This window comes from Dysidea avara, chromosome 2 (genome assembly GCF_963678975.1).
Source record: "Dysidea avara chromosome 2, odDysAvar1.4, whole genome shotgun sequence".
Lineage (NCBI taxonomy): Eukaryota > Metazoa > Porifera > Demospongiae > Dictyoceratida > Dysideidae > Dysidea > Dysidea avara.
Window position 1 is genome coordinate 19321236 of NC_089273.1, and position 72089 is coordinate 19393324.

Here is a 72089-nt window from a genome sequence, read left to right on the forward strand (position 1 = left end):
AATTGCTAGTCAGACAAGTGGGCTAGGCTTCAACCATCACTGTTTACTATTGTGGTTACCACAAAACATAAACAAATTACCTAAGTACATACCAGAGCCTTTGACACCAGCCCTCCAGTGGTACTGCAGCTGCTGAAGCTGAATAGACTAATAATCTGCTGGCCACAGCCCATTACAATTGATTTCTGATTATGGTAATAACAGCTAATTATCGGCTTCTACAGATTACCAATCCAATAATCAGTACAACTATACTGTTGATAGCCTTAAAATCCCCACAGGGATGTGAGTCACAAACTTGCCATGTTACAAAACAACTAAAACTCTCAGCAATAGACATTATCTGGTTACTCATCCAATCATCGATCACTGGTGCAACACAAGCTTCACCACTAGTAGTATAAACATCATCAGGATCCACTAGTGTGTCTACCCAGCCATTCTATACTTTGACCCTATAATGTACAGGGGTATATTATAAAGAAGTAAACAAACAGTGTTTTTAAAATAAATGCAAAGGTGACTGCTCTATTAGAGTATTTCTATCTTTTCTTCCAAGCATTTTCCAGGGAGTAGGGAGGTCATTTCCCATTTTCAACACCTATGTAATCAAACAATATCATACAGAGAGAAACAGCTTACATGCTTACAAACAGCATGATTATAGACTGTATACTCTTGACTGTATGAAGACATTTAACAATCAAACTACTGCTTATACTACTTAGCACAAAGGCATGCCTTCGTTAAGAAACCTGGCTATCAAATCTCCCTTCTTGCTTTTCAATGGAGTATATACCTCTACAAGCCAACCATTACTTCAATTCAGGAATTTTAATTTGCTAGACTCACAATTACACAATTAAGCACCAGGGATGCCATCTTCCCAAAGTTCCATTTCTAAAATTTTCCATAACAAACCATAACACTCTACAGTCTTGGAAAAAACAATACTACCACATCTCCCATCCCAATGTTATATTTTCTTGCTATGAAAATGCACTGTTGAATTTTTATAAGCGGAGCGATTTTAGGGATTTGTGGTTTTACTCCGATCCTTGTGATTTTACTGTAAATTAATATGAATTTATCCTTGTGAATTTACGCACCCATAGCTTCTTTTTCCTAGGAGATATTGATGATTATATCAGACCATGTAGTAATTTCACATGTATGGGACAACACTTAACTTAAAATTGGGTGATTTGTTCAGGTGTTGGAATAACTAAAACTTAGTCTTAGACAATAATGTAAAATTAAGGCATTTAATTGCAGAAAAGTACCAAGAATACTTCATTAAACTATCAGAAATGTCTTTTAAAATATTTTAGATGGTGAGAATGGAATTATTGGTAAACAAAGTGATTTGTCACCGTTTGTCACCATTAATCACTCACAGAACTCAATACATTACCATAAAAGTTAGTTTGTAATGTGCAGAACAGAAAATTGACTATATCTCAGGAATGCTTGAAGATATTAAGCTGAAATTTTAACACAAGATAGATGAGCACCCGGTTCCTCATTTAAGCTACAAAACAGAAAATTGACCAATGTGCCAAAAAGGTAAGTTTTTCAAGATCAGGTCGGTCCGTAAATTTTCCTGCAGCATGAAATCCTTAGTGCACGCAAAGAGCATATTACCTATTTGTTTGATTTTGTTCAGTGTAATTCGCGAATTACAAGATTCAATAATCCTATGACCCTAAGTACAATCAACCTCCATGGCATACATCATTGTGTGTATCATCATTCTAGAACAACATTTGTTCTTTTGTACTCAACTTCATGGGAAGTATTCACACCTTGAGTGTGTGGCACATTCCATAGTAAACTAAAACACGCTTAAACTACAGAACTAATAATTTATGAATGAAATATCTTACTGGTAGAATCCGACGGACTCAGACATTTAATATCTGTGCTCTACCATCGTACAAGACTTCAGCTTTGTTTTTAAAAAATTCAAAAAATATTAAACTATGTGTCACATGAATCTACTTGAGATGTCAAAGGACTGAATTTCCAAAGGATTCCCCTAAATACATAGTATATTAAAAATTATTAATTTAAAAATGAAGAAGGGATCCAAGCGATAAAAGTATGAAACAAGAGATGAACGATGGTAGCTATTACAGCATAGTTCAATGAGAAATTCCTACTTTGGCATGATATAGCAATTATTCTGTGTTCAATGCCAAAGTAGGGATTTCCCACTGAACTATGCTGTAATAGCTACCATCATTCATCTCTTGTTTTACTACTTTTATCACTTGGATCACTACTTCATTTTTAAATTTATATACTAGTTAGTTTAGTTTTTGTTATTAAAAGCATACAGCTAGCTATAAACGTGTGATTGTTCTATTAGGGTGACTGCTATATTAGAGTATCTCGAGTCAGCTAGCCTGCAAAGATGTTCGCTTGAAAAGGGTGTGGTCATCATGGTTTCGATTGATTATTAGAACATCCCGAGTCAGCCAACCAACTTGAAGGAGTGTGGTCACTAGCTATTCTGTAACTAGCATAAAAGGGGTGTGGTCATTGTGGTTTTAATTGATAATGTGTAGAATAAAGAATGGGCGTGATCCTGTGGCCTATCATGAAGATACAGGTGGCTATCTAGTACCGGTATCTCCGTACCATATAGTAGTGTGTAAGCGCCTTAAATAATCTTGTGGTGTTTATTATGCTGCTTAAAGAAAGTGTTGATACGGAAAATTAACGCCTCAATATGGTTTCGTTGACTGAAGAAGAGGACAAGCAGCCTAATTGAAGATAAAAGAAAAGACAAGGCACAGAGGGCACACACTTGTCAGAACCCCAAAAGGCACACCCTACTGGTGAGTTTGTTATTGTGGCATAAAATGGTGGCAGTACACTGCTTCGTTTGGCCTCTAGGCTTGCGACTGTGGTCGGTCAGTCAGTCAGTCAGTCAGTCAGTCTAAAATTTGAGTTTTGGCGATTTAAAAAAAATTCTATATCCGTCCACCTGTAAGTATTTTGTTATATTTAATGTTGTATTATGTATTCTATGGACTAGTACTATTCCGTAAAGGTGATTTTCGTCTCGTAATATCTCTAGGATGGTTGACTGCCCTTTCTCATTCTTCTGGCACCAGTAGTGGCTGGCTTAAAGCTATTCCTTCAACCTCTCTTGGTTTAGCTATCCCAGGTCCAGAATTTATTGTTGGTTTGTGTCTATGGCTTGGAGTTTCTCTGCTTCCCATTTCCCCATTGTGTACATGCCTCTCTTCCATAGATTGCTTTGGTGACCATCTTTTAGGCTGTTCCCATGGTCCTATGAGAATCTGCTGCCATGATGCCTTAGTTAACATCCTTCATCATGCCTTATTACAAGACCATCCAGGAGTTGTTAAAGAGCAATGTGCCTCTTTTGATGACAGTTCATGTCCAGGAGACATTTTCCATCCTGATTATCAACTTGGTCACCCTGCCTATTTTGATGTCTCTGTCTGCAGCATTACTCAGCCTGCTCAAATTTCTTCCTCCACTTCCTGTGTAGGGTGGCTGCTACAGCTGGAGAGGTGGCTAAGGATGTGAAGCACCTTGCTACTGTGGAGAGGGCATGAGGTGATTTCATTCCACTAGATGTGGAAAGTTTTGGGGTATGGACACCTTTTGCATTGTCAGTTCTTAATTCTATTGCTGATCATACCACCACCTGTAGTGGCATTTCACCTAAAGTGGCCAGAAGAAATCTACTTCAACAACTCTCTGTTTGTTTATGGGTGAATAATGCTCAAATGATTTTAAGGTATTGGGCTCTGCAAGGTAGTGATGATGACTTCCCCTATCCCTGTAGTTTTTCTTTGTTGTTCTCCTTTCCCAGTAGTTGTATTTTATTCATTGTATTTTAATTTGTTGTGATGATATAGTTTGTTTATAGATTCTAAAAAAAATCTAGAATGGTTTTCAAAGGCAGAATTTTTGGTGGCACACGAAAGTATCACCCGGATCCCTACTTAAACAGTACAACCGTACCATTTGATCATGTGATGACAATCAACTGGACTATGGCCTTTGTTGAACTTGTTCATAGTCATTACTCAACAAGTGACGTGTGCACTATTATAGTATAACTGTCACAAGATTGTTTGTATGCTGCTATTTATACTAACTACTTGTGGTGGTTGGGTAAAAGTTGAAGATGACCAAACAAGGAATTGTGATGGTTTGGCAAATACATGCTCATGCCCACCCTCGGCTGCACCTATGTGACAAGATTTTGGTATGTATATGAAATTTATGCCTCAATGTGTTACCTTACAGAACATTACAAACAGCTACTTTTATCTCACCATATATAGAAATTGATGAATTATATGAGTGGAGTACTATCCCAGCTGCTCAAAAGGGAAGTGGGGTAGCAAGAGAAGACTTCAAAATGGAGAGGCACCATGATTAAACTTGAGCACAAGGTTATAATGGACAATACTGGCTTCTTAGTGGCTGATATGCAGCAGAATCAGCACCAAAAGTATTTAGCAAATTGTATCAAGCCATCCCATAGTGCACCACTGATTCTCAGATCCTTACCAACATTTGCCACACATCCCAGAAAAGACAACTCTTAACTCAGTCTTGAGTAATCTGAACAATGCTAAGGCATAGTGTGGTAGTGTACAATGTAGCTAGCTACCAACTATTATGTATGATTTGGACCGTTTTTTGAAAAATCTTGGTCACATTTGTTATTGTTATTCTGTATGCGATAGGACACCAAAGGGTTTACCAGTGGTTTCAGGAAAGCCCTTTGGAATTTTACAATGGACACAACTAAAATATGAAAGGACTGGAAAATAGACTTACAAACAAGCTGAGAGGAACTTGCCTGAGAGCATTTATTTTCTATAGTAACTCACTGTATAGCTGCTAGGGGAATACTAATTGCAACAATCATCTGATGTAAACTTTTGAGAAAAGTGTTACATCAAGCCCAACCTGATATTAGCCCTGCAATTAAAACTAGTCTCATTTCTTTTGTGTTTAATGAAATGTGCACACTTTGTATTATACATTACACATGTGAAGAATACAATACACAAGCTTTAAGGCTGTTGAGCATGCGATGTTGTTTGGATTTTGTGTTCAGGTTAATTGTTGTGAATACTTAGTGTAGATTGGTGCACATTTTCAGGTGACAGGTAATGATGGGTAAGCTTAACAGTATGTTGTAGTTAATCAGCCAGTAAGGTGCTTGCTACTACAAATACAATTATGTCATTTTGTTGATTTACACTTATGTACAGTACCAAAAGAGACAGCTTCAATATCAATTGCACTTTATTAAAGACTTGTTTTAAGCTCATGGTTTAATATTGGCTTGACCAGTTTTTGTAACTACATTTCCTGTCACATTTGGAGGTTGGTGCAAGATGTTTGTTTTGGCTGCTATACTATGGCAAGTCCAAATTTAGGCTATTGTGTTTGCTAGTCTGTGAGTCCATTATTTTTTACGTTTTTGTCATATCCATTAACAAATTACCACTTGGAACATTAAGAATTTGAAATTTCAGGTTTTCTTACATCTAAAATTTGTCATGAAATACAACACAATAATAGCCTTTATCTTAGTTAATCATGGTTATAATAGCAACATCAGATATTAGTGTATTGTTATTATAATCATCTAGGTACTCTATTGAAGAAGTCAGTTATTATAATAAAACACTTTACTACATACAGTACCGCTTAAATATAACATCATTTTGTAAGAGCATGAGCAATTTAGTGTGGCACCTGTTTTGCTTGTAAGTACTCATCTGGTCTTATTTGGGATGAATACTTGCAAGAGAAACAGGTGCCACGCCTTTAATTTGCAAATTTTTTAATTGCTTGCACTCTCTCAAGATGACGTTACATTTGAACAGTACTGTAGAATATTCAATTAATTACTTTTAGTGGAAACTCCTTTTCAGAATTCCAATATTCACCCATGGTATGTATTTCACTACATCATCATTGCATCACAATGATATAGATACACTAAATTCCCTGGGTAATGACATTTAATGTTGCTAGTGTAGTTGCTTAGCCTGCAAATGATTTATTTGTGCTGATGTATGTATACATTGTAAAAGTCTCTTCATAACATGTTAATCATCTGTTACTCACAGGGATGGACAGCACTACATTTTGCTGCTTTTCACAACAAACTGAATATCGTCCAGCTACTTGTAGAGCTTGGTGCAGACATAACAGTGGAGGATCGTGTAAGTCACTACTGTGTTTAGTACTACTACTGTAGATATTAAGTGTGCTAGTCAATGTGTAAACACAATCACAAAACCTATATTCTCAATTGCGTACATTATTGTATAACTGCTAGTACAAAACATACAAGTCTTATTCAGTTATGTTTCTTTCATCTTGTTATATTATTGTGCTTTTCGTTGCTATATCCAATCATCATTAACTTAACCCTTCAAACCCAGAATCAATTTTGAGCATGAAGTAATGTGTAAGTGCAAACTATAGGCAGAGTGTCAGGTTTCTATTATATTACTACAAGTATAAGGAAACATTATTTGATTATGGATCATAGAAATAAAAAGTAGGAAAACAAGGTGGTCACTTACACCTGCAGATATACTATTTCAGCCTATACTCATGACTGAATTAGGGATTAAATGTCCACTGGCATATCTGCAGGTGTAAGTGATCTCTCTTGTTTCCCTACTTTTTATTTCTATGATCCCTAATTGAAATTAAAATTCCTCATACTTGTTTGTTTACATTTTACTAACATTATAGTAAACCCACGCATACTGCATCAAAGAAAAGGATGGCCCCAGAGTTGATGTTTTCATCTGAACATGTGTCCCAGGTATCAATTACTAACTTGAAAATGACATAGTCATTACGCTTTGCTATAAGCTATGTTCACCCCATTATACAGCATTATAGATGAGGAACAGTAGGAAAAGCACCTCTGCAATCAATCCAATTTCCATGAAAATACAGACAATTGGCAAGCCCTAAACTACTCGAGATTAAACAGTGGCCATTATGCTTCAGTGTCACCTATTTCAATCTGTTACACAGTGTTGCAAATAAAGAACATTAGGAGAAGCATCTCTGCAATCAATCCAGTTGCTATGGAAAACATGGGTGAGATACCAACACAGCCAAAGTGAAGCCACATGAATTGACTGCTTGCCAGCATTGTCAGGAATAAGAACTGGTATGTAAAAGAGGACAAAGGCAAGTCCATGATGCATGTATTGTACTGTACGTACTGCGGTTGGTGAAAGGCACTTCTTGGGATGAAGCAACGTTGAACAGTGAAGAAATCTAGCCTGTAGTTATATCCATTGTCGAGCTATGCTTGGCCGAAGGCATCAGTTAGTCAGAATAAACATAATTCTGTTAAATTTTTTTTTTAATTCCATGGAAATTTTTTGGAAGGGTTTGAGGTTAGTCTAAAGAAGTTTTTGGGCTTGGCTGTGCCTGACCAATACTGCCAAGGTGTCTTGAAGACAAATTGAGGCTGGTTTTAGGGAAATATTTTTTGCTGGAAAACCGAGTTCTGCATGATCCCTATTATACAGTACCACCATACTGTATGATACAACAGGATATTCTTATACGTGAAATAAAACCTAATTTCCTACCTTATGTATATCCAACACTAAAGATTACTTTTAAAATGAAGCAATGAATGGAAGACACAGGTGGATATAAAGAGTGGACTCAGGACCGGGGATCCAAGGACCCTGGGACCGGTGAAGACCCAACTTTCATGGGGATTTTGCAATGTCTATATACATTCTGTACTTTTACTAGACACTTCTGCTAGTCACAGTGGCTAATCTCTCATGGTCAATCCACTTTCTGTCTGTTGCAATTGTTCACACTGTGTTTAATTCAATTACAAATAACATACAAGCACCACTGAAAATTGCCTGCATTGAATAGGCTACTGTGCTACACAAAGAACACACTAGCCTAACATGTCACCAGTTAATAAAGTTCAATGACATGAAAATGGATTCAGTGAAGCGATTACTGCAAGGTACACCAGCAGCTCGATAAACAATCTTTGTGCAACGTGGCTAGCACATGAAGGCAATGACCTGTCAGAAATAACCCCTTTTAGAAATAAGCCCTTGATTAATACATTTACTGAAGGCGTGAAGAATGAGTGGCCTACATACAAGGCACTTATAATTTCTAGGCAATGTACAAAGAGCAGTCCACAGGACAGAGAAAGAGTGATCTAGGCTTTTTCAGGCTAGCCATAAAGGTATCTCAGTAGTACAATGATAGAAAGTAAGTATGTAAATTTCCTAAAAATTCCACAAAAATGTAGGGTCCCCACAGGTCCTTGGAGTCCCTGAGTCCACTGTTTATACCTACCCTCTTTAGGCTCCCTTTCCTTGTGCTTTTATCTAATCCAAACTTCATTATGGTCAATAAGCTACAAGTCACATGATCAATTTGTGCTGTCCAGACAATGGAGGTGCCTGGATAATAGAGGTTTGGATAAGGGAGATTCCACTGTACGTGCATGTTACTTTACATAGGCTAGTCCCTACTAAACTTTATCACATGGTTTCAGTGATCAGCCAGTCCACCTTCAATAAACTCAATGAAAATAGAAATTCAGTACAGTAAATAAACAGCCTTTACTCATTGAATAAATGTTTATTTTCTGTCGTCTTTGCTGGAATGTAATCTGTTGTATACCACTGGGCAATTGGAAACAGTGGAAATGGAAAGTGGAAATGGAAAACGGAAATGGTCAAATCATCATATAAATGTATCCTAGAGTGAAACCCTTGTTTAGTGGCCACTTCTTAAAGACCACCTTCTTATAAAGACCACCTCTGTGCAGAGACCACTTTATAATTAGATCTTCATGGCATACTGACCACTTCATGGTCACCTTTTATAAAGATCACCTCTTTGCAAAGACCACCTCTTCACATTGCAATAATAGCTAGGTTCCAAACATCATATGTCAGACCGCTTTATCAAAACAGGTAAAAGACTATATAGGCTCTTTGTTGATACAGTAGATTTTAGTGTGCTAACTACATTTCACTTGCATGGAATATTTTTGTATGACACATTCAGTACCATAGTATTATCTATGCTGGTACAAACTAAGCGATGATGGTATATGACTTGAGTGAAGTGTGGACAAAGAGATGACATTGATTTGAGCCATGAAATACATGTTTGAAGCTTACCAAATATTACCATGTAGTGAGGGTGCACGTGGTCTTAGTTATCAAAGGTGACCACAAAGTGGTCCTTAGCCATCTTTGTGATGTAATTACAATGTGGTCTTTGTACAGAGGTGGTCTTTATAAGAAGGTGTTCTGTAAGAGGTGGTCACTAAACAAGGGTTTCACTCTAGGGTACATTTATATGATAATTTGACCATTTCCATATTCCATTTCCACTTTCCGCTTCCGGTTTCAATTTCCATTGTTTCCAATTGCCCTATACCACTGGAATCTGTAGCACATGAAGATTCTAATGGTGCATAGTTTAAGACTATAGTACCAAGAATAATCAAGATATTCCTTGTTTAATGAGCGCTGTACAGCCAATGCAGACGTTTGATAAAGAAGGCGGTTTTCTAAGTGGTGGGATCCTAAAGATTGTTTATCTGTTTGGTGGCTTGTTTATTCTACTAGTGACAACTACCACTTGGTTGCTAGGTGATAATGCATTTTTACAGCCCAGGGGAGTGACCATGAATGCTCTGTAGTGACTCCCCCCTCTGCTCACTAAACTGCATAGCACAAACTGATAGAAATAACAACATTACTTGTATTTAAGTTAGTCACTTTAGGATACTATTAGTATGCAGTTCTTAGTTATGGACATTTCTGAGATATGGATGATAGTATGTACCAGACCAGCTGGATAAGAGAGATCCCACTGTAAACAACATAACAGACCTTGTAAAATTTTCCAGTTTTGGTGAAAGGGAGCTTGTTCCCTTTGTACACAATCAAAACTTAGAAAGCAGCATGAATAATTCTCTTTGATGTTGACACAGTTAATGAGGTTATTTATACACTTAGAGACCTGAGGTTAGGGCTCTAAGTTTCATTTAGAGACCTGTTGTCACGTGAGACTGTTATGGTAAATTTAATAACACTTCAAAGAGTTTTCTATGTCACTGATTTAATTAGTGGTTGTATGGTTAGTGAGATTTAGGTTTTTACCTTCATCAGCCATACCAGCACTTGATCAAGCTAGCTGTCAAGCCAAACAAGCCAGCTGCTCGATGCAAATTACAGCTACCCCAACAGTTCACAACTAGCTAGCCATAAGTGAAACTACTGGTGTTGCCGAGTTTACAGCAAGCACATTTGTGTTCGTGTGCTTGTCAGCACTGTCACCATTAGATCATCAACACACTTCAGCTGTGCTATTGCACCTGTAGCTAGTAAACAAGCTTTGAAACTAAATAACAGCTGCTAAAACAACACTAAACTGGCCACAGAGCTGGCGGCACACACAAACATGCTGAAAAGGACCTTACCAAGCGTGACTCTGTGCTTCTTTTGTCAGTGTTGGTAATGAGCTGCTTTTTAAATAGGTTAGATACACACTGTCATTTTTTAGTAGGTTGAAACCCTCATGCTTGGTTTGGCACCTCGATGGGAACTAATTAGTGACCTCGGCTACACCTTAGTCACTAATTATTGCCATGCCTCGGTGACCAAACCATGCTCTCGGGTTATCAACCTACTGAAAAACCTCCAATGGGTATCTAACATACACATAAAAGCAGCTGTGAGGCTTTGACAGGCTATAAAACAGTTTAGAAGATATTTCTAATAGAAATTTGTGGTTTAAAGTGGTTTGCTTTAGTTAATCTTCCTTAGTGATGTATAACAACATACAGTAATTGATGAATTATGACATAATAATTATTGTTGAATATATTCAATTTTAATGTACTGCGTGTATTGTTATGAAACAAAGCTACAATAATAGCACGTCGTGTGCTACATGTAGCTATTTCATTCAATTGGGATCGGAGAAACTGCACGTCGTGAGATTACCAAGGCTGTTCTGTCTGTGATTTGAAATGATATTCAAGCAGCTGCTGGTTCGTTACAGCTATGTGCTGGTCAATTGTCAGGGTGTGAAGCTGCTGTTCATTCTACAAGAGATATATTTCCTCCCCTGATGTGGATGCAGTAATACTTTTGGATGCTACCAATATGTTTAACTCTCTTAATCGCCACACAGCTTTATGAAACATACAGCACCTACAGTATGTCCACCTTTTTCTACCATCTTAATAAACACTTACTGTAAGGATGTTAATTTGTACATGAGAGGGTCAGTTTTACACTCTAAAGAGAGAACCACTCAAGGGGACCCCCTAGCAATGCCAATGTATGCACTAGGAGTGATTCCACTGATTAATTGTTTGGGTGGAAGTTCTGTCCAACAGATATGATGTGCTGATGATGCTACTGCTTGTGGTGGTTTGAAAGAACTTCAGTCTTGGTGGACATCTGTTGGTCCTGATTATGGCTATTTCCCTAATCCTTCTAAAACATGAATTGTTGTGAAGGAAGGAATGCATGATGCAGCAGTTTCTACTTTTCAGAGGACTGGGATCTCTATAGCATCGAATGGAAAGCGTCATCTTGGTGCTGCATTAGGCTCCCATTGATTTGTTGTCTTCTTTGTAGAAAAGCAAGTAACATCCTGGATCAAAGAATTGCAGCAGCTGTCAGACATCTCTGTTACCCATCCTCAAGCTGCATATGCTGCATTTACACATGGTTTTATTGGCAAATGGAACTTTCTAATGAGATGCATTCCTAACATTCAACCATTCTTGTCTCCTCTAGAAGAAACTATTCATTGTAGATTGTTACCTAACTTGACTGGTCAACCATCTTTTAGTGACAGTGAACGAAACTTGTTTGCTCTGCCAACCAGATTGGGAGGTCTGGGGGTTGTTAATCCCATTAGTTATTCATTGTTCCAGTTTGGTGCCTTTGTTAAAGTTACTGCTCCCTTAATTCACCTTATTTTACAGCAATCTTGTGCCTACCCAGTTGAAGTGTTGCCTACCCAGTTGAAGTGTTGCCTTCACAGATTGAGGCAAGAAGAACAATTTTGGGCAATCATCACCAGTCTATCATAGACTCCTGTGATACTTTGCTATCTATGCTATCACCATCATTATATAGGTCCATCATGTTATCTTCTGAAAAAGGCTCTTCCAATTGGGTAACTGCTCTACCTCTAACCGAACATGGTTTTTGTTTGCACAAAGGTGCTTTTCGTGATGCCTTGTGCCTTCAATATAACTGGTGATCACCACTGTTGCCTTCCAATTGTGTGTGTGTGTGGCAAGTAATTCTCTGTTGAGCATGCCCCTTGTTGCCCACATGGTGTAACACTTCTCCATTCACATTAATTTTATTATAATTATGAGGAATTTCTCTGCACAAAATTCAAAAAACACATAAAATAAAAGCACAATGCATTTATGATACTCACAAAAACAGGCATAATAGGTAGAAAATTGGGAAATTCCTAAAAGCATATTAGGTAAAGTTTGGAGAATAAGCCTAGCAAGGACTAAACAACAATAAAATTATAGGTGTTTCTGGGTTTAATACAGTGAATGGTTTGATAGTTGCAGTTCACAAGAGACATTGCTGTTGCATGATGGTTTCATGGCTTCTCATGTGAAGGTATGTATTTCTGTGCATGTAGCTTTGGCTGAAAGTTTCAACATGATCTTAAAAGTGGGTACCCCCACCCCCTGGTTCAGATGCCATTGACCCTTCCTGTGCCTGGACAATACAATCTTGGTTGGCCCCTCAAGGTTACTATATAAATCACTTTGTTTTCTTGCACTTGGCATCTAGTAACTACTTTGTGATTAGTAACTACTTTGTGATTAAACCAGAATACTTCATAATTTTCTGTAATTTAGTACAGCACATACTACTTCCAAATTAAGTGGATTACAGACACACTTCATCTACTGTTCTCTGTAACTAAGGTATGTAAGGCCGTGTAACAAGCATAGCATAGCTGAAACTGCTAACCTAAAGTGATACATTGCTTGTGCATAATAATCCTCAGTATATACATAGAATTAGTAATTTAATCACTTTGTTTCTCGAAGAGAAATTATCTGTAACTACAAGTTTTTTGTTTTGTTTTAATTTTTTATACTATTACAATTACAAACAACTATTACAACTACATAAACTACAGCTAGCTACAAGGGGAAAACTATTACTTAGGGGAAAAGGGGATTGTCATCATCATCCGAGCCCTGAAAGGCCCAGTACCTCAAGATCATCTTAGCAGGTTGCATGGGATGAATGTGTTTTGTATGTAGTGACTAGTTCTGTTTAATGACCACAACTCTTTGAGTTTGTAGAACATCATCTCTTGACTGTAGAGATATCAGCTGGATACATGTTACCTTATAGGGATCAGCTATAAACAAATCAACCTGTAGAAATATGTGTTGGAAACAAAATCATCTTTCATTGTTAAACATACAAATATTTTTAAACAGACAAAAAACTGCACACAACACTTCTTCCTTTGTTCCAATATTCCTGCAGAAAAGAAAAAAAAAACAAGTTAGAAGGAAGCACCAAAGCCAGTTAATGGCTGGCTTTGTGGCTTGCAATACAAAAAGAAGTGATATCTAAACCAAAACAGCCAAGCTGTAAAAAAAGAGTGCTGCCCCCAAAAAGGCCAGGATGAAAAAAGATATGAAATCCAAGATGGCGGCCAAGAAATCACTGTGATGGTAGGTTAATGGAAAAATTTTAATTACGACAATTCTGGTGAATTTGCGTTGCCTCCTCCTAGTTGGTTTAGATTTCATTAACAAATCATACAGTAAATTAAATTTCAAATGTACAACCATACATATAAGGGTATCAAATCAATACAGTAATGAAATAAAAAAGAATCTTAAAATTCCATGTCTCTCCCTTTAATATGATATTTGTATTCTGTATTGTTTGCAAGTGTAATCATCCACTTTTATCATTTGTAGAGTGGTTGGACTCCTTTAAAATGGGCTGCAAAGTATAACCACATTGACGTGGTCTATTACTTTATAAGGAGCTGTAAACAAAACATTTCACAATTTTCACAGGTAAGGAATGTCTACAGCAATGTGTTACAATTGTGACATGTCTCTGAGGTAGCAGATTTGGGTGCATTTAAGTGTGACTACTGTTACTACATTAATGAACTATTGTGTAGTATAATCCATAGGCTTGTTGAATCTGGTTCTTATCTGATATCCTGATATTACTTCAGTATCCAGACAATAGTTTGAAGCCAGGAGAATAATTGTCAATAATTTAATTAAAGCTATTTCTTGTTAACCTTTCTTGCTTTCATGTTAATCAAGACACACGATAGTGTGTCGTGCGGCCCAAGAAGCCGGCGCGCCACACCGTGAGTATATTGACAGGAAGAACGAAAACGTCATTTTCACACCTTTGTATCTCGGTGATCACTTATCTGATTGGAACCAAATTTGCTACACAGTTGCCCGCCAGCCAAGGGAGTCTACATTCCAAATTTGAAGGAAATCGCTCCAGCCATTTCCGAGATACGAGCTGCCAAAGTTTCGTTTTTTTTTCTTCGTTTTTTTTTTTCTTCGTTTTTTTTCTTCTTCGTCTTTTCGCACACTTGCAAAAATTGCTATAACAAGCAAACGCGTACTCCGATCGCCTTGAAATTTGGCACACAGACAGGGAGTCCAAAGGCGAATCCTAGCATCAAATTTGGTACAAATCCGATGAATGGTTCAGGAGTTATGACCGATTATTCGCGTAAAACAAGATCGATTTGTTGTCACGCCTACAGGGTAAACCGCTTCATGGAATGAGTTGAAAATAGCTATGTAGATGGAGTAACCAGCGTAGGAGTGCCTTTTGGTGGTTTGAAAGGAATAGAGATAAAGACCACGGAGATATGACACAAAACCCAACCTGTGTCACAATTACGCGATCGATTTTTATGAATAAAAAAGTATTAGTTTTCACGCCTACTAGGCAAACCGCTTAGAGCAATGAGCTGAAAATCGGTGTATAGCTGGAATAATCTTCATAGAAAGTTCTAGCAGTAGTACAGAAGAATCGGATTACAAACCACTGAGTTATGATTCGAAAGCCAACTCCGTGTAGCAAATGCGAGATCGAGATACTCTAATAGAACAGTCACCCTAATAGAGCAATCGGCTAATTTATTTACTCCATTATAGAATTTTATTACATCACAAGTTATTCTGTAGGGAGTTCAGCTGCAAACAGTTAATCTTATAGACAGTTCAGCAAGAAGACAGTCACCATGTGGAGAGTTAAGCAAATATATCACTATAGAGATTCAGAACATTACAAGTCACACTGAAGAAAGTTCAGCTATAAACAAGTCATGCACTGTGTAGAGAATTCAGCTACAATTAAGTCACTCTCTAGAGAATTCAGTTACACAGAATTCAGCTACACACAAGTCACTGTGGAGAGAGTTCAGCTACAAACAAATTACCCTTTAGAATGATCAGCTACAAACAAAACACTTTGCAGGGTGTTCAGCTGCAACAAATCAACCTTTAGAGCGATCAGCAATGAACAAATCAACACAAATCTACCTGTAGAGAGATCAGCTAGAAACAAATCACCCTGAAGAGAGTTCAGCTACAAAAAATCACCCTGTAGAGACATCAGCTAGAAACTAGACACAATGTAAGGAGTTCAGCTACAAGCAATCACCCTGTAGAGAGTTCAGCTAAAACAAATCAACCTGCAGAGAGATCAGCTACAAACAAATCACCTTATAGAGAGTTCAGCTACAAACAGATTACCTGTAGAGAGATCAGCTACAAACAAATCACCTTATAGAGAGTTCAGCTACAAACAGATTACCTGTAGAGAGATCGGCTACAAACAAATCAACCTGCAGAGAGATCAGCTACACACAAATCAACTTGTAGAGAGATCAGCTACAAACAAATCACCCTGTAGAGAGATCAGCTAGAAACTGCACACAATGTAAGGAGTTCAGCTACAAACAAATCATCCTGTAGAGAGATCAGCTACAAACAAATCACCTTTTAGACAGTTCAGCTACAAATAAATTACCTTGTAGAGAGATCGGCTACAAACAAATCAACCTGCAGAGAGATCAGCTACACACAATTCAACTTGTAGAGAGATCAGCTACAAACAAATCACCCTGTAGAGAGATCAGCTAGAAACTAGACACAGTGTAAGGAGTTCAGCTACAAGCAAATCACCCTTTAGTGAGTTCAGCTACAAACAAATCAACCTGCAGTGAGATCAGCTACAAAAAAGCACCTTGTACAGAGTTCAGCTACAAACAAATTACCCTGTAGAGAGATCGGCTACAAACAAATCAACCAGTAGAAAGATCAGCTGCACACAAATCAACTTGTAGAGAGATCAGCTACAAACAAATCACCCTGTAGAGAGATCAGCTAGAAACTAGACACAATGTAAGGAGTTCAGCTACACAAGTAAATCACCCTGTAGAGAGTTCAGCTAAAACAAATCAACCTGCAGAGAGATCAGCTACAAATAAATCAATTTACAGACAGTTCAGCTACAAACAAATTACCTTGTAGAGAGATCGGCTGCAAATTAATCAACCTGCAGATAGATCAGCTACAGACAAATCAACTTGTAGAGAGATCAGCTACAAACAAATCACCCTGTAGAGAGATCAGCTAGAAACTAGATACAATGCAAGGAGTTCAGCTACAAGCAAAATCACCCTTTAGTGAGTTCAGCTACAAACAAATCAACCTGCAGTGAAATCACCCACAAAAACGCACTTGTACAGAGTTCAGTTACAAACAAATCACCCTGTAGAGAGATCAGGTAGAAGAATTCACCTTGTAGAGAGTTTAGCAACAAAGAAACCACCATGTAGAGAGTTCAGCTGCAAACAAATCACCCTGCAGAGAGTTCAGCTACAAAAAAATCACCCTGTAGAGAGTTCAGCTAGACGAAGTCACCTTATAGAGAGTTCAGCTACAAAGAAACCATCATGTAGAGAGTTCAGCTGCAAACAAATCACCCTGCAGAGAGTTCAGCTACAAAAAAATCACCCTGTAGAGAGTTCAGCTAGACGAAGTCACCTTATAGAGAGTTCAGCTACAAAGAAACCATCATGTAGAGAGTTCGGCTACAAAGACACCACCATGTAGAGAGTTTAGCTGCAAACAAATCACCTGTAGAGAGTTCAGCTAGAAACAAAATACCCTGTAGAGAGACCAGCTAGAAGAGGTTATCTTGTAGAGAGTTCAGCTATAAAGAAACCATCCTGTATATAGTTCAGCTACATTTCAAGTCACCCAGTAGAGAGATCAGCTGCAAAAAAATATCCTGTGGGGAATAATGGGCATGTAATAATATATGTATATAATTTGTATAATTACTAATAAAATCAAAAATAATTGAAGTACTAAAATTCTTCTTTAAGTTCTTTTCTTCTTCCTGTAGTAAAGAAAAAAAACACATGGGTTAAAAAAGCCCCAAAGCCAGCCATAGGCCGGCTTTGCAGTATACAAATACAAAAAGAAGTGATATCTAATCAAAAACAGCCAAGCTGTAAAAAAAGGTGCGGCCCCCAAAAAGGCCATGGTGAAAAAAGATGTGAAATCCAAGGTGGCGGTCAAGAAATGGCTGTGATGGTAGGTTAATGGTTACATTTTAATAACAACAATTCAGGTGAATTTTGTGCCGCTTGGTCTTGGCACCAAATTCACCTGAATTGTTGTTATTAAAATGTAACCATTAACCTACCATCACAGCCATTTCTTGACCGCCACCTTGGATTTCACATCTTTTTTCACCATGGCCTTTTTGGGGGCCGCACCTTTTTTTACAGCTTGGCTGTTTTTGATTAGATCATAACTACATGCAAATTTGATTACTACAGAAATGTTATGTTTGTTTCTTATCTAAAGTGTTAGCAAACACACATGCTCATTCATAGTAAGTGATAATGTCACTATTCGTACAGTACCATAGTATTGTGTATTAGGGATCATGTAGCTATGGGCTTCTTGGCTTTCAAAATCACACAAAAAATATCCTCAGTTTACCTTCAAAACAGCTTTGCAGTATTGGTTAAGCACAACTAAGCCCAAAAATTCCTTCCGGGCAACCCCTAGCCCTTCCAACAAGTTTATATGGAATTTAAAAAAATTTCTATTCAACTGATTTTCTACTGACTAACTGATGCCTTCAGCCAAGCATAAATCAACAATGTGTAAGGCTGCAGGCTTGAGTTTTGTACTGTTCAACGTTTCATCCAGAGACTGCCTTGTGTATTGTATAGCTACAGTGGGTTGTATAGCATAGGAGGTTGTTCTTAGGTATTTATTCATTTATATAAGGAATTATAGTTTATTTATCATAATAATAATTACCTGGTAGAATGTTTACAAAGTATTCTGATCACAAAACTCAGCCATGGTGTTCAGTAAATAAAAAGTAGCAAGATAATTTGTACAATGTAATTATAGTGTCAACAAGAGCTACAATATAACAGGCCAGATCAGTAGTCCATGACTTGCTTGGCTACACATGAGCATCCCAACTTCAATGGCTGTATTGCTACTGTGATTGGCTACATAATATTTTAGCTGTACCCCTGTGAACATTTCCTGAAATGAAATGCTAAAGCGTTGTACATTAATAGTTTAACAACATATCACTTAAGTTGAAAGTCTGCTGCACATTATGAATGCCTGATGAGTTTTGCAGCAGTTCTACTGGCCTTAGATTACAGTTAGCTACCTACATACCTATCTTCAATAGCAAACTAATACAATACTAGTCTGGAATTTGTGCATTAATACACTACAAATTGTGTGTGCTTCCTGTAGTGTAATTAGTATTGTAAAGCAGATATAACTGTGAAGTAGCCATGAATAAACTAACATAGTGAATACAGCACTAATAGCCAAAAGTAATCATCTAAGTGCCATACCCAGTGCTATACATGACATCACTCCAGGTGTCTATCATCAATGAAACAGTAATATATAAAACAGAAACACAAGTTCATATGATGTTTTAAGTGTACTAAAGTACTTACTTTACTAGCCATTAGCATACAATGCTAATGGCCAAAGTGCCACCCAAGTGCTATACATGACATCATGCCAGGTGTATAGTGTCAACCAAAAAAGCAATATATAATTAAATCATTGGAACAATTCCTTGGAAAAGGCCTTGTGAGCCCAAAGTTGCTTAGATAAAGTGTGACCCAGTCTGGGATAACTGATCTTATTGCCTATTTAAAAGTATCGAGAAGTGCCAATTATAAGTATTTAGTGTGATGTAGCTCACCAATGGATGAAACTATACATGTACCAAATTTTCACATGTTTTATGCTAATTCCTCATCTTCCACAGCATCCACTGTACAAGTACCAAACAGCTAAGTTTTCCACCATTTTAGATAGTTTTAAACTAGGATTGACTGCATCAGGCAAGTTCCAAAAGGGGTGGGAGGCGAATTCCAAGTAGTTGTTTAAAAAAATTTAAAGAGGAAGGCATAGGGATGAATTAGGCCAAGTTGTGGTTTCAAAACTGGCTAAAATGGAAGAACACTTACAACACAGGTCTGCATTCAACAATGCGGAGCTGTACAGCCACATACAGCTATCCCCAGGCCGGCCAGAGATCCATTACAGCCCCAGAGCGCTTGTACGGATCACCACTGTGCTTGGTAAAAGCAATCAGCAAAAGCAGACCACTCAAATCTAGCTGATTTTGAGTATGAAATTTGATAGTGTATTATTGTAGCTTTATGTTCTTGGTGAAAATCAAATCTGTGGTCATGGGCAATAAGATCAGTTTCCCAAAGCCAGTCACAATTATCCAGCTCAGAAAAATTACTTGAAAAAAGTTTTGCACAGGGGGTTTGGGGCTCAGCACTCTGGAGAGACTTAATTCCTCTAAAAATACCTCTAACTGTGATTGAGCAAGTATGCTTGCCTAAAGCTAATGCTTAGTTAACTGCAGTTCCAATGATTCAACTAGAGTCCATCAAAATAGATATATTCTAATGGACCAATCGTCGTAATGGTACAGTCAAACTATTATATTATTATCAACAACTATACTGATTTAAAGTGTCAACATTATCAGTTTCTACTACATGATTGGGTAGGTGATTAACAGTGGCGTAGCCAAGGGTGGGCATGGGCGGCCTTTTGCCCAACCATCACAGTTTCTTGCCCAACCATCACAAACTTTTGCCCAACCATCACAAGTAGCTTAAGATTCACGCGAGGATTCACAGCAGCACACAAAACCACCCTACTTTGACACTGTAAAGCGTAAACATGTACCTCATTTCTTGAACCATGACTTCAGAAGGGATCGAGAAAGATGGTATATCACGTGATCCATTACGAGGAAATCCCTTGGGAAGTCCCTATAAAAGACGCACGTGCCACGCTCCTTGGCGCGGTTTAAATTCGAAATTTAAAATGGAGTCAAAGTGTGGTACACTACAGTCATGGTACTGTATCTCTGAGTCACAGTGAGTGATAATCGTCAGTAGGATTCGGTGTGGATGGTGCTGGCAGCAAAAGATTTCGTTTCAGTGGATTTGTCAAGCGTATTTTTTTTTGATAAGGAAAGTACCGTATAGCCTACCTTACTGCTGATGAAAGAAAACAGGAAAACGTGACTCTTCTAGATAACAATAATAGCATATGCAAATGGAGCTGGAAATGGAGAAAAGGTCAAGTCATTATAAATAAAGCGTCATGTGCACAAATTGTACTGATTAACCGAGTTGTGGTTTACACCAGATTCATGCAAAATGTACATTGGCTGCTATAAGTCCCTGGTGATTAACTGCTGTAGGGAAGAAGGAATGGTGATATGAATAAATTCTTGAAGTAAGTGTAAGACTTTTTGCTACTACTACTACTACTACAGGTGTTATCAGGGTAGGTCTCAAGGATGTGATGACAAGGTATATCTACTTGATGATTAATAATTTTATAAAACATTACTGCTAAAGTTAATTCATGTAATCAGCTTCATTGTTTGCCAATCAAGTTGAGCTAACATAGCTGTAGCACTGGAGTATCTGGAGTAATAACTAATTACAAATCTAGTGGCTTTCCTTTATACCATCTCCATTAATTTTGTTGTATGTTAAATTGTGTGTAAAGGGACTAAACGACTGCTGGATACTTGAGAATGGGGCATGTATATGTTTAATAGTATTTGGTTTATACATCTTGTGCATACAGTCCAAAATGCTTCCGAAAAAATTCCAGAGTTGAATTTGCTTTACCAATGACTTTTGAGATGTGTGTAGATTAAGACAAATTCTGAGAAATAGTCAAACCAAGATATTTTGTAGATGGTACTCTCTGATCTTTCAACAGGTAGTGATACTCAGAAGGGGGAGGCTTGTTTGTAACTATACTATTAGATGTTCGCACTTTGTAAAATTCTAAAGGTAACTACCAGATGTTTGACCACAGAGCTAATTTATTAATGTCATTTTGCAAGGTTTGGGCTGTTAATGTTTTTTTTTCATAAATGAATACATCATCACCATAAAGCTTCAGTACAGAGTTAATATTGATGAATAGAAGTAATTATAGAAGGGGGCCCAGCACAGACCCTGACTGGAGTAGACTAGAGGGCACAAGAGATGGAACACTAAACTTGTTGTCTACAGGTACTTAGCTTGTTGAGTTCTATTGGTGAGAAAGTCTATAATCACATTCTAAACATGCTCCAGAAATTCCATAATATCCAGTTTCTGACATGAGGCACTTTGTCAGAGGCCTTTGAAGAGTTCTGAAAAAGAATATCTCCTTGGTCTCCAGAATTGAGACATATGGCTATGTCATGTATAGTTGTTAATGAGCTGTGTCTTGTATGAGCAATTCTTCCTGAATCCATGTTGGACATCACATAAGATTTGTCTCAAGGTGTTTGTACACTGAACTACTATACATACTATGTACTCAGAGATCTTACATGGTATACTTGTTAGGGATATCAGCCTATAGTTAGCAAGATTTTTATGTGATGCTTTCGTAAAGATTGGAGTGATACTGGCAGTTTTCCAGTCACTGGGAAGATGATGTTGATGTAGTGATACTTTAAAGTGATATTATAAGTAGTCCATTTGGGATCTATAGGCTCTATAGCTTTGTAGCTCAATTAGCAGTTTAACCACGCCATTCACCATGTAATAATAGTATTGTATGGGGATGCCCCTAGGTCTGGTAGAGCACGTACATGAAATTTTCAATTTTTTTGTAGGAAATGTTACAACATATGTTATTTACAGTATACTGGTTGACTCCAGGTTTGATATACAGCAGAATCTGTCTAAGCCAGTCACCTTCAGGTAAAACTTCTTGGCATTAATAGGCAGGTTGCTGATTTAGACAGGTGGATTAGTACTAGTAATAGCATGGGTAGCAGTGAAATTTGGGATAAATCCCACAAGTGCTGTATTGGAAATTTACTATAAATTTACTATTTCCAATACAATAAGAGTGGTATTTATCCCCAAATTTCACTGCTATACCCATGCTATTCCCAGTTAATACCATACTCGCTACATATTCGCATGCTGTGCATTAGCATTGCTATGTACGCAATTTGTCACTATGTACTAAACACACGTCACTAATTGCCGCTACATTGTTAACATAAATTCTAGCCAATGAAATTGCAATTACAATTTTTTCACTGCTACCAGTGAAATACAAGATAAATTTCACTGCTACTATTGTATGAGCAATGAAACAGGTATGGTATTATGTATAAACTTCTCACTAGGGTAATGTAAAACTGGTCTTTTAAAAGAGGTGGCCTTTCTATACAGGTGGCTGCTAAGACAGATTCCACTATAGCAATAAAAGAATATGACTGGAAAATTCAACACTGACAATTCCTATACAGTTTCATGCTGATTTTTGGTCCAGAAATGTCATTCTTTTCTGTTGATCCTAGGTTAAGAAAGAGTGAGCGAAAGTGGCAAACTGTGCATGTTATAGCACTGGGATTCATCCTTAAGTTTAGTTTATTAAGTCAGTGCCACTACACAGGCATGACACTCATAACTGTTGCAAGACTATAGTACCAGTATCAAATAGTTACTATGTTGGGCTAAAAAGACATTTGTCCTGTCCAGAAAGTAAGCTATTAAGAAGCAAGTTATGAGTGCTATCATTGAGATTTATCCTTCAAGTTTATTGTGTCAGTGCCACACCATGACGGACATTGGTACTGGATACATAGCTGATGTTGACAATGCCTGTCTTATCCAGAAAGTAAGCTAATAGTAAGGACATTTTGTTTTTGGATAAATGTAGTAAACAACCACCAGCGAGACAACAGGTTACTAATGATTTAGTAACCCTGTCACAAGTTTTTATTGGATTTAGTAACCTCTGACATCAAAGGGAATATTACTAAAGTATAGCGATTAGATGTCCACTAGTACATCTGCAGGTGTAGACAACCTTCCACTATGTACTTTTTGCTTTTTGATTCTATGACCTTAATGAACCATAAACCATAACATACAATGTACTACATCTGTGTGTTTGCTTTTAGCCATGACTAGAATAATGAGTAATAACCACCTGCCCAAGTCAGCTTGTAAAAATCCGAGCAAGAATCCGGTAATCAAGTTTCGTTGACCTAAGTAATGTTCAAAGTTCCATATGCTGTCTTGGATGAGTACACTTGATAGTCTATTTTGCTAACCATCAGTGAACTAAGATCAACCAGCTATGCTAATTATAAAACTTATCATCATAACACAAAAATTTATTATAAAATACCATTAAAGCAATTTCCCCTGTAAACTGAATTAAAGCAGTATAAACTGTTAATATGGTACAAATATTAGGGCGTCTGGATTCAGTGGAATGGAATGGTGGACTGGAATGGTGGAATGGACTGGAATGGACTGGAAAGGTGGACTGGAATGGACTGGAATGGTGGACTGGAATGGAATGGTGGAATGGAACGGTACTTTCAATTGATGGTCACCTCTTTATAAAGACCACCTTCTAACAAAGACCACCTCTTTATAAAGACCGTTTTACTTTAATGTTTAAAATGCTGCTATCTTGTTGTTTTAGAGTGTATCCCCATAGAATGGTCTTATTGATCAGTTGTACGCCACATGCCTAGAAAATCAGAGTGATATCTGATTTGTAATACAGCAATATACCCCAGGCAAAATCAGTTTGGCTGTATAAAGTGACGTCCCCATCAAACTAAAAGTAACTGACAACTAAAGGAGCTATTATTTGGGTGAGGCCAAGAAATACTGACAAATAACTTGCTATAATTTATAAAAATTTGGTCCATCATCATTCACTCATACAGTCTTGCTGCATTCCTAATTAATTCCCTGTAACTCTAATTGGCTAGTGATTTATTATTATTAACACTTTACAGTGACCAGCACTGAAGGTCTGACGGCAACATGTGCTACAGCCTTAGGATCACCTAACCTAATTCAAGGACTTAGAACTAGCTGCCTTTTTTCTCCTCTACAACACCGGACTATTGAGAAAGGTACCAATTTACCAGCCAATTAGATTTACAGGGAATTAATACAGTCAGACTACACAAGTCAATGATAAAGGACCAAGATTATTGTAAATTATACTTAGATGCCAGTACATTCATTTCTAGATATTAGCTTCTTTAGTTGCCAGTTGCTTTTAGTTTCGTGGACACATATTTTTTTTGTATAGCCAAGCTGGTTTTTTTTGTATGGGGTATATAGCTATTACTGTATTGTATCATAAATCAGATATCACTGGCTTTTCTAGGGGACATAACATGTGGCACACAATTCATCAATAAGACTGTCTTATAGAGCTCTAAAACAATAATTCAGATATTAAAGTAAAATGGTCTTTGTAAAGAGGTGGTCTTTGTTAGAAGGTGGTCTTTTAAAAGAGGTGACCACTAATTGAAATTCCCTAAGTACCGTTCCATTCCACCATTCCATTCCATTCCATTCCACCATTCCAGTCCATTCCACCATTCCAGTCCACCATTCCATTCCACTGAATCCAGATGCCCCAAATATTAAAGGAATTTTGTTAATGTGTGTTCCTTGTACTCTTAATAATTTAGAGCAAATTAGAGAAGTTCCTATTAAAGTTGTGACAGTTTAATAAAACACCACCTCTATTATTTTAGTACAAACAAGTATACATAGGTAGAGTATAAACACTATATAGAACTTTCTGAGTTGTCTTCTTTGGAGTGTTTTCTGAAGTATACTTGAACTGCTTCAGTTATCATTCCTCAGACCATTAATAAGTGTTCATATAATGTTGTTTCAAGTTGTAGAACTAGCAAATAAGATTAGTTTGGCTAGTTTTGATGTTTCAAAGTGTGTTGTACGTGATTAAGCTAGCTATATATGATATCCGTTATTACTGTACTGTATCTACCACATAACTGTTCTTTCTTAGTTATAGAGTATTAGAGCCCTCACTACTTTATGGCTAACTAAAGGCATTCTTTGGGCCCTTTACTCTTCCTACAGTGGAACCTCTCTTATCCGGGCAGTCTGGTGGATACTACTGTCTGTATCTCAGAAATGTCTGTAACTAATAAGTGGATGCTAATGTGCTGAAGTAACTGTTTTAAATTATTATTATTATTATTGCTGTCAGTTTGTATTATACATTTGTTGTGTAGAAGTCACTACAGAACATCTATGGTCACTCCCCTTGGCTCTAAAAATGTTTTATCACCTAGCAACCAATTATTACTACAATAAACAAGCCACCAAACAGGTAAACAGCAACCTTTAGGCTCCCTTCTTGTGCTTTCATCTAACCTAAACTTCATTATTGTCAATAGATTACCAGCAATGTGACTATTTTGGGCAGTCCAGATAACACAGGTGGCCAGATAATAGAGGCTGATAAGGGAGGTTCCACTATACTTGAATGTCAGCAATGGTGACTCTTAGTTGTGGCAGCATAACACATGTGATCCTTCATGAATACTTTCATAGCTGGTACTGTATCTACCACATAACTGTCCTTTATTAGTCACAAGTAGAAGGAAAATTCAGGAATTTAACGTTTGATTAGGGATCAAAGAAAAAAGTTGTGAAAGAAGGGAATAGCTAAAAAGTGGTGAGACAAGGAAGGTTGCCTACACCTGCACATATACTAGTGGATAATAATTCCTACTTCATTCTATACCCATGACTGAATTAGGAATTAAATGTTCACTAGTATATCTGCAGGTGTAGGTGAACTCCCTTGTTTTCCTACTTTTTTGTTTCTATGATCCCTAATCAAACTTACAATTCCTAATTTTACCTAATACATACTGCAATAAAAGAAAGGATGGCACTAGAGTTAATGTTTTCATTGCCCCAGCTATCAATTATTCATTCAAAAGTTAAGTGGCCATTACTCTTCGCTTTCAACTATACTCAATCCGTTACACAGCACTACAAACATAGAACAGCAGGAGAAGTGCCTCTGCAATCAATCCAGCCTTCACAAAGAGTACAGACGATTCTCTCATCCCAAATATCAATTAGTGACTCAAAAGTGAAGTGGCCATTACGCTTTACTGTCCATCTATTTTCAGCACATTACACAGCGTTACAATTGAAGAACTTGTCTGCAATCAATCCAGTCACCATGGAAAATATGAACGATTCCCGTTTTCTGTTGATTTCATTTTCATTTGAACATTCTGTCCATGCAGTGAGTTATTCCATGGTAGTTTTTTAAAAGTAAAAATACCACCAGTTATTTAATGGATTGGTTCACAACCACTCATAAAAAACCACTGTGACAATGTAGTGACAAAGCTAAGCTGATAATAAGGTTTGAGCTTCACCTCAAACATAAAAACAGAACTTGTATCATGGACGGAACTGTTCAAACGAAAACGAAATCAACAGTGCAAATGGGAAGCCATGTATTGTGCTACCCCGAATTGACACCTTTTGCAGTCACCAAAAGAAATGATACATAAATGAGGACAAAGGTATGTCCATGATGCATGCATTTTATGTACTGCAGTATGCCAAAGGCATGTCTAGGGAGGCAGCTAATCAAAGAGTGCAAAAGTCAAGCATGTAGTTTTAGCCGTTATCGAGTTTTGCTTGTCTGAAGGCATCAGGGAGTCAGTCGGTCAGTCAGTAGAAAATTCCATTGAATGATTTTTTTTTAAAATTGGCTATCTATTGGAAGCATTTACAATCATACTGAAATACTTGGGCTGGGTTAATACTGTTAAAGCACCAAGATGTTATTGTGAAGCTGGTTTTTAGGTGATATTTGGCCAGAAAACCCCAAACCTCCGTGGGCCCTATTGTTTAAAAATTATACAGCTTCTTTCATTGTCTTTGATGAGTAGACTTAAGTCTATTATACTACCTATTACTGTTTTGGGTTTGCTAGTTACATCAGCCTGTTATGCTACATGATAATATGTGACCGGATTTGCGAAAAGGTACCTTTTCCACACATTTGACATACCAGCAAACACAATGATGTAACACTTGACTCCTTATACCAATTAACTTGCTCTTAGTATCAAAATGTAGCCAGATACTGTGGCTACATTCATTGAAAATTTCAAGCAATTATATGCCATGATCAAAAAGCTATGAAGCTTTAAAGTCCAAAAAATGGGTCAAATTTTGTGTGTGAAAAAGGTACCTTTTCGCAAATCCGGTCACATATTGTTTATCATCACACAAATTTACATTAAAATACTACTTAAGAAGAGTTTCAGTAAAACTGTTATTTTGCAGACATCATTATTTTACATTGTTTTGTTAATTTGTTCCTTTGTATACTCATTAGAAATTTAGAGCAAATTAGTGTTGCTTTGGGAAGTCTCTGTTAAAATTACACTTAAGGTGGTGGTCAAGTGAACAATAGGAACCCTGGCTATTAGAAACATTATAACCTATGAAGTGACTGTTGTGTAATAATAACCCACAAATATACATGGTTAGGTTTGCAATGTGGGTGTGCCTTGTACTAGCACAGTCATGACAGTGCTGTTGAAGTGTTTCACATGTAGAGATTATATTATAGCAACCACACAGTACAAACTGTTGTAGAATAGAAACTCTCACAGAACGCTATGTTCAACATGCCACTGTGAAACCCACTAGGTAACAACATGTAACTCATGCAATTGAGTGCCCATTCTATCACTACACCTGCTAAGAAGGTTTTTTCACAACAGCATGTCGTAACAAGCCAAATTATTAAATATTAATTGTGGACAGATTAAGTAATGTTCCCTTGTATAACCATCACACTGTGATTAGGTGTTTTACCAGTAGAACTATTTTTCCAAGCCTAGTGTGAGTTTTGTGTGTTCTGTAGTGCCAGTGTTGATGATATTACATAGGAACATAAAAATTGATAAGAATCACTGGTTGCCAAAATTAGATAATTATCGCTTTGTGTTTATTTGTATACTTACTTCAAGTGGTATTATGGAACAGTCTTATAACATGGTGCTGATAATGAAATTGTCTGCTTTACACAACAGAAACATAAGTCCATACCTCCTAGTTGTTAGTTTGGGTAGAAATACCCTGAACTCCATGCAGAAGGAAAGACACAGCACGTCAAAAAAGATAACTAACAACAATACTGGGAAATAGCTGACAGCCACTTGATGGCAACCTTAAAGAATAAACAAGTTTACTAAGGATAATTGATACCTGACATTTTACTACAAAACATCCCCATTTGATGCATAGAGCATCTCTGCAGTGACTGCAACATGTCAGAGGGGTGTTTAGAAAGACACCCTTGACCTCCTAGTGCTGTATTTGTATACACACAAGGTAGTGCTTTAAATGTTACATATGTACTGCTTTTTGTGTCATCATCTTAGGAGCGTTGATCTCAAGTATTCAAGCTACTTTAGTTCTCAACTATCAGACCACCCAAACAATCTGTTTGTAGTCATGGAACTAACAATAGGATAAATGAGACTAATTTGAAATGTATAACTCATGCGTACAAGCTAGATGTTTATCCATTAATACTTTCAAATCTGTACTGTATATCTACTACCATTTCTATCCCACTGAAGCCCTACATCAAAGTAATAAAGTAAGAGGATATGGTAGGTCAAATCCGGGAATGGATCCCAGAAAATCGGAATCATTAAAATTAATATGAAGGACAACTCAGCAAAATTCATGTACAATTACTGCATTTACTTTTTCCGTCTATGTTTCAGTGTTGGAACTATCGGTCCAAAAATTGTACCTAGACTCAGACACAACAGACCACAGATCTTGATACTGAATAGAATACAGATTTGTGGTCTGTTCTGACTTGGTATAGGGAGATTTATAGATTAGTAGCTGAAATACTGGCTAAAGACTGAGTTAGTTTAGGTAGTATGGACCTTATCTGCAATAACGTCAAAATTGACAAAATGGCTGTGTTTAGTGTGGGCACTTCGTATGTAATCACTAAATTGAGCTTTGTTTGTGGATTTCACAACATAAAACTACTGGATAGTAAAGGTAAGAGGCTAGTTAGCGTGATGTGGCAATGTGAAACAGTCCCACCATACAAAACCAAACTTAAGTTTTGGTATCAACGCAAAACCACACGTATTTGTCTTGTAATTAAGTCTGCATGCCTCACCTTGCCCCTTGCTGCAGTATGTAAACGTTAACATAGCGAACCGCCATCTTCCACAATACCCTCTGTACAAAAGTGTCCACACTATCAACCGCCATTTTGTACTTTGACGTCATTGCAGGTAAGGTCCATTGGCACACTGTTTTTACTGTACGAGTTGGTTTACACATTTTGTTGGATCAAAGGAAATATGAAGCCACATCATATAAAACTGCTAGTACATAAAAATTGAATCCAGTGCACAACTTTACTAGCATCATTGTAGTTCAAATGCTTGGATAGAAAGTATGTCATAACTCGTCATCAATACCTTAATAGTAAGTAATTGTCACATTGCTTATGAAGCCAAGTAGTTCAAAGTGTTGGATAGAAGCCAGTTAAATCAACCTACACTCATAGGATATCAGTTATCAACACCTCAGCCTCAGCTTTGTCTCAGCCTCAGGTTGATAGCAATGATATCCTACTCATGGTGGGGTTTAACTATAACACAACTGTCATAAAGAACACTTGCATTTTATCACTAACAAGAACACATAAAATGGAATTTTCAACTGGAGTAGGGACCATAGCACGTTGATAAAAGTACTGGAGTAGGTCACGATATTAAATCAGTGTAAAACAATAAGAAGTGTTATATCCCTACTGTGTTCAAGATACCATAATGGAAATGCACAGTAGGGTTATATATAACATTTATCGTTTTACTGTGATTTAATATCATGCACTACTCCAGCTTATTTCATTACTTTCATTGATGTACTATGGTCCCTACTATAGTTGAAAATTCCATTTTTTGTTTACCTGTTTGTCAACTTTTTTTGTAAAATAAATGATGAACCCACACGTACCGTATCATAAGAAAGAAATAGTGCCACACTCCCCAGCTATCAATAATCATCTGAAAAGTGAAGTATCCATTACGCTTAATTGTCAGCTATATTTAACCTGTTACACAGCATTACAAGTCAAAAGCTGTTCGAAAAGCAAGTCTGAATCATAGTAGCTACTATGAAAAATATAGAAGTTTTCCATTCTGAAGGGAAGCCATCTCATGCTACCACCAAATCGACTCCTTTTGCTGTCAGCAAAGATAAATGGGATGCAAAGGAGGACTCCAGTAAGTCCATGAAGAATGCATTGCACGTACTGCGGTATAACAAAAGGCATATGTCTACCTAAAGCAACGTCAAATATTGAAAAATTAGGCCCGTAACCTTAGCTGTTATCGAGTTAAGTTTTTCTGAAGCCATCAGTTACTCAGTCAGTTAGTCACTAGAAAATTCTCTTTAATTTCAATAGGAACTTGTTAAAAGTATTTTGGGTTGATCTGAAGGTTTGTTTGTGCTTAGTTTAACTTAACCAATACTGCTTCATTTCGTCAGGGAAAAACAAGGCTGGTTTTTTTCATGCGCCACACCCAAACCTTTGTGGTCTCTACTATACAGTGTATGATAAGGCACTCTTTGGTACTTTGATCCCCCCACACAATACCATACTGTATAAACTCAACACTGGAATTGAAATTTTAGTAATCTTCACAGTAATGGTGGTCCATCAATTATTTACCACAATCATATGTAACCGTCTCAGCAAAAACCCGACTTGTTTGCACAGTTTAAATTTTTTTCTGTATTATTTGCAGTGTCCAAGGAATGGATCACCAAAGTTTCAGCCTTCTGTGGTGAGCAGTTTTGGAATTATAGTGATAGACAGTAGGAAGAGCAAGATAATCGATTTGTACAGCGACTATACTGACAATAAACTACAGGTGCTTACATTTGCTGCCACAGCTTCTGTTTGGATTGGTGTACAACATTGGAATTTGGCTTAAAATGTTCACCATGGCTTAGCACTTCAGTTAAGGTATAGTGCTAGCCCTGTAGTCACTTGTGCATAGGCAGTTTAGTAGAAGAGATGACAATCTTGTTTGCGTTTACCGCATTGTAAACAAACGCATGTGACAAGCATACCGTTAGAGCTACAGAATCAAAACAAAGATTTTTGAATTTTCCTTGAGCAAAGGAATAAAGTGTATAGTTTTAATTGATTTGAGTCTTCGTTCTTTGAGTACTAGCCCAATAAAAACTTTTGTATTTTTCTTGCAACATGCATAATTTTATGAATAATTTTTAAATTCCATTTTTCTCAATATGCATGCTTAGCTTGTGTGAACAAGTCGGGTTTTTGCTGAGATGGTCACATATAGTAAATGATACAGATGTTGAATAATTCAAATTGAATAGATGATTTTGCTAAGAGCTTTTTTATTTGTTTAGCAAGTTTGTGAGATTACTTCTACTAGGTTTGATGTTCTTTATAGTGGCTATACGCTACTATTATAATTCTTAGGCTTAGTGATAGAAATAATGGCAACTTAATAAACCCAAGCTTCATGTATAGCTCTTATTGGCTATTCCTACAATAGCAAGAAATGATATATGTTTCTTAATTCATTGTACTTCAAAAAGATGTATTAGTAATGGTCATAGTACCTGTGTGCTATATTAATTGTTGGTGTATGTTTAATACAGGAAGACCAAGCCAAAATCAATGACATGGTAGCTGAGTATGAGAGAACTCATCCTGAAGAAGTTAGGATGCAATCATCACAAGGTAAGATGTTGATTAATTTCAATTGGGGATCAGCCCATTATACTAGCATAATTTATGACTTAATAGGTATGAGAAATCGTGAGACGTAATGCTAGCATAATAGGCAGAATGATAGGGAACTTGTAGTCTTTTGACATGTCTATGATTGTATAATTAATCAATACACTGTAATAGAGTAGTCAGTCATTGTAATAAACCAACTTAACCATACACAATCTACAGACTTGTGTAATTTGAGTGCAAAAATGAATTAGCAAATTCTCTACTGAGGAATTTTCTATTTATAATTTTATAATATTAAGTGTAATGTGATATGCAATATCGCTAAAACAAACATGTCTATGTTATGTTAGTCATTCTAGATATTAGAAAGTTGTCAGTTTAAAATGAAGTAGGGATTTATGCAATAAAAAGTAGTGAAAGAAGAGATGAATGATGGTATTACAGCATAGCTCAGTGGGAAGGTCCCACTTTGGAACTTTGCATAGACCCTACACAGACCCTACTTTGGGACTTTGCTATGCTGTAATACCATCATTCATCTCTTGTTTCACTTACCGTATTGCCTCAAACTATGGCCAGTCTCGTATAAATTCCTGGTTCCGTTTAGTCACCAGGGGTATAAAGCAACATAACAAAAATAAATGCTGGATCTCAAATAAACATCTAGTGCAGTCATTATTTTATAGAATTCCGGGCAGTGTTACTAATGATGAAGTGAAGAACGTTTATAGAGTTCCTTTAAGCTTGAATCTGTGAAATGTGCTGATGGAAACATCAAGGAGAGTCAAAAAGAGTACAACACCAAGGTATGAAGTTGACTCGTGAATGCTGATCAGGTATATAAATGCCAGTCTCGTGTAGTCGCTGGTCTCATTTTGTAGCAAAGGTAAAAAGTTGCTTGAAAGAAATAAACACCCGGGCCGTAATTCGAGACAATACCGTATTTTTTTTATTGCATAGATCCCTACTTCATTTTTAAATTGACAATTTTTAAAATACTAGTTTGTGTAGCATTTTGTTGTAGCACAGCTAGCTACAGTGCAACTTGTGACTGCTCTATTAAAGTATCATAGAAGGACTGTTGTTGTTTGATAGGTGTTTATGTACAAACCCATTCACAGATGATATTGTTCATATATAATACATATGATCAGTTATTACAGGCTAAAATGGTTAATTTTTATTAAATTTTAATGTATTTCATTACAAGCAACTATAGCTGGACTTTTAGAGTTGCATTTTCTGTTGGCAAACTACATTATATACATGTAATAAATTTATACATTTAGTTTACATCATTTAGTAATTGTATTTAGTACAATGTATACTTTGATACATTGTCATTACAGTGGAGCGTAAAGTACAGGTTGGCGTAAAAGAGCTGCAAATCAGGGACCATCAAGACCACCAACTACTACAACAAATACAGCAAGTTGTAACACAATTACAAGCAACTGTTTCTGCTGAGCAGCAAAAAACTGTCTCCCTTGAAAGAAGATGTCAAGAACTAGAATACAATAACCAGCTGCTACAATCACAGAATCAAAGCGTACAAACATCTTTATCAGCTGAACAACAGAAAACAAATGGTTTGCTTGAAAGAATTAAAACTTTGGAGGACACTGTTGAGCGATTATGGGCAATATCACGGGAAGAGATCCAACTGTCTAACAACATTTTGGGAACTGGAGGATGGGGTTACGTCAAAGAGGCTACTTTCCGAGGTCGAAGAGTTGCTGCCAAGTGTTTACATGAAGCCATTGTATCACCACACAACCAGGATCTGTTTGCCAAAGAAATGAAGATATCAGCAAGATGTCGTCACAAAAATCTGGTGGAGTTTATTGGTGCTGTTCCAGATCATCCTGCCATCATAGTCATTGAAATGATGGATTGTACTCTGAGGTTGGCTTTAACCAATGGAAGAGCAACACCCAATCACATTCATCCAATTTGTATTGATGTAGCACAAGGTCTGGTCTATTTACATGGTGTTCAGCCTAACCCCATCATCCACCGAGATGTGAGTGCTCCAAATGTGCTACTGAAAGCTGTGACTACAGGATGGATAGCTAAGCTGTCAGATCTCGGTTCAGCTCAGTTTGCTAATATAGCACAAACCCTAGCCCCAGGATGTGTACTCTATGCAGCACCTGAAGTACAACAAAGAAATTCTGCTCATCACCAGACAGTTAAAATGGATGTTTTCAGCTTTGGAGTTCTACTTATTGAAATGCTGACCCGTGAAATGCCCACTGGTACAATTGCTGAGCTCATCGCTACCATCCGACCATTGTGGCCACGATTTGTTCCTCTCATTCAACGCTGTACTAATAGCAACCCAAACAACAGACCTTCCATGAGGGAGGTGATTACAACACTGAACACTATTGTGATGTGAACTGAACTGTGGTGCATTGGAAAGTCAAAACTTTTACTATTTAGTTGTTCTAATTTTTGATTGAATTGAGTTTAGTTTTTTGTTACTTATTTTCTAATGTACATTTACTAGTGATGCAACTAGGCCTTTATAGTATTTCTATACTAGTAGCTGTTATTTCTGTTTGATTCAATTATAAGATATTTGGTCAAAGAGAACATACATCATAGCATATTGATGTCTGTAAGAGTTCAGAGGGATACTGTAATATTATTTTCTTTTTTTCATTGTAAAATAATTTTTGCATGCAAAACAAAAACTTTTACATAAGATCAAACTACTCTAATAGAGCAGTCATTTACGTAAACCATACAAAAATGTTTTTACATGAAAATAGAGCTAACTATGGTAATTGTGACATTATGCAGGGGTTGATCTAGCCATCCAGGATTTTGCTACGGAAGGGGAGGCACACTGCAAGAAGTGACTCCAGAGTGTGCAAAGTACACTCCATGAAATGTGAAGCCTGTGCTGCTTGGGATATGTCTCTCACGAAATTATGAAAATTTATGTTATGAGATTGAATTAGGTGGCAATTTTGACTGAAATAATATAATTCAACACTAGAGTATGGATGATAGAATTAGCTAATAATTATAGTACTGTAGAAGTTCTACACTATATGCTCACCAAGGAAATTTTGAAAAATCAAACTTCTGAGATTGAATTATATATGTGACCGGATTTGCGAAAAGGTACCTTTTCCACACATTTTACATACCAGTAAACAAAATGTCATAACTGTTGACTTCTTATACTAATTAAGATTCTTTTTACATCACAATGTGGCCAGATACTGTAGCTACACTCATGAAAAATTTCAGATGATTATATGCAATCATTAAAAAGTTATGAAGCTGTAAAATCCACAAAATGGGTCAAATTTTGTGTGTGAAAAAGGTACCTTTTCGCAAATCTGGTCACATATATAAAGAACTTCGTATGGGTGGATCAAAGCAAAAAAAGTATTCTTTATTTGCCAAACAAGCACAAGTGTTCTATATCTACTAGTTAAAGCACCGCTGCAAGAAATAATAGCACGAGGGCGTGGGTGAGAGACTAATACAGCATGAGGCAAAGCCAAGTGCTGTATTAGGTTCGAGCGAGGGTTCGAGACCATGCCCAAGTGCTATTTTTTTCTATATTGCACGAGCAATGGCGGTGCTTTAACTGGTTTATTGTACTAAAGTAGTGGCTGCAAAGAGTGGGGTGATGCCAAGTAGCAGGAGGTAAGTGCCTATCTGCGTAAGTTCGAGACCGTGTGCATTGCAGTGATTCAGCATGATGAGTTTTCAATCACTTATAAAAAATGTGCATTTTGTGTAATTAAATCCATGCAAGGGTATCATAGAAAGGCTTGTCATGATACCGCACACTACCTATTCATAAAGAAACAATATCACTAGAATTAATTGCTCATGACCCAAGCTGAAGCAAAACTAATGGTTGCTGGTCACTTGGTAGTTGTATTACATAAACATGTATGTAGTCATGAACTTTATAACTGTTGTCATAATGGCAAGGAATTTTTTTTCAACAGTGCAATGCACAAGAAAGAATCTACGTAACTTTTGTAAGGCAGATATAGACCCTCCTGTGATAATCAATGGCACATATATGTTTGTCATTATTCAATGGGTACTTCATATGTTTCTGTGAAATTCAACTTTAACCCACGCTAAATTTGAAATAATAATGTATGACTTTCTTAAATTGCTCAAATTGTTCTTCCTATGCCAATTTTGTCATAGTACTTATGATGTAATACAGATTAAAATGATACCTTGCCTATCGCAAAGTAGTGATGCTAAAATTTGTGCTACTCAGAAACATCTCTCCTCCCTTCAGATACTGTACACATGTCTAGAAGTGTTCTTCTTGAACATCAAATTAAAATGCCTCTTTCAGACCTATAATTTTACGGTATGTGTCTAACTAGTATCTCAGTGTCTTTTCATAACTTTACATTTAGTTCTCTGTCTTCTTTTAATTCTTTGTCTACCTGCAGACCCGTTTAATTTCAGGTCCAACTTTGTAGCTACTTTAATATCTCTGATTCTGTTTAGTTTGACTTCAACTACATTAACATATTGTTTTCTAACTCTTAACTTAGTGAGCGACTGAACTTTTTAAAATTCTTGTGCTCTGTTTTCTTTTTCCACTTATACATTATAATTGTGCAGCATTTCAGAACAATTTATTTGAAAGGGACGTACAATATTCTGAAATGTTTCCCAACAAAACAATGTAATTTAGATTTGTAGATGTGCTCTCTTTGTAAGCCAATTTTGTTTCCTAAAAAGTGTTTTGAATTCTGTATAATGTTGCTGTCTTCACTGCCCTTTTTGAGGGCTAAAATAAACAAAGTCAATATTTATGTCATTGTGTTTAGTTTGTTAATAATGCCATACAGCAATAAACCAATGATGTACAGTACACATGCATTAACCAACAACTTCTCTCCACTGTGTATGGTTTATTTATCCATTATAATATATGCATTGCTCCTGAGAATTCTAACATATCTCAATACTTGACAAGCCTGCAAGCCTCATGTGTACCTTAGTTAATGGTGCCTGAAAGTTAGTGTATTTTAAATTACTAACGCTCATCCAGCTTACCATTTCTAATGTAGCCAATTCTCCTCTTGTTTAGATATACCCTCATAAGATTTTTCATTGATTCACCTTGCATTCTAAGCTATTTCCCCTTTGGTAGCTCTATTGTTCATCACCTCCAACTGTCACAGCACATTTTTCTGTATTCTTTGTCTATATAAAGGTTGTTATTGTACAACCATTACAGTGGAACCTGTTAATCAGGACACAATAAGGACATATGTATAATCTGGACACTTGGTAACAGTTCTAACATATCCCCTTAGCAGCATATGACCATGAAAACTAGGATACCTTGATAATCAGGACAATTTGGTCAGTACATGATACACAAAAATTTTACTGTAATGGCTAAAATTAAACAGATGCATATAATATGATTAGCTGTTGAAACCAATATTATTATTAATATCGGCTGTGGTATCATATAAATGAGTTGTGCCTGAAACCATATCAGATAATGCACTGTATATGGCAAGTGATGTCTTAAACACAACATTCAAGACATCCAGGGTCACTTCATTGATTGTTGACCATCAACAGGAGACCAAAGAAAACTGCTTATACCCTATAGAAGGAAATTTTGGCAGGAGTAAACTTTGGCGAATAGCAAGCTAAATTGCATTTGGCAAAATAAACTTTGGTGAATTCAGGCTCAATCTATAGCTTCAACAACCAGGTGCTATGAGGAATTGGCAGGTTAAAACTTTGGTGAATTTGTAGTGAATTGCCAAATTTGTCAACGTTTTCTCACACCAAAATTTCCCTCTATACGGTATACTTGAAAGAAAGTTATGCCAACAACGGGCTTGACAATAGGTTTATGGCAAAGTAGATTATAATGGTCAGCCATCGGATATCTACTGACCAATTAGCTTGCAGACCACCAAATTATCTACTGAATTGGTCAAGGATGGCCGAACACTTTCCCCCAAACAAGATTAACATGCTCTAATAGAACAGTCAGCTACCCTAATAGAGCAATTAAAGAGTTCTGTACCTAAAAAAAAATCATGTTACTTGGGGAATCAATCCTGCACCTTTTGATGAAGTGTTATCTGTACTATTCTATCAATGGTGTCAATTTGGCGGTAGAGTGTGATGGCTTCCCTTCGTAACGGAAATCATCAATATTTTTCATAGTGGATAATTTGATTGTAGAGGTGCTTTTCAAACAGTTCTTGATTTGTGATGTAGTGCAACAGTTTGAACATAGCTGACAATGAAGCGTAATCAATACTTCACTTTTTGTAACAAGCTCAATGTAACCTCAATGTAGCAAACTTTGTGTAAACTGATACCAAAAGTAATTTTGCATGCTGTTTTATAGCGTTGTTGTTCAACATCTGATGGTCATTCAAATCTGTAAAGTAGTAGATAAAGAAATAGCTGGTTTACAGTAATTGTTTGCTTTAACGTATTTCTCCAAACATATTCATAACTGGATTTAAAAATATCATTCAAACTGGAAATTTTTGGGTGATGCTACCTTATCACATCACACAAAATCATTTGCAGAGGTTTGTATTGTATTAGACACTCTCCTCTCCACTATTAACTCTTGATTGCATGTAAACCTCCATGATCCCTAATACATGCATATTGTACTTCGTGTGGGTAGATCAAAGTGCTGCTATGTGTTGTATTTTCAGTATGTACAGTTATGCATGCAGTTATGTGGATAATTGGGAAAATACTGCAAACACAGTACAGTTGCGCAGAACAGTTATGTAAGGAATGTTACTAAACAACTCCACTCAAACAGCATGATTGATTACCTGCATGCAATGTAAATCACTAAAACTACCAGTTGGTTCTACAACTAAAAATAATAGTATGATCACTGAAAATAGAAGAGTTTTAGGCATGCAAGATGAATGCTCCAAGCAGGAAGACCAGGAAGTACAACATAACACTTAAAGTGCTATGCTTGTATGTAGAAAAAATACAGCACTCGGGGAGTATCTCAAGGCAAATACAACACTCAGCTTTGCTTCACGCTGTTTTAGCCACTTGACACATCCACTCATGTGCCGCGGCGCTTTACTATAACACTGTACTATGGTCTACATGATTTTGCTCAATGCCATAGTATATACAAGTTTAACTCAATGGGGTAGGACATGATGTCTTATTTATTTGCTTATATAATTACCCTTGTTGCCTGAATTATTTTTACAAAACCACAAAAACTGCAAGAGACAAAACAATAACCGCTTGTGTGACTTACGCATGAAATGTGTCAAAGCCATCTTTTAATTAATGCTAAACAGTATGTACCATTCCAAAGACCTCTTTACCTTACACAGGCATCTAAAAAGTTTCACAGTAACACACAGAACTCACATGCTGCGAAGCAAAAAGATTTGGTCCATCTTGAACTGTTTCTTCTTCGTCATATGGAGATAAAAGTTGAGCCACCATCCTGTTGCTATGTGTGATGACATTATAACCAATCAACTCATCATCACATGAGAAGACTTTTAATCTTTATCCCCCCCCCCCCCCCCCCCCCATGTCTATCTAACCAATACTATCAAGTGTTATGAAGGTAAACTGAAGTGTTTTGGGGTGATATAATTGGGCAAAAAACCCTACTCTCCATGATTCCTAATATACCGTTTCACATTAAATGAACTAGTCTATTGTTTACAATGATATCACTGCAAGATTTTTTACAATCACCTGCACTGAAAAATGATCATTTAAGCTGTTAAACTATTTTTTTTGTAAATATACAATTTACAGCCACTAACATACACCGCATAATTCATTGCAAATACTGGCAGTATTAGATATTTCAGAATACATGTACCAGCCTCACTAGAGGCTTGGATACAATTTACCTTTTAGAGTGAAGTAATTCTACATCAGGATTACACAGAATTTGATTGACTGTTAAGAACACAATATGCCACTTAGCAGGCATTGAATAGAAACTTTGAGTAAGCGATTTCTACAAGTAGAAGCAAACTGATTAACTCTGCAATAGATTTCATCACTTTGGCAATACACACCTGCAATACAATTAGGTTTTATTACATGAGAGTTAGTTACAATTTGGGAAATCAATCAAAAGCAGTGCAAGGATAGAGTATTAACTAACCTCTATAAATGGTTTCATAACCAAACAAACTCAAATAGAATTCAAGGTCGAGGAAACTAATTTCATGTAAATTTTACACCTTTTTATTTTAAATATTGGATTAACCAAAGGAGTGAATTCTAATCTTAAAATCTCAGGGAGGCATATCTCCAGACCCTTTATTTTGTTCCTTAGCTATAATACTTTCTATAGCTTCAAAAATTCCCAGGATCTGCTATTGAGCTGTGATTTGTGTTGTAGACACATACATGATAGTTATATTGGATGTTTATTTATTAACCCTTATTTTTGAATCATACATATGAACATTGAAGTATTGTGGTGTGTTTTCTAATTGTGTGTCTCTGTGATCCCTATTATCTCATGATAATCCATAATCAAGTAGGATAATAATCATGAAAATCTAACTTACAGAAGTATGTAATCAAATCAAAATCTAGTAGAGCAATAACTATAACAGTTAGATTTCTACAAGTTTGGTTTGGGTTCAGCTTTATCTTGGCTAAATCACTGTTATATTGTCTTGCATTTAAAACAGTCAAAAATTCAGGAAACTGGCAGCTAGCAATGGGTGGGACTCTGATAACTTGTGAAAAGTAGTGAGATTGAGCTAACAATGCAAGAATTTTCTTGAGTGGTGGTGGCTGCCATACATTGTTGGCCAAGTAGATGCTGGATTAAGTTGTCTTTGTAGGTGGACATATTGGATAGTACATTGGCATATGAATTGGTGGGTCAGGAGGTAGTAAGTGTGTTTCCTAACAGTGTGGTGACTGTGGTGATACTTGAGATAGCAGATGGTAACTGCGGTGCCAGGTAGAATGATATCCATGCTTGTAGCAGAGCTTTCAGTCGTTTCATTATTAGACTGTTGGTTGTCTGTAGGGTTAGATAAAGACTGGTTTGAGGAGCTACTTTTCCAGGATTGGAGTTGTTGTTGTTACGTCAAGTGATCCTCTGTGGTAAGGGAAGCTCAAGGTTATCCAAATTTAATGCATTGTATTGTTTGTCAGTTAGACTGTACCCCCAAGCAGGTCAGTCTTGGTGGTTGGAAACAGGTAAAGGTTGGGAGGAAGAAAGTCTTGGGTCATTCTTATTGTAACGATTGACAGTCCTAGACATGATGTGTTGATCTGTAAAGGACATAATATGTATTAAGAGTATTGTCAATGTAAGAGAATAATGATAATGGAGTCACTTTGTACATACAACAAATTAGTCGTATATGGTTTGGGTTTCTATGCCGCAATGTGTTTCACTTATGCTGGGGAAGTCAAGCTCATCAGACTGTATTTTCAGGCGGCTTCACCCAAACTTTTGAAAACCCTTTGGGGTGTGTCAATGTAGTAGGTTACCTGGTCGGGTAGCTACTAACGAGGAGAGCGTACTCCCTAGGTGGAGATTATGGGAGGCTTAAGCTCCAATCGTGAACAATCTGCAAGGTAATGATAAAGATGGTAGTGGCTAATTAGTTTGTAAAATACCTGGGGTTTTCCCTGGTTAGAGTAATAGATTGTTGGTCACGAACTATGAGTAGCAGTTCACTATTTAATGAACAGAGTCTATAGCGACTGTTAAGTGGGACACTTGCAAAGTATCTATGATATTTAAATGGGTTGGGCTGTTCTGCATGTTTACATCTTTTTCTGCATAGTCGCGTGTTGCACTTTGCAAAGTCTACATGTTGGTAAGACTTTAGTGTAAATGACAAAAGGAAAGGACATACAAGCTATTAAAAGGAACAGTAAGTTAATGTTTCGTGCTAGTATTGTTAAACAACTCAATGATTGTATTGATATAATGCATTAATTGGAATGTAATAGATTTGGTTAGGAGTTAGGATTAGGTTAGGTAAGGGGAACCGTTAGAAGAGTTACAGGGTTTGGGTTAAGGGTTAGTTAGTGTGGTGTTAAATGGAACAATAATACTTTCTTTCAATTGTTCCTGGAACGAAGAAGGCTGCTGGATGTCCAGTTTAATCCTTGTGGGTAAACACATTTTAATTTATTGATCCAGTATCTTTCTTTTTGGTATACATGTAGTTTATCTCTGATTGTAGTTGTGTTGTCGGTATCTTTGGTGATGATTTGTTCTATTAGTTGGACTGACATGGTATGACCTGGTGTGGTGAAATGTTGGTCAATGGTAGAGTTGCTACTGGATTTATTGTTGATGTTCTGGGATATCCTGTGTCTGAGGGATATCCAGTTTGTCCAACATATTACTTCTTGTATTTGTTGCACTGTATGAGATAAATAACATTCTTTGTATTGCAGGTTATGTTACCTTTTACTCTAAAAGATTTGTTGGTAGTTGAGCAGGTGATTCTTCAGGATGTTGATAGAGCTGTACCGATATGGGTTTTCCGCATGTACCAATATCTGATATGGATACCACCAAAAGAAGCCGATAACCAATAGTTGATCCAATAATTCTGCATTACAAACAAAAGTTATAGTTAATCTATGTAAAAGTATACATTTACCTACTCTACAACAACATGTGGATATATTCATTGCTCACTCTTTGCTTATGGTGACAGTGGCTTGGGTTTCTATTATGCAATCCAGACAATTAGGCACTCACAAACATTTTAATGCATATTCCCATAAAGCCTTAAACGGATATTTCTGTATTACTCCACCTTTTATTGGCTTGTGTGAAGGCGGTACAGTAGGTTCCTTGGTTATCCTGTGACTGCTCTTTTATATTACAAAAGTTACTATATAACTTTCATTTAAGACTGATAAGCTTTCCAGGAACAAACACTAGAACCACGTGTAATTGTATGGCTTCTCACAGCGTAGTGCTAGCTGTAGAGTGACCAATAAGCCACTGCTACTGAACAGCCACAAGGAAAATGCAGAAAACATATATTATAATCCGTTTATGTACAAACTATTGCTGTCAGTATAAATATCGGTAGTGATATCGGTCCTCCCACTGTTCTGCACCGATACCGATATTGGTAAAAAATGCCATATTGGTGGCTGATATTTTGGCTGATCCGATTATTGGTACAGCTCTAGATGTTGAAAGATACTTAAGTAAAAAGTGTCTTTTGATTGGACAGGGGGTAATGATATTTTTTGGTGGATTCATTTGGTCTATCTTGGGAAAGTTAGTGACTGGATGGTGTTCCAGCTCAAGTTCAATGCTGTTTGTTCAGATCCAACATCAGGTTTGATGCAAGCACAGACAAGGAATCTTTTGAGGTTGGTGTTTTTCTTGAATGCCATGATGGGGTAGTGTGGAAAAAGGTTTCCGACAGTAGGGTCTTCTTGGATGTAATGCCAATTGTGTCTAATTGTTTTGATGACTTTGGCTGCCGAAGCAGCAAATCTCACGACGAAAACAGGTCGGTTGTTTACTTTTGTGTACGATTTTTTTAAGTCTTGTGTTAATGTTGAAAATATTGCTGTTGTAATGTAATCTGAGGTGTAGTCTTGAGCATGCATTTGCCAGATATGTTGAGAAATATATTTGTTGAAGAATATATTCATTCTAGCATATCTGATGGCCCCCCAATTGCTATTCCCTTTCGGGTTCCCAGTGGGTGGTATGAGCTGGCATGTGTGCATGCCTGTTTGTTGGTCGATTTGATATGCATGGTTACAAAGAGTTTTTAAGGTGAACAACAGTGTTGAGGTATGTGATTTGATCTTGACTGTATTCAAATTTAAATTTCATAGATGGATGTATTTGATTCATGTGATTCATGAACAAGTCTAACTGTTCAGGGGAGTGAGGAACACCATAAAGATATCATTGATTGTAGCACCTATAATACATTGGCTTAAGGGGTTCATTGTTAATTGAGAAATTTATTTTCAAGGTTGCCAAGGAAAGTGTTTGCATAGGAGGGGGCAGTTTTACTGCCCATGGCTGTACAAAGTAATTGTTTATAGCATTTCCCATTGAATTCAAACACAATTGCTTTAAGGACAATTTCTAACAAATTTGTTGGTGTTTCTGCTGGTGGTTGTTGAGGATTTGTGCTTTCGAATTTGATGAATTCATCATGGCAAGATTTAATGCCTTCCTTGTGAGGGGTATTGGTGTATAGGGATATCACATCAATGGTGACTAGCAAGGAATGAGGTGATATAGTTAGTTGTTCAATTTCGGCAATGAATTGAGAGGAGTCTCTCAAAAAAGATGGTAGAGTTTTAATGTATGGTTGGAGCCAAAAGTCAACAAATTGGCTTATATTCTCAGAGGGACTCTGGCAACAAGACACAATAGGTTGGATTCCTGGTGGATTCTTATGAATCTTTTTCAGAAAATAAATCTGTGCTAGTCTGGCATCTTTTGGTGGATGACAGAAGGTGTACATACTTTTAGTAATATAATATTTTTGTATGTCTCTGTAAGAATGGTGGTAATCTGTTTGCAAATGTGGTTGGTCGGATCACCTGTCAATAGTTTGTATGTTCTGCAATTGTTGAGGTGGTTGAGCCCTTCCATAATGTAATCACTCTTGTTTCTAATAACAATAGTGGAACCTTTGTCGGCTTTGTTAATAATGATATCTTTGGCTTTTACATAGATTCAAGAGGGCTGATCTTTGTAACCTGGACAAGTTAGGTGTGCTCGACTGACAGATTAAAGTCAGACAAGATTTCCAAGTTTGTGAGATCTCTTGCAGTGGGATAAATGTTAGTCCCCTGCTCAGTATGAGCTTTTCCAGTACACTTAATTCGTGACTGGATAAATTAACAATAAAATTTTCAGCACAGGTAACACAGTTCTTAATTTTACATAAGTACAATGAATGGTGATAAAATATGTAATTTCTTTTAGCAGCTCTTCTACTGGCTTTTGATGTTAGAATCGTCCTCTTCCTTGGCCTCTGGGTTGGCCTTGTCCCCTGCCACGGCCATGGCCTCTGTTGTTGAATGATCAAGTTGGCCATTTGACGTTTGTGATGAGTGTATTTCTTCCAGTGGATACCGTTCAGGTAATTTCTTTGATGTCTGAAGATTATTATCTACAGTAGAATAGCTTGTGGTGGAGAGTAGCCTGCAATACAATTAGGTGTTATTGCATTAGATTTAGTCACAGTTCGGGAAATTGATCAAAAGCAGCTGCAAGGATATAACTTCTTTCATAATCAAACAAGAATTCAAGGTAGAGGGTTGTTGTAGATGAGTAAGTTATTGTTGGCATATATCAAGTGCACATAGCAGTAATAAATAAGAACGTACATGAAAATTTCTTGTCTTCTTCTTTGTGACACTCCCAGTGTTGGTGAAACGGCTGATGGAAATGATGTGAAGAGTCTTTATCAGGACAACAGGTTTATGATAATTACAGTAGTGCTCATTTATACTTAAGCACAAACATCATCCACCATACCAACACAGGTCCACATGTGGTACAGATGTCTTGTATTATGTGAGACATGTCATGGTTGACAACATGTGGAATGTGTACTGTGCCACAGCTTGATATAAAACTGTCAACTAGTTATGACAAAATTTTCCACTAAGGTTTGTAACTTTTAATGCAATAGTATCTAATTTATTGCAAATTACGGTGGTAAATTCTATTGCAAAAATGATGATAGCTTTGTGAATACTGCTACAGTGTAATTACTGGATCTTGTCATAGGTCAGGTATTGCATTTTCTTGTCACATTCAAATAAACACCTGTCTCAACCATTAACCGGAAAAATATTTGGGAAATAAATACCTGGTCTCAAATTAGGGCTTGGACAAATAGTTTGAACATTTGATTATTTGTTTGAGTAACCTGAACTACTATACAAACATTAAACTTTTGTTGGTAAGCTGTTTCATTTACTCAACTTATTTCAAAGTTTTCCCCAGCAATAGAGTGGTATAGTGGGGTCACTTAGGTACAATAAGGGGACGAAGCGGACAAAAGCGCAAAAACTTTTTTGTGATATCCTTTGATAGAAAGTACTTATTTAAGGATAGGAGCCACCTCAAATATTTATCACATCCTGTTCTATGATACTTTTAACAATTACATGAATTTCGTTATATCAGTACTGCATACAATATGACTAGTATCACTTTTCACAGTTGCAGGTACATAGTTGGGTGCATTTCCACTGTGCCTTCTTGCATGAACATCTTCCTCCACACCCATTCGAGCTCTTACAATTGCATTTAACTAGTTCGGTACAAGCCTTTGAGGCCACTGGAAGTGTTATCCACACAGGACACCACTTCGTTTCTTGGCTCAATTTCCAGCCATATTCTTCTGGACTTGGTAAGTCTGGATTAGTTATGTTGCTATTGCTCCAAATGCCAGCTTGGTAGATAACTCTGTTGCAGTGCTGTAACAATGCATTCTGTGTCGGTGGAATCAATTCCATTGTTCTATTTTTTTGGCAGAAGAGCTCCTTTCGGGCTTCATCAACTGATTGTAGACTGCTAGTTTTGTCATAGAGTATAACACAAAAGCGTTCCAGAAGTTTGAAGTGTTCACAATGAGTAGTTATTGGAATATGTGGATGGCTAGCCACGTAGAGAAATGCACCAGTAACCTCTGGGAAAGATTTCCATGCTTCCCATGCAGATTTCTTTCCTTTACTGAAAAATGCAGAAGTGGTGTCACAACCAGTAAAAGCATGAAAGATAGGCAGTGCTACTGACTTCTCTCTTCCCAGTACATTACACATGGCATTGATGTGAATGTGTCTGAATGTTTTTCCAACTCCAAATCCCAACCATAAATCTGCAGCTGGATGTTTCTGAAGTAGATCATGGAATTTGCCTGCAATAATAGTAACGTCAGTGTCAACTGTGCGCACGAAGCAGGTAGTAGCACCATTATCAAGGGCATCTACAAGGTGAACTACCATTCTTGTATCAGCTTCCTCGTGGTTGCATGGTTGCATACGGTTTATGCTTGCAGGAGCAACAGAAATGCCAGTAGTAACTATTACTTGTTTGCCTTCTACACACTCCATTGAGGCTAACTTATGAGAGAGGAATGAGAAGAGTTGCTGCTTGTTTTCAGAGTTTTGGAGGAAATCAATCCAATTTCGTGGGAGTTTATTCCTTCCTGCCACCTCTCGTCGCATTCCTTTACCTCGTTTTTCTCTGGTTGATTCTTTAAGGCTGCACGTAATGTAGGTGTCCCATACCACATCAACTCGTGTGGAGGCTTCCAGCTGCTTCTTAATGTATGGCATAAAGACATTCCCAGCATATTCATCAAAAGTACTGATGCCAGTAGTCGACAGAAAGTGAACTATAGCAGCACCATCTAGTACTTTGACATCAAACACAACAGGAGGATCCTTGTCTGTTTCTATAGGCAGCACACCAAGTAGATCTGACTTCTTTCCCAGTCGTAATTTCCCTCTGTCTGACAGAGAAGGGGGGTGTGGATGATTTTCGTGCTGAAAAAATGTAGCCATATCACAATCTCTGTGCTGCATGACAATGTACAAGCGGGAAAACAGTTCCACATCATGCTTCAACATTGAAATTTGCTCAGCTTGTTTGCTCTTTATCTTGGGTGCTGGACGGCTAAAGAGTGGAAATGAATTTTTCCTGATTGCGTTATGAATTGAGGCATTCCTATCTTTGATGACAGTTTCATAATACATGTTGTATTGCTCTAAGCCATGTTTCTCCACACGACGGACAGTTGAAACCACAGTATTATCTAGAATATCACGTGAGTCTAGTACCACAAGGTCTGCACTGTCATGAAGAAAAGGATTACCCATCTCATTAATTGCATCAACTAGACTCTGTGTTTGTTCCTTGAAAGCTTTTTGCGTCGAGAAACATTCTTCATGATGCAACTGCTTAGCAGATGCTTCTTTCATAAACTCACATTCAAACTCCTTCAAAAGCCGGGCTTGTTCCGGTCCGGCTGTCATCCACCTTCTAAATGCTGCTGGATTTTCTGTGAGTCCGACAGCTCCACCTGACCCTTTAACTGTTTCATTGTTCTGCTCGTGACACTGATCAATTGGCATTGCAGAGAATCGATTTGTTGTTTTCTGAACAACCCAGTGGCCACATTCTTCAAACTGCTCATAGACTGATGAGGGCAGACATTCCATATCACGGATGTGAACAGGAATCCACCTAGCATAATTGTGGTGCTCCAATGCAAAGAACCAAGGAGCTATGCCTTTCAAAGATTCCACATAGAGGGAAAACTTTCTCTGTCTATGTGCTCGAACAAAAATCAGACCAAGCAATTCTATTTTCAGAGTTGTATCCCAGAACTGAAATGTAGGACTCTTGGTGATTGCTTCCTCTCTCCAGGCCTCTTTTGTGCTTTCATCATGTGGACCTTCACTTTGCAGAAACGCTTCATGCTGCAGCTTACTCAAAGCAAGAGCACTAACTTGGTGTGCATGCCTTGTCCTAGTGAGGTGAGATACTTTGAGGAAACTATCTGCTGCACCTGAAGATGTTATTCCTGCCTGAACAAGAGCATTCGTCCAGCCCGATGACTCCAAATAGTCTCCAAATGTCTTCCATAGAGCCATTTCAATATGAAGACCACCAAACATAACAACAAAAAGATCTTCACCATGTGTCTGTGGCCAATTCCATTGCACAAGCTTTGCTAGAGCAAATAAAGGGGCATCCAATGTAATAACTGAAACTTGCCCAGGGTTCAGATACTGTGTAGCTTGCTTGATAATGCTCATACCATGTTTGACCATAGCAGCTGTGGCAGCTTTCTCACCAAACAAAGGCAACAGCTGCATAAGAGCAGGTTGTGTGACGTCAGAAGGGATTTCTTGAGATGCGTGGTAAGTAGACCATGCGATGATATCTTTTCCTTCCATTTGTTCTGTTTCCATTAGCATTGCTATGGAATTATTAATCCACTGTTTCTCTTGTGCTACTACCTGATTCAAATTACCTTCAATTCTTTGAATGCTACGAGGTGGCTCGGGTATGGCAACCTTTTCCTTTGTCAGTGCAACAGCTGGAACTATGGTGAAGCATTCAGGTAAATCACATTTTTCACTTTCTTTGCTTAAAGCCAAAGTAAGTTTCTCCTGAGGGATGCCAATGTTCATTGAAGTATGACATTGAAAAAGGCTGATACCTGGATGACAAAAATAAGTAAAAAAAACGTTACTTGTTAGGAAGCTATATACGTACAATAATTTATCCAATCCTTACCTGTACCATGGAAAGAACCCTTAGCAGTAGTACTTGATGGGTTATGATCCAAATTATCAAGAGCTGCAACAGTGAATAGCCCTTTGCGTAGTTGAGCTGGACAAACAACCCCTTTCTTTCTGAAATCTTCACAAACTGCAAATGCTAATTGCTTTTCTATTTGAAGAACTCAATTGTAGCTCACACTGAGACCAAGCTCATAAAGCTCTGTGATCACTTTTTTCGACCTTGTTTGTGTGTGAAGATTCAAGCCTAGATAAAGTGGCATAGGTGGCTCATAGCTTAGGGAGTGCCGACTTTTCAAAGATGCATCCTTCTTTACAGATTTCTTACAATTAAAAAGAACGAGCTGAGCTATGGTTAAACATGGCTGTGAGTCTGAAGAGCATTGATCCACAATGTCACCACCTTGAAACAACAAAGTGACAAGTAAGTTAAGGCTATAAGGTACTGACTGCTGTTGACAACCCACAGGGAAGGAGGCATTAAAGACAAATCCACTAGATGAAAAGACCTCATTTCGCATAATTTTTGCTGCTCTCATTAAAGCTAGTGCATCTTCTTGGTAGTTATTGCACTCCATAGATGTCTTAAGCATTTGTTGCATTCCTTCTTCAAAAACTAGTATCACATTTTTCCCATCATTTTGTTCTTGGGCATTCGGAAAATAATTTAGAACTCTTTCCTTAAAACGAACCTTATTGATCTCTTTTGTGATGCCAAGATCATGTAGGCGGCTCTCAAACATTTGGCGTAATACAGAGAATTTGAAGCAGAAGGTCCCATTTTCAATTGAGTTTTCTACATGATTGATGAGCTCAACAAAGGCTCTTGCTTCAACCTTTTCCTCTTCTCTATCACTGCTAAAACATTGTCTCTGTCTGAGCAAAGAACGATACCTATTCCTGAGTGCAGTAAGACAAGACAAATGATATTTTGCTTCCAGTGCAGTAAGATCTCCACCCTCAATTCTGGTTAGAAGTGCTGTGTCTTGTAACTCTATAGCCATTCTTCGTACATTGTCATCTGCATCAAAAGTCCGAAACTCATGAAGGGGTCCATCATTCCTTGAGCAAAAAATACACTTATCCTTGTCCAGAGATTGGCGCTGTACACGAGATCGTTTTTGTGAAGAACTACCACTGTCAATATTTCTGTCAGCTTCTCTTTTTCTTGCTCTCTGTAGCTTGCTGTCATTGAACTTCAGATAACAGGACTTGTGCCACTTGGCTTCATGTGCTACCAGCTTGTCCACATCTATATCTTCCCCAAATTTGAGTGGAACTGGAAGTTGATTTAACTTATTGAACTCACATACATTATCCAGGAAGGAATTGTACACTTTTGATTGATCACCATCACCTCTTGTATTCAAAGGGCACCTGAGCATCTCTTGAGTTATCTGCTGACATATTATGCACTGTGTCCAGTCCATGGTATCAACAATTTTATTCATAGTAGACTATCCACATGCTCAGTTCCAAATAGAGTGCACTTTATAGTCAGCACATTTTAGTGTGAAAGCATGTTAACACCAATGCAAACATGTTAACACCAATGCAAACACCAGACAAGTTAATCATCAGCTGAATACCTCATAAACCTGTCTTAACATACTGCAGTATATTGCTAGGGTGCACTTTTTAGAGCTGTAGCCAAGTTGATATAGACCTGTAGACCAATGACTATGGACAACTACACATAACTCATGGGTATTTGTCCAACAGTGGTTCCTAATGTCTTTTAACTGTGATACTATTGTTTACCAATGACGCATTTCTAATACCTATAGTACAAATAAGATTATTCTAATTCTGTTCACATTTGGGCGTGGCTCCTATCTTAAAACAATAACTAAATGTGTAAGGAACCTTCTCCTAAAAAAATGATGCTTTTGTCCGCTCCGTCCCCTAACCCTAAATTTTTGCAACTAAGCAACCCCACTAGTAATACTGTCAATTTGATACCAACATCAAAGTCAATTTGTTAATCATATTCATACTTCACCATATCAAAAGAAGTTTGAACAAAGTACAGTAGTGCTGCACCTCTGATTAGGGAAGTCTCTGCAGATATACAGTAACATCATTCTGTATAAAGGTTCTCTACATGTTTACATATCATTACAAAAATGGTGCAGGCCAGGCCAACAATGCTGCAAGAGCCTGGGCTTTTATGTGAGGAAATAAAAACATTGTGATTTCCATAAATTACTCCTGCAGAAAGGTGCTATGGAAACATGTAACCTCACAGTTTAACGTCAGTGCCTCAGTGTACAGAAGTTCTAAGAGACCTTGTGCAACAACAAATCTATAACAGAAGTTATGTGTGTGTTAATTGATGTGAAATGTTCTGTACTTGTTTTGGTGGACTCTGTAATTAGTGGTAAGAAATGGAGAGAGAATGAGCCAATACACAGAGATCTTGCAGCAAATGCTTTGAGAGCTGTCACAGTATAACAGTGGCAACATCACGCTGGCACCATCAGCAGTGAACTCCTCAGCAATCAATTTGACGGCTTCATTACCATTAACTACAACTAACAGTGGGCCAGTGGCCACAGTCAACATTATAGTCTAACAAACAGTTTGACAAACACTACTATTCCACAAGAGCATACTGCTAGATCATCCCAGCCCACAGACAAAAGTAATGCGGCACAAGTAAGCTTACAGTATTGCTACAGAGTCAACCCTAACAAAAAGAAAACAATTTACCTTGAATTAAAAGCATCCAAGAAGTAAGAAGAAACAGTTTGATGATCATGTGCCTATAGTTTGCCAGAATTTTCCATTTCCAACAAGTGAAGGTATTGTACACAACAGAGGATCTGGTTACTATGTACAATAAGTGGAGCAATTAACCTCTGGTGTGATGGAGATTATTTGGCTGATGAAAGAAGTCAGAAGAGGAAGAGAGGAGAAGCTGCTACAGAGCAATTATCTCACTGTAAGGCCAAGAAGGACAAAAATGAATCTATATTCAAGGATCTACATAAGAAGCATTCTGCCAAGTATGACATGCCAAGGCTTCGGTTATGGTCAAGGATGATTGCAGCTGGTATTCATGATGACTATAATGAGCCCCCAGACATACCACCTTTTACTAAGAGTAAGAGGGCACCCAAGGAGGCAATGTCTAAATGTAATAGTGGAGCAGCTGTTGCTATTGTTGAGGCACTGCAAGATGTGTCACTATTGCTAGCGCCTTACAACTTTTACATCTAGAATTCTCTTGGCTGACATGCAGGCAATAGCAGATACTCTCTCTCCTCTCACCAAAAGTGAATGGTTTTGGGGTGGCTTGCCTCTTGCACTATACTCAAGCTTACGTAATACGTACATTTCTATGAACAGCACCAGTTTTATTAATAAAAACAAACATATCTGCTGAATATACAGAAACATCAGGTACATACTGTGCTCTCTCAAATGCACTATTTTGTTATGTATGATGGAGCTTCTGTCTGGTGAATCCACTTGATGATAGAAAGTAGCCAATGGTTTATATATGAACATCAATCAAAATGAACTCTTTACTGAAGCTTGAATTTGATGTAGATTAATTGCTGGGTTGCTAATGACAAAGATTAATACCCTGTATAAACACTGTGCAAACAGGAGTTATCTTTTGAAAGACTGCTTCCCTAGGGTAGCTGTTCTTTGTCACACAGCCTGTGTCCAAGAATAGTTGCAAAATTCTATCACTTGTTGATCTATGTACATTCAAATTTGTTGGTATGTCTGAAGAACTCAGTCCTATGTTTTGCCAAACCATTCTCCATCTGAGATCTTCACTGTAAGCAATTGCAATGCTACACCCAGGTTCACACGAATCCATGCTGGTACACTATACAGCTATAGCTAGCAATAACCACATAGTGGCACAAAAGTATGTATTTGAGTTTACAATGAAAGGATTTGATTGGTTGAAACCATTACTCTATTAATGCATGTGACTTGCATTTTAAATTTGTTGTCACACAAAGTCTCTTAGAACCACTGTAATAACTGTTGCTGTAGGCCAGGGTGTTGATCATATGTTACAGGTTTTTGCAATTGAATTCGTCGCCTTTGCAATTGAATTCGTCCCGTTTGCAATTGAATTCGTCGGTATTGCAATTGAATTCGTCGGTATTGCAATTGAATTCGTCGGTATTGCAAATTGAATTCGTCCCGTTTGCAATTGAATTCGTTGGTTTTGTAATTGAATTCGTCGCTTTTGCAGTTGAATTAGTCGGTTTTGCAATAGAATTCGTCGCGTTTGCATTACAATTCGTCATAAACAAAACGGCTCCAAGAAACCAACCCGTTCATTAAGAGATGAACTATTTATGCCTTGGAGAGTTACACTTGATACACTAGAAGGTAATTGAAGCTGGTAGTACGCGAAGTTGATAGCTGTCTGACAAGTTAATTAGCTTGCTCGCGAGTGACCACACCCATCGCGAATGGCATAGTAGAGTTTGGAATGTTGTTGGAGAGGCTGTAGAGGAAGAATTATTGCCTTATAAAGAGTTGTTTACTACTGTTGTACTTGAACAAGTTCTTGTAGCAGCTGCTACATCATGTTTTCATGTTTGCTCCAGCTTCCATTCTTGTTATGGACGAATTTAACTGCAAAAGTGACGAATTCAATTGCAAAAGCGACGAATTCAATTGCTAATACCATACCTGTTTCACTGCCCATACAAATTGAAAAGTCTCAATAGTAGCAGTGAAATTTATCCCGTATTTCACTGGTAGCAGTGAAAAAGTTGTAATTGCAATTTCATTGGCTAGAATTTATGTTAACAATGTAGCGCCAATTACATAGCAACGCTAATGCACAGCATGCGTGTATGCAGCGAGTATGGTATTAACTGGGAATAGCATGGGTATAGCAGTGAAATTTTGGGATTAATACCATACCTGTTTCACTGCCCATACAAAAGTCTCAATAGTAGCAGTGAAATTTATCCCGTATTTCACTGGTAGCAGTGAAAAAGTTGTAATTGCAATTTCATTGGCTAGAATTTATGTTAACAATTAGTGTTGACACATGTTTAGTACATAGTGACAAATTGCGTACATAGCAACGCTAATGCACGGCATGCGCATATGCAGGGAGTATGGTATTAACTGGGAATAGCATGGGTAGCAGTGAAATTTGGGATAAATACCACTCTTGTTGTATTGGAAATGGTAAATTTCACTCGGCTTCGCCTCGTTAAATTTATCCCCATTTCCAATACAACACTCGTGGTATTTATCCCAAATTTCACTGCTACCCATGCTATTACTAGTACAAACGGGACGAATTCAATTGCAAACGGGACGAATTCAATTGCAAAAGTGACGAACTCAATTGCAAACGGGACGAATTCAATTGCAAAGTTGCCGAATTCATTTGCAAAAACCTGTAAAGGGTACCAGCCACAAGCCAATATGTGAAACAGCCTGGTTACTACTGTATCAGTAATTTATCTCTCACTGTTCATGCACTACTATAGCTGAAATGTGTTGTTAGCCATACTTATGATAACACTATTTATTGCCTTGTTCATTTGTCATTCAAAATGTATATGACTTGGGTGTTGTTACCAATCAACCTTCACTACCAGCAATATCCATAGAAATCAAAGAACTTGCAACAGTGTACATACAGTTCATAATCAAAGCAATTTTAGGCATGTATGGAATGTTTTTTTCTTACAAGCCAAATGGCATTATAATGTACTAATTATCAGCTACTATAAATGAAGAAAGTTTCATTGGGCAAAGTTTCACATTTTCAAAGTAAACCGCAAAAGTTTTCCCACTAAATCAAAATGACTTTCATGTGATTACCTAAATTAGTAAATGATACTTGTCACTGACACCTTCATCAATTTGACAGTTTTGTTACTCTATTTTGCTGGGGAAAGCTCTACACTTAGTGTTGTACTGCCTTCCCAATCAGTACTGAAAAGTAATTAACATACAGGTAGCATTGTAAGCCTATCTATGTATTCGCTATAAATTATGGCAAATATATGTAAGAATACCACCAGCCTACAAAGCTATAGTTCAACTACCATTGTACTTTTGCATATATTCTAATAAATTGGTACACATGTGACCTTTGTGACTTGCAAGAGGAAGAACAGTAGGTGTAACTTGATAATGGTATCTCCAACATTACACTAGCTAGAATTATTAATGTTTAAAGGCTACATCCTGCACTGTCTGTTAGTCCCATTCATGACTTATATCAAGAGTACATAATAAAAATAAGGAGGGAGAGTGTCTAACTGCCAATACAGCCTGTACAAAATCACTGCGTATTATTGAATAGACAATGATCTTTGAACAAATTAACACTTTTACTGATGATAGAGATCTGTTGATAGGTGTTGAGTGCTGTTGATAAGTGTTGAATAATGTAAAGCTTTTGCTCTACCAATGTGTGGATTGTCTATAATACGCAGTGATTTTGGCTGAAGGTGTCCTAGTTAGACACTCTCCCTCCCTATTTTTATTATGTACTCTTGCTTATATTAGACCTGTTTTATTAAATTTGTGGTTTGATTGTAACACTAATTCCATTGTTATACTCCCTGGTTTCAAGTGTCCATGTTAGCATGTTGCATCATGCACTCAATAACAAAATAGGCTGGGTTAGCATTCCTCACCAGCTCAGATCGCATCATTTTAACATTAAGTGTGATGTAATGTTACAGATTGTTTTGACCACAGGAGCAAAAACATCCAAGTTACACAAAATAAGTGTGACCGCATGTCTAGTTTGTAGTTGAGTATAGAACAATTTGAAGTTGTTTGGACTGTCTATTGCATAAACAGTAATGAAATGGGCTGTACACTTGTTGATGACACTTAAGGCCTTTTCACACTGCAGTCGAATGCAGATCAAAGCCGGATCAAACGATTTTACACTTGAGCCGGAGTGACTACAATGCACATTTAATCTGGCTTCATGTCAATCCACTTCAAGAGGTGAATTGGCCAGACTTAATGCTCATTAGCTCAATTAGCAAGAGGTGCTGTGCAGTCTCCAGATATCTCGCGCAAAGCATGGCTATTACGTCAAGACTAAAGCGACGGCATATCTAGTGTTATACTCAGCTTGTGAAAGTGCTATGAGTGTCGAAGGAATACCGTACTCTTCTGAAATCATTGTACCCAGTACAGGTTTCCTCTTAGAATTAACCAGCTTCTTGGCGCCCAACATTTTGTAAGTGTACTAGCAACATACTTCTCTGCAAATACTTTTCTGATTCCAAGGAATACGAAGAAGGTAGTACATGACCAACGCCATTTAAGTTTCCATTATGTAATTGGGTAATTAATCACGTGCTTTAAAAATGAATCGAATTCAGTTACTGTACACGTAGTGTGAAATAGATTGATGCGCATTCAATCCACTCTCAGTCTGACTACAGCTGGATCTGCATTCAATGCACATCAAGTGTGAAAAGGCCTTTAATTTAGTCTGATATGACAGAATGGAACCAATTGGCATTCTGAAAGTGAATGGGGTTGAATAATTAATTGATTTTCAATTATTAAATTGTTAACAATGTCAACTACAATTGAAGGTGTTAGTGGCAAAGGGGGACAAGTGCTATGAACCCAAAAGGAAGTAGTTCACAATATCTGAGGAGAGTTGCCATACCTGTATTTCAGACTGTCAAAAAAGAAACCACCTCAGAACAAAGTTTACTTGTGTGGAAGTTTCATACAGACCTCATTCTACTTTTACTTCTTACATGTAGGCTGCTTTTACCATTTAACGGTTTTGCTTATGTGATAGGTACATAGGTACATGCTACATACACACTTTTTGGAAAACAATTTCAATAAACCAGGAGCATGCCCACAGCCCAAAAGCTGGCTGTGGGCATACACCAGGTTTAAAAATCTAAAACAGCACATGTTACTGATCTTTTGCATGAACAATTTTTACATGGATAACCTCATATTATTCACACAAAAGATTGACTTGTTGTCACATTCAAAAGTAAACCGTTAATGTGCATAAGTTGAAAATCAATATGTGCATAGGTTAGCCATTGTAGTTTAAACCTTTAGTGGTTTGAAAGGAATCTCAGCGACAGCTACATAGTTGTAATGCAAAGCCAACCACATGCAATCAGACATTCATTTTAAAAATTCCGTGCCTATAAAGTAGGACCAGAGGAAGTACAACACACACAACACACTCATGTGAGTGCATAGGATTTGTACAGAGCAATTAAAAATCATCTTTAGGAGGATTTCGCTGAAAACCTGGTGTCAATTGAAAGCTTTTCTTATGTGTAATGTTAATGGTGCAGTGAACCCCTCTGAATCCCACCAGTTTGCTATTAATACAGTACAGGATGATCTGAGATGTCATCACGTGGGCTCACGGTACAAATTGAAGCACAAACGGCAACAATGGAATAGTATAGCACTGGAAATTGTATTCAAGATCTCCATAATTCCGTAAAGCCAAATTAAGCATCAATTTAAAAGTGAAAATATGCAATTAACATGATTTTTTTGACAGTGTGTTGCACACCTTTTCTGCAGTAGGACAACCTGTAATCTAGCTAAAAATCATTGTGTGAAATGGGTAGTCTACCTATCACAGTTCAAGCTTTTTGTGGTTGCAAGTAAATCAGAGCAACAGATATGGAGTAATACCAAACATGTTTTAAAATGGACAATCCAAGTGGCAGTCAAGATACTCTAATAGAGCAGTCATCCTAATAGAGCATTCATGGAGAAATGTATTAATCATTTGGGTTGATGTTCTGCCACTTAGATATTATCCCTTGCTATAAGTACTGAATAGAGATTCAATATTTTACAAGTATAATGTAAGAGATACACAATTTCCGGTAACCTAGAGGCTAATACCATTGTTTTTCAGTTGTTACAACACTTGTACGGTCCACTAGGAATGCTGTTCACAGCATATACACAAATCAGTTGCTTTCATACTTCAAATTGGCATTAAGTGCCTCAGAGTAAAGCTTACTTGTAAGTTAAACACAGAGTCTATATAAGTGCTCACACACTGGCTGCTTTTAACATAAAGCTTCCATGCCACACAACTACAGGTGCACAGATAAACAGGAAAACACAAACCTTCTTGATCACTACTACCATACTATATGATATTTAAAAGTCAATCATATTAAAGGTGACATACAATCTCTATTTTTCCCTGATTGTGGTCAAATTGTGGTTCTTATACAGTGTGCAGTCTTGTTCAAATGATAAACTATGTACGTACCATTTAGCATGACACTGCTGGTATACCACACTTGTGTCACACCCCTGCACAAGCTGTCTTTTACTTCATGACAGACTATGTGTGCCTTAACACACACTAACACATAAAGTACACGCTTACTTTCTGATGGGATTAATGCATACTAATCATGAATGTCGACCACAAGACAACTGAGAAGGTTGTCTTAACAATAGTCTAATTAAAAAAAATACATGTAGTTTAGTATTACAATGTGTTCCACAAAACAAACAGACAGTGTAATTCATTACAATAAACAATGACATGTGAGAACAATGCCAAAGAATGTTTGAATTAGTTTTTTGATGGCAATTAACAAAATAAACAATTAAATTATTATAGTTAAACTTGCAATAGTTTTTATCGTACTTTTTAAAAGTATGAATTCTTACTTACAACCTCTCTATAATTTGTCAGAGTACTTCTGGACGGGAAAAAAAACAAAATTTCCTAATCTCAAATCATGCAGTCTTCTTTAGAGTGCTGCTATGAAATTTTTTAAGGTTAGGGACAGGTCCTCAAATGCCTGTCACACTTAAATGTACCCATCACTACTACTAGGGAATTTGGTCTCCAGTAAAAAAGGTGGAGTGTATGATGCTTTATGTGTACCTCCACTGATCCAAAGACTGCAGATTACTTGGAAAAAGCTTTGGAAGAGCATTCAGTCAAAGTGAGTCTGAGAGCAGATGGCCCTGTTCCAGAGCTCATCATAACCACATTTCTATTACAGTAGACCCTCGGTTATCCGGCCCCCGGTTATCCGGACCCTTGATATCCGAAATTGATTGTGGTACATCAACCCATGCAAGTGAGAATAAAATTTCAATATGGTGACGGATAAACGTAAGAGGAAAGTATTAACTCTGGACAAAAAATTTAAAATTCTTGAGTTACTTGATGACAATTATTAATTGGCAGCAATAGCTACAAAGTATGACATTGGTAAGAGCACTGTAAGTGATATTAAGAAAGACCGCCAGAAACTTCTCGAGTTTAAGAAGGAGGCGCTGGATATGAGAATGTATCGCCAAACAAAGACAATGCGGCTGGGAAATAATGTCGCACTGGATAAGGCTGTTTATTTGTGGTTTAAACAAAAGCGAATGGATGGGATACCGGTAACGGGGCCTATTTTGTGCCAGAAGGCTGTCCAACTCAGCAAGAAGCTGTTTGGAGAAGACCACTGGTTTGTTGCTAGTGAAGGGTGGAGATGGAGATTTTGTAACAGGCATGGAATATGATGTATTTCAAGCCAAACCTATAGAAATCAAACATACAAATATGAATACATGTTTACATCTATGTATGAATAGTCAATTATAGCAGACATTAAAATACAAGCTTTAAATATGAATGGTGTATATTTATTAGGTTTCAAACATATTACATGTTTTTGTGTGTACATGCATACTAACTGTAAATACACCCAGTAATATCAGCCGCTAGTTTAAAAAGTGATAGAAATGCACACTTCAGTTTGTGGCAGGATGAAACATCTTCCCTTACCACACGTCTTAACAAATTAAGTGAACCAAATCATTTGCAAAATCCAAGCAGTTCATAAGTAGTCACCAGTGTGATTCAAAGATTAGTGATTACTGACCTAAACACACAGCTCAAGACCTTGACAGATCTGTAGACAACTTAACTCGTTCACTTCTTTTCCATATATACATACATAGGATCAGCTACTTTGAGCTACATGTAATAGTTGTAACACGGGCATGAGGGCATACATATCAGGCAAAGCCTGAATGCCCCGTGTTACAGCTAATATGTAGCACTTACTAGGCTGATAGCCTGTACATGGGGATCAATCACCCAGGCCAATACAAGTGCAGCCACTGGATGTATTATAGATGCATACTAAAAATTTTGATTATGGGTCAGCAGCTAGTACACTCTGGTTACGTTTGATTATGATAAACGGACATATCCTAGAGATATCAAGGAGAATTTAGGTTATGCTAGTTTATTATTTTAATCAGTGCTATTAAAATCATTTTTGGAAAAAGGACGGAGTTCACTAAAGGCCTAGACAGGTAAGCTTGCTTGCAGAGTGGTAGCTTTGTGATGGTGGCGTGTCTGTATTTGAAAACGTGCAGAAATGATTGATGAATAAACTATAGCACTAGTTTTCACCTTAGCCCAAAATTTTTCAACTCGTTTAGGATGGCGAGGATAACAAAACACTCTCCGTCTGAGTGGTTTTCATGGCGAAATCCAAGTCATGTATCCTAATCATGTAAGTATTAATTATTAATCGATCCCCACAATCCATTTCAGCCTCAATGTCTATATAATCACTGCCCAGTTGTAGCCCGGTCTACATTTTGTATGTAGTCCGGTTAGCTGGGCTACATACGAAATGTATCCCGGGTGGCTCCTTTAATCTGAGGTGTGAAGAGGGTTACACATGTAGGTTCCATTGAATGTTATACCAATGTAAAAAACAAGTGATATACATTGTAAGCAAATATAGCAATGTTCTCAACCAACATTTTTTCACACGTACTTCTGATGGAAACTTAATTGGAACAATTAGGGTAAGCAACAATGACAAAACTCAATCATTATAAGGCTATGAAGTTCTTTTTTTTTTTTGCTGAATGAATTGTGCAATCACCATACAAAGATTTATAATATTTTATAAAGATGCGATAACTTTATATAACTATAATTTTCCATGTACTGCTATGTCAAATGCAGTGTACCACATCAAAAAGTTGCAAAAAAAATTTTTTTTTAAACCTAGTCACCTGGTCGATTTTTAAGACCAGAAACATATAATTAACATTGTACGGCCTAAGTACTGCATGACATGAAAAATAGCAACCTTGAGGCCCTCGATGTCAGCCACACATTTTAAAAATGAGCTCTGATACATTACCGGCCTTAACATGCAACAAACTTTGCGTAAACTGACACCAAAAGTAATTTTACATGCTGACTTATAGCATTGTTGTTCAACATCTGATGGTCATTCAAATCTGCAAGTAGATAGAGAAAGAGCTGGTCTACAGTGATTGTTTGCTTTAACATAGTTCTCTAAATGTATTCATAATTGAATTTTAAAAATATCATTCAAACCAGGTGACCATCACCTTAACACATCATACAGAATCATTTGTACTCTCTTCTCCACTAATATTAACTCTTGATTGCACACAAACCTCCTAATATATTGCACTTTACGTGAGAGGATCAAAGTGCTGCTGCATACTGTATTTTCCATACAGCTACTAAATAGCTACACAACTGTAGTGTATGAATCATACAGTACAGTTGTGTGGATAATTGGGCAAATACAGTACAGTTATGCAGTATGGTTATGCAGTATGGTTATGCAGTATGGTTATGCAGTATGGTTATGCAGTATGGTTATGCAGTATGGTTATGCAGTATGGTTACGTAAGGAATGTTACTCAAATCTCACTCAGACAGCACAATTGATCACCATAACCATACTGAAAACTAAAACTACCAGTTTTAATCACTAAAACTACCAGTTGGTTCTACAACTAGAAGTACATTACATGAACAATTACCAATAGCATGATCACTGAAAATTGAAGAGGTTTAGGCATGCACCAAGCAAGAAGACCACGAAGTACAATAAAACACTTAAAGTACTGCCTATGCTTGTGTGTACAAAAATACAGCACTCGGGAGAGTCTCAAGGTTAATAAAACACTCAGCCTTGCCTCGTGCTGTATTACCCTCTCCACACGTCAACTCATGCTGCATTGTCTGTGCACACATGCGGCGGTGCATTAACCATAACGCTGTATTATATGATTTTTGCTCGACATCATGTCATAATGCATATGTTTTTGTGTAATGTAATTGCATTCCAATGATAATTACATGATGAAAAAGTATTGTTGCTTCATTGCAGACACAGAGTCAATTGCTTTTATTCTAAATAACATGCTATTGAAAATTTCACCATAAAATTGCTGGAGCTCAATGAAGTTCAACATGCTGCACAGTACGAAATGATTTCTACGCTGATTACCATGTCTGAACTATAAATCCAGTGCTAAATTTCACAGCTTACTAGAACTATACAACTAAATTTGTTGCAGATGAGTAAATTATTGTTGGCATATATGCAGATCAGTGAGTGCATGTAGCAGTAATATGAATGTACATGAAAAAAATTCTTGTCTTCGTATTTGTGACACTCTCAAATTTGGTGAAACAGCTGATGGAAGAGTCTTTATCCGGACAGCAGGATTATGAATACAAAATTACAGAAGTGCTCATTTATACTTAAGCACATACTTAAACAGATACATAGTATAGCATCCACCATATCAACACAATTGAGATCGGGACAGGCGCACATGTGATACAGATGCCTTGCATTATGTGGGACATGGTATGGTTTACAACATGTCAATATGCATGGAATGCACAGCTTGTTTATAGAACTGTCAAATAGTTATGACAAAATTTTACACCAAGGTGAGTAACTTTTAATGCAATAGCACCTAAATTTATTGCAGGGTGGTAAATTATATTACCAAGGTGACAAAACCTGCAAAGTTAACAAGAATGGTTTTACAGATACACAATACAGTGGAACCTCTCTATTATGGACATTTTGGGACCCAGAAGTTTTGGCCACTTTTTGATCCTATATCATGATGTAACATAGAGGTTTTCCTCTTTCAGAGGTAAAAAATGTATTAACCAGACCTGTTGGGACCAAAATTTTTGTCCTTATTATGGAGGTGTTTTCTATTGTGTCCTTAATTTGGGAAGTTAGTTAAGAGAGGTTCCACTGTACATAAATTGTACTACTAAACTGAAGCCTGCTATTGGTGAAGTAGCTACTGTACTAGTGTAGTGACCAACTTTGCACAAAATACTGCTACAGTGTAATTACTGGATCTTGTCATAAGTCAGGGACTGCATTTCCTTGTCACATTCAAACAAGCGCCCGTCTCGACCATAAGCCGGGAGCACATTTGGGAAATAAACACCTGGTTTCAAATTAGGGCTGGGACAAACAGTTCAAACATTCGATTATTTGTTCGATTCCTTGCTATTTGTATATACAGTACTATCATACTGTATGATACCTGAACCACTATTTGAACATTCCACTTATGTTGGTAACCTGTTTAACTTACCCAAAGCACTCCCCAGCAATAGAGCAGTAATAGTGTCAATTTGCTACCAACATCAGAGTCAATTCGTTTATCACATGCATTTTTTTTACCACTCAAAAGAATAGTGCTGCATTGCTCTTTAGGGAAGCCCCTGCAGATATACAGTAACAACATTCTGTATAAAGGTTCTCTATACAGGTGTATGTTTACTTACTATTACAAAAATGGTACAGGCCAGATCAACAATGCTGGGAAGGAAATAAAAGCCTGGGCTAAAAAACATTGCCATTCCCCTCAAAAATTACCACTGCAGACAGGTGCTATGGCAACATGCAGCTGTAATCTCAAAGTAACACTGTTATTGTGAGCCAGTATGTTGATTACATGCCAAAGGGTACCACCCATAAACCCACAAACCAATATCAGACGAAGTATAATGTAGGAATTGTACAATAATGACTGTAATGTAACTGCTATGCAAAAAGTTCATCTCAGACGAAGTTCATCTCAGACGAAGTTCGTCTGCTATTGGTTTGATGAGACAACACAATGTATCTTCATCTGCTGTCTTATACCCATAATTGTTTTGATCGATCATATTTCAGCCAGGGAAGGAGATATCGAGCTCTAAGCAACAGGCATGGATACAAGACAGCACAATAAATGATTTGTAATGCATGGTGCAAAATTTTTTTCAAAATAACACTTGTTTGCAATGGTTTTTGTTACGTTATACCCATACTTATTGGCTACTGGTCAATATCTTCTTCACGAGTGAAATATAATCAATCAAAACAAATTCTCCATAGGCGCCTGTACATTAATACCCCAAATAGCGCGGCCATCTTGTGCTCGTGACGTCATTGTGGATAAAGTCCATTGTTGGCTATGCATCATGAAGTAAAATTACACAATCAAGCATTGTTCTAGGTGTTAAGGCTTGTTTAGCAGCTAGGATAGCAGCCCATTGTACTGAGGTTTGTAAGGGTGCTGGGACACTCTGGTATGGATATAAAATCTGTCTTTAGAATACTAAGAGATGTCAATGTTGAATTAGTTCAACACTTCTTCAGATGCATGATGATGCGTGACAAACCTCCTCTGAACCAATGTGAGACAGCCTGGTAATTATCTCTTACTGCATGTTCATAGTGCTAGTCTGCACTATAGCTGGTAACAACACTGAGTTATACACATTTTGAATGGCAAATGAACAGGGCTATATATACAAAGTGTTCACAGCCAGAGGTGTCAATATCCATAGAAATCAAAGGACTTACAGCAGTGTACAGGTCATATTCGAAGGACATTTTTTTCTTACAAGTCTGATAGCATTCTACTAATTATCAGCTACAGTAAACGGGGAAACTTTCGTTGGGCAATTTTTTTTTTTGCATTTAAAACAAACCGCAAAAAGTGTCTCGACTAAATCAAAGTAACCACCATCCGATTACCTAAATTTGTAAGTGGCACTTGTCCCCTTTTGTCACTGACCCCTTAGTTTCTCAGCAAACCGACATTTTTGCCATTCTATTTTGCTGGGGAAACCTCTGCACTAGTCTTGCGCTGCCTTCCCAATCAGTACTGAAAAGTAATTAACATGCATGTACAGGTATCATTGTACATCTATCTACCTGTTTTACTATAAATTATGGCAAATCAATTAATACAAAGCTATAGTTCAACTACTGTCATACTTTTTGCAAATATTCTAATAAATTGGACCTTAATATAAGAGGAAGAAGAGTGGGTGTAGCTTGATAATGCAGGGGATTCCCTAAAGAGCAGTAGAGTGGCACAGCACCACTCTACTTTACTCAAAATTCCTTTGATGTAGTATTAGGAATGTATTATAATTAACAAATTGACTTTGATGTTGTTAGCAAATTGATAGTTTCACTGCTCTACTTTATTTTGCTGGGGAAAGCTCTGTAATGGTGTCTCCAACATTACATGAGCTAGATAATGTCTGGATTATTAAGGTTACGGTACAGTCACAGGCAATAATTCAAAATTTCGAATGCCTATCGATACTTTTTGAGAAGCCCATAAAACCAGTCTAGCAGCATGAAAAGTTTTAAATGCAGGTGAAGCCCTTTTAACGTTTTTATAGCTACAGTGTAGTTTGAGACAGGTGGAACACTACAATTTGTAGTAGCAACACAGGTAAGCCAGCCCGTACATCGCTCAGCTCCAGCTGTCACTATCATGTTTTTCCACAGCCAAATACAGCAAAAGCTGGGTCTATTGGCATTTCTGGGGCATAGTGATACTGTATATTAAATTTATTAAGTCCTGTGGAAGCGTTTTTGGTGTGTTTCTTCCCAGTGACTCAGATACAAGCCTTCAAAGAGCTTGTTTCACTCGAAAAAACTACTAATAGTTCAATAAAACGCCTATACAACTAGTAACCTAAAAAATCGCTTCCAAAGGACCTAGATATTTTAGTTGTTTAGTCACTTGTGTTGAAATTGTAAGGATTCAACAATCTGTTACTCTGGTTTTTTGCTCTATTGTAAACTACACACCCAAGAACAGTCGTTGTTCTGTAGTAAAAACAAACAAGCACAATTAGTTGTATTGCTAACACAACACAGTTGTTGAAATTATTTATCCCTGCTTGGGTTAAAGCAGGTTTTGTAATTTGTTCCACCCACGCATTTAAAACTATTCCGTAACCTTAAAAGCTGCATCCAGCCCTGTCCGTGAGTAACATATCCCATTTGTGAATTACATTAGATTTTATTATATCTGTGATTCGTAACACTAATTCCATTGCTGGACTCCCTGTTTTCAAGTGTTCATGTTAGCATATTGCATCATGCACTCAATAACAAAACAGGCAGCTGGGTTACCAGCTCATATTGCATCATTTCTAATGTGCTTATCTTGCTTACAATATTTGTGGTGTTGCCAAGTGTGATGTTACAGATTGTTATGACTACATGAGCAAAAGACATGTGACTGCATGTCTAGTTTGTGGTTGACTATTTAGTTGTTTGGACTCCTATTGCACAAACAGTAATGAAATGGGTTGGCCTGCACTCTTGTTGACACTTAATTTAGTAGTGATGGAAGCAATTGGCATTCTGTAAGTAGATGGGGTTAAATAATTACTTTTGAATTGTTGTTAACAGTGCCATCATAGAGTTCTTAAATGACTGCATAGGTGCTTCATTGTTTACAAAATTCTCAAAGTATACATATTCCAAGTATTTTTTTCCAAGGAATTCAGTACATAAAACAGTAAGCAAAAAGGGGTGGCTGTGCATCCTCTAGATTTATTAAACCACCAAATATTTATCCTTTGCTATATGCAGTGTGCATTATTTCTATTTAATGCCCATTGACATTTTTCAAATCACCAATTCTTAATTTGACAATGTACTACACTACAATATGTGGTATTAACTACAATTGAAGGTGTCAGTGGCAAAAGGGGACAAGTGCTATAAACCAGAAAGGAAGTAGTTCACAGAGTCTGAGGAGAGTTGCCACACCTGTATTTCAGACCACCAAAAAGAAACCACCTCAGAGCAAAGTTTACTTGTGTGGAGATTTCACTTACACACACACACACTATTCAGAAAACAATTTCAGTAAACCAGGCGCACGACTACAGCCCAAAGGTCAGCTGTGGGCATGCACCTACTTTAAAATTCAAAATGGCACATGTCACCTTTTCCCCTGATATTTTGCATGAATTTTTATACGGATAATTATTATCCACGTATTATTCAAAACACAAAATATCTACCTGTTGTCAAATTAACTGCTAATGTGCATACGTTGAAATCGATATGTGCACAGGTTAGCCATCATAGTGTAAACCTTTAGTGGTTTGAAAGGAATCTCAGTGACAGCTACATAGTTGTAAAGCAAAGCCAACCATTGGTAACAAGCATGAAATCCAGATTCATAAGAAAATCATCATGCTAGACAACCTGTTACTTAGCTAAAAATCATTGTGTGAAATGGGTAGTCTACCTATCACAGTTCAAGCTTTTTGTGGTTGCAAGTAAATCAGAGTAACAGATATGGAGTAATAACACAAAAACCAAACATGTTTTAAAATGGACAATACAAGTAGCAGTCAAGATACTCTAATAGAGCAGTTCATCCTAATACAACATTCATGGAGAAACCCATTAATTATTCAAGTTGATGTTCTGCCACTTCTACTACAGTCAACACTATCCTTTGCGATAAGTAATAGAGATTCAATATTTTAAAGCATGATGTAAGAGATACACAATTTCTGGTAATATAGAAGGCCAGCACCATCGTTTTTCAGTTGTTACAATACCTGTACGGTCCACTAGGGAAGCTGCTCCCAGCATACACACAAACCATTAGCTTTCGTATTTCAAATTGATAGTAAGTGCCACAGAGTAAAGCTTACTTGTAACAGAGTCTACAAAGTGCTCACACTGGCTGCTTTTCATGCCACACAACTACAGGTGCACGGATAGACAGGAAAACACAAACCTTCTCGATCACTACTACCATACTGTATGATATTTAAAAGTCAATCATATAAAAGGTGGCATGCGGTACTCTATTTTTCCCTATAGTGTGGTTCTTATACAGTGTGCAGTCTTGGCCAGATGATCAACTATGTACAGTATGTACCATTTAGCATGACACTGCTGGTATACCACACTTATGTGTCACACCTCTGCACCAGGTGTCTTTTGCTTCATGACATACTATGTGTGTCTTAACACACCCCAACACATACACACACTACCACATAAGGTACATGCTTACTTTCTGATGGCTTTAATGCATACTCGGCATGAACGTCGACCACAACAAGACGGCTGAGAAGGTTGTCTCAATAACAGTCTAATAAAAATTGCATGTAAATTAGCATTGCAAAGTGACAATGTGTTCCACAAAGCAAACACACCAGTAATTTATTACAACATGTAAGAACAGTGATGGTAAATGTTTAACTTGATGGCCATTAACAAAATAAACAATTAAATTATTATAGTCACACTTCCACTTAATACAGCCTATATATACTAACTATAGTTTTTGCTGTACTTCTTATGTACTTTTTTGTGCACCATACCCCTTTTGAGGTCTGCATGACAATAATAATAATCTTACTTACAACCTCTCTATAACTTGTCAGAGTGCTTCTGGACAGGGAAAACAATTCTCAAAGCTCAAATCATGCAGTGGTTTCATGCTATTGTTGCACTGGAAACGAAGTGTGCATGTGTAAAACTGCCCTGTAATTACCAGTCTTTTGAAAATGAACCTATGGATACTAGTGTTGAAACGATTATTCAGTTATTTGACTATTCGGTCGGCATGACACTATTCAATTCGTTAACACACTATTTGAATAGTCGTTAGCATTTTGTACACTGTATTCTGATGGAAAAGCCAGCCTTGAAACTTAAGATTGTGAATGAAGTGATATATCTATGCTATAAAAATTCTACTTTAGAAAATATAGAAATAGCTGTTAGGCTTTACCTTGCTCCCTAACAAAAGGTTTCAGTACTTGTTCAATAGAAGTATAAGCATTAAAGAATAATCGAATATTCGGTCGTTTTGTTCACAACTATTCAAATAGTAAAAATTGCTATTCGTTTCAGCACTAATGGATAGCCTTGAGTGATCAACAGATTATAAGAACCTGGCCAACTGCCACACTATCTCCCTGATCATGAACAGAACAAAATGTTGATATGAACACAACTGAAGATCTACTCTGGAAGCCTTATTCAATGAGTCCTGCTATGAAATATGCAAGGTCAGCAGGTCCTCAAATGCCTCTCCTGCTTAAATGTACCCATCACCACTACCAGAGAATTTGGTCTCCAGCAAAAAAAAGGTGGGGTCAGGTCCACCTCCACTGTACCAAAGGCTCCACAGATTACTTGGAAAACGCATTGGAAGAGCATTCAGTCTAAGCAGATGGCCCTGTTCAGAGCTCACCACAGCTGTATTCCCAATACCAGCTAATCAGCTGACTCAAAACACTCTGTGTGTACTCCCCTACTTACTGCTCTCTGGCTTGAGAGAGAGAGAGGCATCTGAATAGATAAGAAAGGTCTTGTAGTCCTGGTTTCCACAAGCTAGAAAAGTTAGTGTAGTTGGAGGGCTCCACCTATATTGGGCTTCGGACTGCCTGGGGCTAATTTGCTTGATCTTGTCTGTAAGCAAAGCAAGGTAATAGATCAGTCAGAACTCTAGTCCCTGTGTTGGTATCATCACCGATTTCTTAGAATCAATATGATAAATTGCAAGCAACTCCAGATGCTGTCGGTGACTGACTACATGCTGCTGATATAAAAGCCACTTTCTTTACAACAACAGACTGATGGACTGGTACAGCAAAGTAAGCATCTTTCAAGTTCACCTAGAATAGCCAATCTCCCTACTTCAACACACTCTCCACTTTTAAAGTGAGGTGTGTCCACCCACCAATTCAGGAATTTCAGATTTGTCACTAGCCTCAATCTCTCATTCTTCTTGGAAACTAGGAGCAGAGCTGAGAAGTCCGCATGTGCATGTGCGTCTTCCTGAATCTGAGCAAATAGGAAACTAGGGCTCAAACGAATAGCCGATTATTCGTATTAATATTCGTTGGCATAGTATTCGAATAATAAAATTAACTCCCGAATATTTGCACGTGATCGTTATACAATGGCACATGATTAGCTGTAAGCAATTAAGGAAGCGGAGATGATGCTATTGAATGGAAAGAATGGTGGTGAAGAAGCGAACAGTAGAAATAGCATTAGGCAGCCACTAATTGGTGAAGATGTACTAATGCTGTGGCAGATCGCCGTAAGCACAAGACTTCATATGGATTCATGGCTTACTCCAGATACTTCTACCTTGTTATAAACACTTTCCATCACAATATCGCTGCAGTAATCCTTTCAGAAAGGGCACTATGCTACCCTTTTCTTCTCAGTAAGTTATTCATACGAAAGCCACAAACTTGTTTGTGGTTCTTTATAGGCTTCTTGGTAGTGGCCATTCATAGCAATGAAACCTTACACCGAATATTCGGACAATAGTTGAGTAAATATTCGAATACAGAAAACTACTATTCGTTTGAGCCTTATAGGAAACATGCATGGCTGGCCTCAGTTGCTGGATCAAAGGGATATGAAAGCCTTTATTGCCTTTTGTTTACAGGTGTTAATAAGTTGGCCAGCCTGCCAGCATTGAAGGCATCTTTATTAGTGGTGACACAACCAATCCCACTCAGAGGAGGTTGGACACGATTTAAGTGCCCCTAAAACAAATTATGCGAAACTCATTTTATTGAAGAGGTTTATACATCGATCTCAGTTTAATTCAGTAAAGTATCATTGTTCTGATTATAGAATACGTACGCGACAATTCTGGAGAAGTTCTACACACCAAACTGCAACTTATTAATTTCACTCCAATCACCAAGTGCTTTTACAAAACAAAGTACAGTAGCAGACAAAAAAAAGTTCCCATGGCGTTTCCATAAAAAAGTTGCATTTCCACCTTGAAGCTTATACCATCCGAATATCTAATCAACCCAAGTCAACCCCATCATTTTTCAAATTGTATTGTGACTATTGGGGGTGACGTGAAATACCAAATAAAACAATGCAATTAAGGGTAATATATTTATGTGGTGCTTAGAGTGCATCCAACCTTCTCTGAATCTCACTATTAACTACATAACACTTGACGCAAACATACATAATAGAGCTACAGAATTGAGATTAGCAACACACACACACTCTGAATTTCTCCCCTCATGCGGCAACCTCTAGTATAGACAGTCTTAGGTTGCTTTCTATGAGCATTAAGTACTTCACAAAAATCTTTAAATGTTGTACAAGTACAAATTTTCAAAGTACGTAATTTTCATGGATCAACACATTTCAGAATTACTGTGATTATATTTTTGAGGATCACTCGTGTTTCACTGAGGTTATCTATTAGAAAGCATAGAGATAACACTAATAATAGCAAATTTTGAGGATGAAAATATTGCTACGTAAAAGCCAAGCAACCGCGAAAATTGCAA

The 72089-nt window shown here is 37.3% G+C and overlaps 1 protein-coding gene across 1 annotated transcript; it reads left to right on the forward strand.

Moving 5' to 3' along the window:
- The first annotated feature begins 6214 nt into the window (after nt 1–6214).
- LOC136246778 (dual specificity protein kinase shkE-like) lies at nt 6215–34899 on the forward strand. The gene is made up of 4 exons (XM_066038341.1): nt 6215–6236; nt 14048–14149; nt 32257–32338; nt 33691–34899. Exons 3-4 carry the CDS (start codon nt 32281–32283, stop codon nt 34740–34742), a joined length of 1110 nt encoding a protein of 369 aa, XP_065894413.1. The 5' UTR covers nt 6215–6236; nt 14048–14149; nt 32257–32280; the 3' UTR covers nt 34743–34899.
- The last annotated feature ends 37190 nt before the right edge of the window (nt 34900–72089 follow it).

Bases quoted from the DNA above. Each gene is read 5' to 3' on its own strand.
- LOC136246778 (XM_066038341.1), top strand. From the start codon at position 32,281: ATGGTAGCTGAGTATGAGAGAACTCATCCTGAAGAAGTTAGGATGCAA. The intron at 32,339-33,690 runs GTAAGATGTTGA...TTGTCATTACAG, and splicing joins TAGGATGCAATCATCACAAG to TGGAGCGTAAAGTACAGGTT.